At 36.7% G+C, this 72,089-nt stretch overlaps 2 protein-coding genes and 1 long non-coding RNA gene across 3 annotated transcripts in view; 2 read left to right on the forward strand and 1 right to left on the reverse strand.

Moving 5' to 3' along the window:
* LOC121174925 (uncharacterized) overlaps window positions 1-343 on the forward strand; it is a 6,186-nt gene extending 5,843 nt beyond the window's left edge. Inside the window, exons 3-4 of the long non-coding RNA XR_005891650.1 lie at window positions 1-93; window positions 187-343. The exon at window positions 1-93 is cut by the window's left edge and continues 258 nt beyond it. This is a non-coding gene — a long non-coding RNA (uncharacterized lncRNA). The remainder of the gene's footprint in view (window positions 94-186) is intronic.
* Window positions 344-13,409: 13,066 nt separating this feature from the next.
* Window positions 13,410-15,463, reverse strand: LOC100170685 (WRKY transcription factor). Its single transcript, NM_001250742.2, has 3 exons — window positions 14,643-15,463; window positions 14,325-14,453; window positions 13,410-13,959 (listed from the first exon to the last, which is right to left on the reverse strand). Exons 1-3 carry the CDS (start codon window positions 15,356-15,358, stop codon window positions 13,800-13,802), a joined length of 1,005 nt encoding a protein of 334 aa, NP_001237671.1. The 5' UTR covers window positions 15,359-15,463; the 3' UTR covers window positions 13,410-13,799.
* A 10,717-nt stretch (window positions 15,464-26,180) lies between these two features.
* On the forward strand, window positions 26,181-35,442 carry LOC113001666 (uncharacterized; the record flags this gene model as incomplete). The annotated part of the gene is made up of 5 exons (XM_026128564.1): window positions 26,181-26,741; window positions 27,896-29,140; window positions 29,294-29,350; window positions 29,672-30,931; window positions 35,413-35,442. Coding segments are annotated over 5 exons (3,153 nt in total), but the record flags the coding sequence as incomplete, so codon positions are not given.
* Window positions 35,443-72,089: the final 36,647 nt, after the last annotated feature.

A 72,089-nucleotide genomic window follows, 5' to 3' on the forward strand; every position in this document is an offset into this window, starting at 1 on the left:
TTCCCAAGATGGAACTCATTATACCATCAAGTGCCAAATTCTATCACTTCCAACGTGCTTCTCACTCGGCACAAAATTACTTGCAGCAGCCTGGTAAGCAACTTTGCAATTTACTTGCCAGCAATTCTTTATCTTTCAAGTTTTAAATTTCATATATTTCTGACATAATATTATTCTTAATATCAGGACGTTCCAAGCACCATGTATTATTTTCTTAAAGACAAAGGCTGGACTCATTTGAATTTGGAGGACATTGCAGAATGTTGGATTATGTTCAATCACTGAAGAAAGACAGCTAAAATTGGAGCTGGATGAAAATATTTTTGTGAAACCCAGTCCTTCAAAGCTGGCATGGAAATTGTCTTCGAATTCCCTTATTCAACAGTTAACTATGTTTTATTTTGGTCATGTTTATGAATTAATTTCAAAATTATTAGGACTTGGAACATTATTCCTTTTAGTTATGCTTTTGCTACAAACAATTTGTCGAATATTATCCCTTTATTAGTTACCAGTTTCTTATATAATAGTTATTTTACTATGTGATATGAACCTTCGTTGCACAAAGGCTGACTTAGGATCGTCTAGGATTAAACCTTGATGGAAAATGTGGAAATTGATTAAGGAAAGGATGGAAAATAAGGTGGTTAATTTCGTGGGTCTTGATAAGGTGGTTCTTGGCATAAAATGGAATAATGAGATGAGAAAACGTAGGTTAAGTGGTGGCTGGACATAAATATAGAAATGACAATAACTCAAGCTACAGGGCTCCAAATCAGGTGATTCCAAAACAAGGTGAAAGGTCTCGTCTTGAAATTCAATTTAGGCTCAAGAATCACTTAATTTGAGTGCGTAAAACGGGAGTTAGGGCCACAAGATAATTCTGGGCAGAAGTGGATTTTCTGGAATTGTGGTTTGAAAGAACAAGGTTGAAGATGAAAGGAAGGAAAGAATCACTCTTTCCGGCGAGGGCAACACACAAAGGTTGTGAAACTCCTTTGATACAACCAGGGTGTTCTTGAATCACTCAATAATTTAGGAGAATCACTCTCACTAAGATAAAAGAGATAAACTCTAATTTTCTGAATAAAACTCAACTTGTGTTTATTGATAAAATGGTTTAGTTTATATAAAAGCTTTACATCAGATTTTAGTAATGACCCACTAACCTAGGATTAAAATAACTTAATGCCATTAACCTAGGGAATTAAAAGAACTTAATGGCTGAGTGTAACTGAAATTGTGGCAACCAAAAGTCACCCCCAACAGCCAACAAGTCAGCCACCATTTGGTCTCCCAAAAGGTTGATGCCTAGGTTGCCAATTGGGCCCTTATTACAACTTGAACTAAACCTAACTAAAGCCCTTTTAGTTGATTAACCCAAAACATATTTTTGGTCAGCCAACTTTACAAGGATTGGGCCATTATTTAGACAAACTAAACACTTTAAAATTGAGACAAAGTGGGGCCATTTAGTCCTCCTCCATTTGGGCCATGATACAACTCACAACCTTGGACTTTTCTCCTTGAAACTTGGGCTTGTATTCAAATTAGTATGGACAGCACTTGTTGAAGAGCTTCCTTGGCTTTCCTTGCTCTAGCCCTTGTCATAGGTCCTTCAAGTGGATCCTTGCCCTTGCTCTTGGTCATGTCCTCATCATTCTCTCCCTCTTGAGAAGGATTTGTCCTCAAATCGGATTCTCCATCTGCATCAAAAAGAGATAAGTCAGAGACATTGAAGGTGGAACTAACATTATACTCACCGGGCAGGTCAACTTTGTAAGCATTGTCATTGATTCTTTCAAGCACTTGAAATGGTCCATCTCCCCTTGTTTGAAGCTTTGATTTCCTTTGTTCCGGAAACCTTTCTTTTCTCATGTGCACCCAAACCCAATCTCCGGGTTCGAAGACAACCTTCTGTCTCCCTTTGTTGGCTTGTTTAGCATAGCTTTTATTTTTCCTCTCAATTTGATCTTTGACTCTCTCATGAAGCTTCTTCACATAGTCTGCCTTTGCTTGACCTTTTTATGCTTAAAAACAGAAACATTAGGCATAGGCAAAAGATCAAGAGGAGTTAGTGGGTTAAAACCATAAACAGGAGAACAATTAGTGGTGCTATGAACAGCTCTATTGTAAGCAAATTCAACATGGGGTAAATAAGCTTCCCAAGTTTTTAAGTTCTTCCTCAAAACTGTCCTAAGCAAAGTTCCCAAAGTCCTATTAGCAACTTTTGTTTGCCCATCGGTTTGTGGGTGACAAGTGGTTGAAAATAACAATTTACTGCCCAACTTGCTCCACAAAGTCCTCCAAAAATGGCTTAGGAACTTAGAGTCCCTATCACTAACAATGCTCCTTGGCAAACCATGGAGTCTCACAATCTCCTTGAAAAACAAATCAGCCACATGGGAAGCATCATCAACTTTTTTACATGGAATAAAATGAGTCATTTTAGAAAACCTATCAACAACCACAAAAATGGAATCTCTACCATTGCTTGTTTTTGGCAGCCACAAAACAAAATCCATGGATAAATCAATCCAAGGATACTCCGAAATTGGCAATGGAGTATACAATCCATGAGGCTTTACTTAGACTTTGCCTTTTTACATACAATGCAATGTTGACAAAATTTTTGCACATCCTTTTTCATATGAGGCCAATAAAAATGTTCTTGTAATGTTTCTAGAGTCTTTTGGACCCCAAAATGCCCCATTAAACCTCCTTCATGTGCTTCACAAACAAGCAAATTTCTAGTAGAACATTTAGGCACACACAATTTGTTTTCTTTGAAAAGAAAGCCTTCATGTCTAAAGAAACCATTTTCTGAAAAATTTTCACAATTTTTAAAAATTTCTCCAAAAGTTTCATCATTTTCATACATGCTTTTCAAACATTCAAGACCAATCAATTTTGTTTCAAGCATAGAAAGTAATGCATGACGCTGAGAAAGAGCATCGGCTACAATATTACCTTTTCCCTTTTTATGTTTGATAACATAAGGGAATTGCTCTAGAAATTCCACCCACTTTGCATGCCTTTTGTTAAGCTTGCCTTGCCCCTTGATATATTTGAGGGACTCATGGTCACTATGAATGACAAATTCCTTGGGATAAAGGTAGTGTTGCCATGTTTTCAAAGCCCGCACTAAGGCATACAACTCTTTATCATAAGTTGAATAGTTAAGGGTAGGATCACTTAACTTTTCACTAAAATAAGCAATTGGATGGCCTTCATGCATCAACACAGCCCTAATCCCAACATTTGAAGCATCACACTCAATTTCAAAAGATTTTTTAAAGTTTGGCAATGCAAGTATGGGGGCATTAGTTAGCTTTTGCTTATGAACATTGAAAGCTTCTTCTTGTTTCTCTCCCCATTTGAAACTGTAGAAGCAAAGCTTCATGGTGAATCAAAGGTGATTCAAAGGTGTTTTGATGATAACAATGATGATAACAAAAGATGATGACAAAGGTGATGACAAAAAGCTCAAAGATCAATCAAAGAAAAACTCAAGTGAATCAAGAACAATTCAAGAGTTCAAGATAAGAATCAAGAAGAATTCAAGACTCAAGAAGAAAGTTTAGAGTCAAGAATCAAGATCAAGGTTCAAGATCTCAAGAATCAAGATCAAGATTCAAGACTCAAGATTCAAGAATCAAGAGAAGGCTTAATCAAGATAAGTATGAAAAGTTTTTCTCAAAAATTGAGTAGCACATGATTTTTCTCAAAACATGTTCACCAAAGAGTTTTTACTCTCTGGTAATCGATTACCAGATTGTTGTAATCGATTACCAGTAGCAAAATATTTTTGAAAAAGTTTTCAAATTGAATTTACAACGTTCCAACTAATTTCAAAAAGCTGTAGTCGATTACAATGTTTTGTTAATCGATTACCAGTGCCTTTGAACGTTGAAATTCAAATTCAAATGTGAAGAGTTACATCCTTTCACATAAAAGCTTTGTGTAATCGATTACACCGATTTGGTAATCGATTACCAGTGATTGTTTCTGAATAAATCATAAGATGTAACTCTTCAAAAAGGTTTTGACTTTTTCAAATTGGTTTTAAGTTTTTCTAAAAGTTATAACTCTTCTAAATGGTCTTCTTGACCAGACATGAAGAGTCTATAAAAGCAAGGCTTTGTTTTGCATTTTCATTAATTTATTCTATCAATCAATCTTTTCCAATTCATTCTTTACACAAGCAAGTTTTCCACATTGATTTCTGAGTCTCTTTGAACTTCTTCTTCTTCTTCCTTTTTCCAAACGCTTTCCAAAGTTTTTTGGTTTTTCTAAAACTTGAAAACTTGTGTTATTCATCTTTTTCATTCTCTTCTCCCTTTGCCAAAAAGAATTCGCCAAGGACTAACCGCCTGAATTCTTTTTGTGTCTCTCTTCTCCCTTTTCCAAAAGAACAAAGGACTAACCGCCTGAATTCTTTTGTGTCTCCCTTCTCCCTTGTCAAAGAATTCAAAACGACACAGTCTGAGAATTCTTTTGATTCTTCCCTTTCCCTTTTACAAAAGTGTTCAAAGGACTAACCATCTGAGAATTCTTTTGTATCCCCATTCACAAAGTATCAAAGGTTTAACAACCTGAGATCTTTGTCTTAACACATTGGAGGGTACATCCTTTGTGGTACAAGTAGAGGGTACATCTACTTGGGTTTGACTAAGAACATGAGAGGGTACATCTCTTGTGGATCAGTTCTAGTGGAGGATACATCCACTAGGTTCAAAGAGAACAAGGGAGGGTACATCCCTTGTGGATCTTTGCTTGTAAAAGGATTTTTACAAGGTTGAAAGAAATCTCAAGGACCGCAGGTCGCTTGGGGACTGGATGTAGGCATGGGTTGTTGCCGAACCAGTATAAAAACTCTTGTGTGTTTGTCTCTTTCTTCCCTACTCTTTTACTTTCCGCTGTGCATTTTAATTTCTGCTTTTACTTTTGATTAAGTTTCTCTTCTACTCCTTATTCTCTTAACAACATAAGTAAAAGCCTTAGAAGAGTAAATTTTTAATTAGTAAAGGTTTAGGAATAATTAATTCAACCCCCCCTTCTTAATTATTCTGAGGCCACTCGATCCAATAGAAACCAACATTTTTCTTGAGCACTTCATTGAGAGGTGCTACCAATGTGCTAAAATCCTTCACAAATCGTCTACAAAAACCTGCTAAGCCATGAAAACTCCTCACCTCAGTCATGGACTTAGGTGTAGGCCATTCTTGAATAGCCCTAACCTTCTCCTCATCAACTTGCACTCCTTTTGAACTCACAACAAAACCAAGAAACACAACATGGTTAGTACAAAAGATGCATTTTTCATGATTGGCATACAATTGTTCTTCTCTAAGCACAGTCAAGACAGATTTTAAATGATCAATATGCAAATCAAGTGAAGTGCTATAGATAAGAATATCATCAAAGTACACCACAACGAACTTTCCTATGAACTCTCTCAAGATATGGTTCATTAATCTCATGAAAGTTCTAGGAGCGTTAGTTAGGCCAAAAGGCATAACCAACCATTCATACAAACCATATTTTGTTTTAAAAGCAGTTTTCCATTCATCCCCTTCTCTAATCCTAATTTGATTGTATCCACTTTTTAAATTGATTTTAGAGAAGTAACATGCACCATACAATTCATCAAGCAAATCATCAAGCCTAGGTATAGGATGCCTATATTTAATGGTGATGTTATTAAGGGCTCTACAATCAGAACACATGCGCCATGTCCCATCCTTTTTAGGGACCAAAATCACTGGGACAGCATAAGGACTCATACTATTTCTTACCCAACCTTTGCTAATGAGTTCATCCACTTGTCTTTGAATCTCTTTGGTTTCTTGTGGATTACTTCTATAGGCTGGCCTATTGGGCAAAGAAGCTCCCGGAATGAGATCAATTTGATGCTCAAATTCCCCTCAAAGGTGGTAGTCCACTTGGCACATTTGATGGAAACATGTCTTGAAAATCCGGCAAAAGAGTTTTAACACTAGAAGACACTTCAAAATCATCAAAAGTCTTAGTGTCAAAATCTGATTTTTGCAAAACAAGATATATAGTGACTGTTTAGCACGAAACAACCTCTTGACCTCACTTTTTGTGGCTAAATAGCTCTCCCTCACTTCAAGTGTTTCACTCTTCTTTTGTTCACTCTTTTTCCTCTCAAGTGTTTCCCTCTTTTTCTCACTCTCAAGTGTTTTGCTCACTTTTTCTTTTTCTCTTTTCTCTTGAAGAATTTTTCTCTTATTTTCTTTTGATCCTCACACACTTCTTGTGGACTCAATGGCTTGAGCACAATCTTTTTGTCTTGGTGCATGAAAGAGATCTTGTTGGTGTAACTGTCATGATTGGCTCTTTTATCAAATTGCCATGGTCTCCCCAAAAGTAAGTGACTGGCCTCCATAGGAACAACATCACAAAGTACCTTATCATTGTATTTCCCAACGTCCACTTCAACTTGCTGCCTCACTTGCACCTCCCCATCCTTACTAAGCCATTGAAGTTTGTATGGCCTAGGATGTGGTTTAGTAGCTAAATTTAGCTTTGACACTAATCTAGCACTAGCCACATTGGTGCAACTACCTCCATCAATGATCACCATGCACACCTTGCCATTGATTAAACATCTAGTGTGAAAGATGTTTTCTCTTTGGCTCTCCTCCTCATGCTTCAATTGACCACCAAGTAACCGCCTAATCATCAACAAATCTCCCTCCAGAGTCTCCTCTTCCTCTACGTACTCACTCTCCTCTTCCTCTTCAACATCGGATTCACTTATATATTCTCCATCTCTAAGAACCATGGACCTTTTTTAGGGAACTCATAAGCATAGTGTCCTAGGCCTTGGCACTTGAAACACTTCACATCTCTACTCCTTTTAGAGGGTTCCTCTTGGGACTTTGAGCGAGTTTTTGATGGGATAGGTGTGGAACTACTAGAAGTAGCAGCCCCATCTTTCTTACCTTTGTCTTTCCAACTAGAAGAACCAAAGTTGGTAAAACTCCTCTTAGCCACTCCTTTCCTTTTTAATTGTTGCTCTACTTGGATTGCTTTGTGAAGCAAATCATCCATTTCAACAAACTCCTGCAGCTCAACAATATCACGGATATCATTAGTCAAACCATTAAGAAATCGAGCCATAGTTACCTCCTCATCTTCTTCAATCTTTGCTTGAATCATGAGCACATCCATTTCCTTGAAATACTCCTCAACCCCCTTGTTGCCTTGGGTTAGTTTTTGGATCTTGAATTTCAAGTCCCTTGAGTAACTAGCCGGCACATACCACTTCCTCATGATCTTTTCATCTCCGTCCATGTATCAACCATTGGCTCTTCATTTATTGCTCTCTCCTTTTGTAGCTTGTTCCACCACACAAGAGCATAGTCGGAAAACTCCGTGGCGGCAAGCTTCACCTTTTGGTCCTCCTCATAGTTGTTGCATGAGAAAACATGCTCTATTTTCATCTCCCACTCCAAGTAGGCCTCCAGATCATTCTTTCCTTTAAAGGGAGGAATGTTGAGTTTAATACCATCAATTCGGTTTTGTCTAGGAACACCCTCATTCCCTCTTCTCCTCCTTTCTTCTTCATTATGATCTTTATTCTCCATTTGATCCAACCTCTCATGGAGCGCATCATCTCGTTGTTTCATTAACCTCTCCAAATGTTGCATCAAAGCTTGCATTTGGAATTGTGAAAGCCTCACTCCATCATTAGGATTAGTACCTGACATCTCAAACAAACAAATCAAACGTAACAAGATAATTATAGTTGTTGTTTGAATATCTCACCCACTCAAGTGTATCACACAATTATGGCTTTTCTCTAATGAAACACTCTTGCCTTTTACCACTCTAATTCCCCTTGAGTTCGTAGGCAATTCAAGAGATTATGGCCACAACAAAGAACAATTCACCAATATGTGTAAAGGTAAGGCTAGAGAGACAAGGAAAAGGTTAACCAAGAAAAAGGCTAACAATGTTTTTAGGCACAAATGAAGGAAATAAAATTCAGAATTTAGGAATTCAAGTAACAATCCTTCATGCAACCAATATATTACCTTAAAGAGATTTTTTTTAAAGTTCTTCAAGCATGAACCATTCAGCCTAATTTTTTTTTCTTAATTTTGCTTATACGAAATTCTGCTTTTTTTTTTAACAAAGAGATCAAAAGGCTTAATTTTGCAATGGTTCAGCCTAAAAAAAATATGAATAAGAAGGTAATATAAATGGCAAAGAGAATAAAGAAGGATGTTACCCAATATTTCCAGCAAAGGAAGTGTTGATCCTAGAACCGGAGCTCTGATTACCAAATGATATGAACCTTCATTGCACAAAGGCTGACTTAGGATCGTCTAGGATTAAACCTTGATGGAAAATGCGGAAATTGATTAAGGAAAGGATGGAAAATAAGGTGGTTAATTTCGTGGGTCTTAATAAGGTGGTTCTTGGCATAAAATGGAATAATGAGATGAGAAAACGTAGGTTAAGTGGTGGCTGGACAGAAATATAGAAATGACAATAACTCAAGCTACAGGACTCCAAATCAGGTGATTCCAAAACAAGGTGAAAGGTCTCGTCTTGAAATTCAATTTAGGCTCAAGAATCACTTAATTTGAGTGCGTAAAACGGGAGTTAGGGCCACAAGATAATTCTGGGCAGAAGTGAATTTTCTGGAATTGTGGTTTGAAAGAACAAGGTTGAAGATGAAAGGAAGGAAAGAATCACTCTTTCCGGCGAGGGCAACACACAAAGGTTGTGAAAGTCCTTTGATACAGCCAGGGTGTTCTTGAATCACTCAAGAATTTAGGAGAATCACTCTCACTAAGATAAAAGAGATAAACTCTAATTTTCTGAATAAAACTCAACTTGTGTTTATTGATAAAATGGTTTAGTTTATATAAAAGCTTTACATCAAATTTTAGTAATGACCCACTAACCTAGGATTAAAATAACTTAATGCCATTAACCTAGGGAATTAAAAGAACTTAATGGCTGAGTGTAACTGAAATTGTGGCAACCAAAAGTCACCCCCAACAGCCAACAAGTCAGCCACCATTTGGTCTCCCAAAAGGCTGATGCCTAGGTTGCCAATTGGGCCCTTATTACAACTTGAACTAAACCTAACTAAAGCCCTTTTAGTTGATTAACCCAAAACATAATTTTGGTCAGCCAACTTTACAAGGATTGGGCCATTATTTAGACAAACTAAACACTCTAAAATTGAGATAAAGTGGTGTCATTTAGTCCTCCTCCATTTGGGTCATGATACAACTCACAACCTTGAAACTTGGGCTTGCATTCAAATATTATGGACAACACTTGTTGAAGAGCTTCATTAGCTTTCCTTGCTCTAGCCCTTGTCATAGGTCCTCCAGGTCCTTCAAGTGGATCTTTGCCCTTGCTCTTGGTCATGTCCTCATCACTATGTTTTGATCATAATTTTTTTGCAATATTGAAGTAACATTGTGCGACAAACTAAATTAATTTGGCCATGTTTATGAATTAAATTATTTTCAATTAATCACTAAATTAATTTTTAAGCAATCTAATGTTAGTTTTAGTAATTTTTAAAAGTTTATATATTATCATTTTTTTACCAATCTAATTACTAAATACATTTGTTTATACCACTATTAAATAATATCACCAAATCAATATTTCTAAAATTGCTAAAACTATTACAAAAAAATTTGCACTACAAAACAAATTAATATATAATTCATATAATTTTATTTACAGTTAAAAAAATTAGAAACCTACGGATTGTTGATCCGTATGAACCATACGGATCATCAATGTGTATGAACATACGGATCATCAATCCGTATGGTCATACGAATTGACAATCCGTATGGTCATACGAATTGACAATCCGTATGGTCATCTGGATTGGTGATCCACATGAACATACAGATCAATAATCTATATGTTCATACAGATTGTTGATTCGTATGTTCATACGGATTTCAGGTGTACCTCTTCTTCTTCTTCATCGTATACTCCTAACGAAGCACGTGCGTCACCAGAGACCAAATACTCTTCGAAAACAACCCTAACAAAAGCAACCTCAACTATTGGAGTGAGATTTCACGGAAAAAAAAAGCGCTGAAGAAATGAAAAATTAGTTATACTATTTATAACCAAAAATATCCATAAAAGTATTTTGGACATTTTAGAAAGCTGGGTACAACAGCTGCCATCCCATAATTGGATAAAGTCCTAAGCCAACTACCAAACCCAATTTTGGTGCCTACGTACAACTTTCTTAAATTATAATTAACTTGCACTTCCTACCCCACCACTGTCTTAACAACTTAATTACATTTTTTAAAAGGTACAAAAACTGTTTTATAAGGATCTTTAGTCACATGACTCAAATGCATATTTTTAGTCTTGCTCATTATTTAAAAGTTGGAAGCGAAAAATAAGAGTCACCCATATATGTTTAAATTACTATACATCACCTTATGTCCTTATGAACTGTTGAAGGCTGACCACTAGTTACGAATGTCTCATAAGTCACATAAACAATAAAATGTCGGTTGAAAGCTCAACCCTTTGGTGATTGAAGATTGTTCTTATTATATTAAACTATAAACACGCTTTCAAAAGAGGTAAACAACCGTAATAGACAAAAACTACTTAAGAAATATAGTCTTACGTAATGGATATTAATTAGCGGATGCCCTTTGTTTTCTCATTTTAATAATTAATACCATTGAATCTCTGTTATTATCGGTTTGGCTCTCAAGACACATAAGCATGAGGCCGAAGGTTAGTTGAAACATTGACGATAGAAATAGTTGAAACAATTTTATATTCTTATTCTTAACCAAAATATAGAAATATTTAATGAACTGTTCTTTTAAATAATTCAAAGTATAAATAATTGAACTAAAATTATAGTTTACAATCAATCAGCCAAAAATTTTACGACTATGGAGGACTAGTTATTGAATTGATGAAAATAGTGATTCACAATCTATTAGTTCCATGGTAGATGATTCATGGTTGAATCGGTAATAATTAAATATAATTTTTATGTTATATAATATATTTAGTAATAAGTTCATATAAATGAGCAATTTTAGGTGTAATTCAAACTTAAAATAAAAGTTCATATCACACAGTATCTTACAACATAAAAAAAAAACAATCATAATAAATATTTAAAGAATAGTAATTAATGTGATATCATATATGAACCTTTATTTATTTTAAAAATATTCTAAAATTATTTTTTTAACATTTAATGAAAACAAAAAATTAACTTTTTTCCAAAATAAATAAATAAATAAACTGGTTCAAAATGACTTTTTATTTTTAACACCAGATTTTTGTCCCATTTTGGGCCAACTGTAAATCAGTTTTATTGGTTCTTACCTGATTTTTTACTCTCCCTATTTCCTAAGGATGTGCTTGAAATTTCGGTAGGAGGATTCTACAACTACGTTTAAAAGTAAAATGAGTTTGAAATTACGATTGCTTATCTCTCAAAAATATGTTTGAGAATAAATTTTTATTTTCAATTTATCTCCCTTCTCAAAACTCATTATCTAAATAATACTCTCCTTGTTCATAAATTTTTACTATATCACAACAATTGTTTGATAGATTATTTATTGCCTAAATAACTTATTTCGTCTTTTATTTCCTTTTTTTGTTTAGTTTAGTTTTTTTTGTTTTTTTAAAAAAGTTTATTTGATTTTTTTTAAGTTGACTCTTCAATCTATTTAAGGATGACGTCATTAGTCATTTAAAAAGGAATTTTTTTGTCAATTTTCTTCACTTTATTTTTAACAAAAAGGGTTCATCCTTAAATGATTAAAGATGTCATTCTTAAATGGATTAAAAGACTAAACTGAATAAAAAGAATAAGATAAATGACCAAAATAATTTTTTAAAAGAAAAAGAATTAAATTAAACCAAAAAAAAGATTAAAGATAAATAAGTCATTTGATCATTATTTATTCATTAACATAATCACATGAAATGATTTTTTTTATAAGAATCCAAGACAGATTTTATAACTCATTTTATTCAATCAACCAATTGAACTAAATCACTTAAAAATATATACAATCATGTATGAAATTAAAAGATTTAAATATATTTTTAATTTTTGTAATCTAGCTTCTTTTTTTTTTAGTTTTTATCCTTGTAATTTTTTATTTTATTTTTAGTGTTTACAAACTCTATGTTTGATTTATTTTTCGTTTTTATAGCGCTGGCTTTTTTTATCATTTAAAGTATTATTTAAAATATTTTAAAAACCAAAAAAAAAATAAACATAATTTGTAAGGGTTAAAAAAATCTTAAAGAATCAAAAGTAAAAAAAAATTGTTAAATTACAAAAATTAAAAATGTATTTAAATTAAAATTAAACAATTAAAGAGTTGACAGGGTTGATACGACTTAGAGCTTTACGCGCCGTTTGCTACCTTTTCTTTCCGTGGAAGTAACGTGTCTTACCTGTCTTATGTAACTAGCTACAAGACCCGTAAACGTCGAATTCATTCGGCTACTAAATGTAGTTATAATAAAATTAGTTATAATACGTATTCATACTGAATGTAAGATTTTGTCAAAAAGAATATATTATGTGTGAGCAAAAACTTTTAGTTAGATTTGGATCCTACAATACAGAACTTAATTAGCAAATGTCACGAATTGCATTGCGAGAAGCAACGGGAAGAAAAACAAGACAGAAGATTGGTAGTATTTTATGTGCATGATTGAGGAGCCACATGTGTGTGTGTGTGAATAATGAAATCGATAATGATGATGAATGAGCCAAGGGGGGACCCTATCCGCGCAACAAAGTTGACGTTAAGGCAAAGGCAAAGTTTGCAAAAGAACAAATTTGCTCTAACAAGGTAGGACCCTTTCTCAGAGCTAGAACTTATCAATTCCACACCCACCCATTTTGACTTTGCCATCGGTTTTCCCACAAGAGCCATTCTAGACCATCCAAAAAAAACCCAATTCCCAACCTACCCTTTTTCCTAGAAGCCAAAGTGTCCAACAAATTTTTTGCATTAAAAACTCCCTCACCCTTTTCCTCTTTCTAACACATCACCCACCTTCATTCATTCATTCATTTGATTCACTCATTTAGCCGTCCCAACTAGCAACTCCCAACCTCTCTCTCTCTCTCTCTCTCTCTCTCTCTTAGTCAACCGTTTTATACACGACATGTCCGTCCTCTTCTGTCCAATTCTTTGACTAGGTCCCTTTCATTGCTTTTTTCTCCACTTTACTCTTTAAGAAAATTCAAAGAAAATCCCGTTGAGCTTTGAAAGTTGAAACCCATCCCCATAACAAAGTTGAGAAATGACGAGTATCCAAGATAAGCACCAAAAATAAAGTAAACCACATTGAGGAAAGCAAAAAAGAACAATAAAAACCAAAACCCACTTGCTTTTTTTTTTTTTAATTCCGAGATTCAAATCCGTTACCAAATCAACCACCACCCTTGACAATTTTTTTTCTAATGATGCAACGGATTCACAATGTTTCATTCAGCCTTGAAGAGAACGAGAAATAGGAAATAAAAGATTTAAAAAAAGAAGAAAAAGAATCCAATATTGTACAGGGAAAGGGAACAGCACCCACTAATAATATCTTTCAAGATTAATGCCCCTGACTGACTAGAGTAAAGTTGCAATTCAATTCAACACGCCATAATTGCTCCCGTTGAAAACTTGTAACGTTGATTAATAATGGTTTGCGTTTCTTCTACTACTTAATTAAAACCTTGTCACGGAAAAAAGATGATTTGGTTACGACTTTCAAGACGATTCTAGAATGAGATTAGTAGCATCAGCAGCAGAGAGAGTGTGATTGTGCTCTCCCTCGTAGGTTACCACCAGCATAGCTGGATCATCCAAAGCTCGTTCCACATGTTTTCGCGCTGGACACCCTCTCACACTACTGCACTTGTAGTAACCCCTGCAATTATCATTCCCAAAGCAAAAAAAACAATTAACACCCATGAATGACCTCTCCTCAGATTCAATAGGTACTCAAAAACAGCATAAAAGGAAACCAAATAAATTGGGTCCACTTTAAATTTTGAAATTGAATAGTCAACTATCAAGTTCATGTTAGCACCTAGCTAGCACATACTATACACATATTATAACCCCGTCAAGAAGTTTTGAATTATTGGACAATATCTTAGTCTTCAATTCTCACGGATCAAAACAAGCACATACTATATCCATTATTTACCAATAGTCCAATCCAACACAAAACAATCTTTGGAGGAAAAAAAATAACTAAAATTTAAATTAGTTATGATACAAATGATGTACCTTGGATGAGGTGATCCTTTAATTGGTTTCTGTCCATACTTTCTCCAAGAATAATCATCTGGTGGAATATCAGCCATCTTCAAGCTTATAGCCGGTACCCTCACTACCCTCTTCAACCTCATTTTCCTACTGTATCACGCGAAAAAAAAAACCCAAATTCATGAGAACAAAATTGCTAAAATAAATTACCTTTGTTTAAAAAAAGAACATGTTACAAGCAAAATTAAAATTAATTACATGTAATCTTTAGCAATTCGACATTTAAATTTTGTTGACTCTAAATTTAGTTATGGAAAAAAAAAAACGAAATTGAGATACCTCTTTTTGGAACAATGACAGCGGCTGGAGGAGCTACCGCATTTTCCAGAGCCTAAATTCTCAGAGCTGCACTTTCTCTTGAAAGAGGAAGTCGAAAGCGGAGGCTTCCCCGCGGACGACACGTGCGAGAGGCTCGTGATCTGAAAGGGCGTCGTCGTCGCCGCCGCCGCGGGCGGCGACGAGGAAGGTTGTTTGTTGTCGGCGGCGCCGTCGCCGGTGAGGGAGGAGATGAAGGAGGTAGCGGCGGAGGGGTATGAGAAATGAATGGTTTTAGAAGAGGAGGAATCGTTAAGGTTCCTTTCAGTTTTGGGAATTTGGTGAAGGGAGGGTGGTGGGATCTGGTGCAGCGGCGTAGCGTGGAACACGGGTGGTTCGGAGGGAGGTTGAGTGTGTTGGTTTTGGTTGGGGAGAGGGGCGCGTCGGAACCTGGCGTGGCCGGTACGGGTTCGGCCGAGGAGGGATATGACCTTCTTGAACTTGGAGACTGCCACGTCAGCGACGACCTTGCAGTCCATGGCGATGGCGATTTCATTAGAGCTATTGTTGTTGATTTGATGGCGGGTTTGGGTTTGGGTTTGCGAGAGGAGTCTGATGAGCTTCTCGATGCTCTCTAAGCCGGAAGCAGCTTCTTGGACGGCATTTTCCTCGGCTTTGGTTGTGAAACTATTGATGTTGTCGTTTCGGCTGCAACCCGTCGTCATGAGGTCCACGGCCATAGTTGGAGCAATTACACCATGGGAGGAAGAGAAGGAGAAAATGGAAGGGTGTAAGAGAGAAAGAGAGAGAGAGAGGAGAATTAAACAAAGAAAGAAGGTGTTGACAAAAGAAAGAATAGGGAGGAGCTATTAGCTAGTAGCTATATGGCTTGGTCAAAATGGTGCTATAGGATTCGGCTGCTTTGGTCCACTAGGTGACTGGACTGTCACGCTACCCTGTTTCCGTCAAATGTGAATAAGATCTAACAGGGTATTATGGTTACTCACTCTTATCATACGGAAAATACGCGTTTTTGTATTATTTCTGTCAACAAATTTTATTCAGGATTTTTTTTTATCACCCAGGACTCAAGGTTAGTTGTTAGTGTTTGTTAATTAAAAAATAAATAAAACTCATGATTTTTCCTTTCTTCTTCTTTTGATCCTTAAATTCTGAAAAAAAATAAACACATTTTTCAAAAGCTTTATAATTTTTTTCTCAAAAACTTGAGTTTTTTTTATACATTTAAACTTAAAATTCTATTTATGAAATTTGATTTGAGTGTAATTCTGATCAATTTAATGTTGATATATATATATAATTACATGTATATTTTACATAAAATAATTTTATTTAAGATATTAATGTAATAACTTATAAGTGATAAATTTTTCTCTGAGTATAAAGAATTATAAATAAAAGTTGAAAGGTGTTGTTGATTCATATGTTTTAAATTAAAAAAAAAAGTCTAAGACAGTTAGTTAACTAAAATGTGAGTTAATATAATTTTTTTATATATCTTCGATTCATACAGATAAAAATAAATATTATGCTATAAAAATAAAATTCACATGTTTTAGTACTTAAATTAAAACTATTATGCAATACAAATAAATATAACTAGTGTTTTAAAGTATAAAAATATTTAATATTTATCTTACAAAATAAATAAAGAGAAGAATTTGATCTTTATATATTGTTATTGTTAAAAAAAATTACATGGTTAATTAATAAAAATAATGATAAATATTATTTTCAAAATAATAATTATTAAAGTTGATAAATTCATCGTTAGTTTTATATAATAAGTTGTGATTGTTATATAAATATTTCATACTTTTATTATATACACTATTTATTCATAGAAAAATGTTATTATAGATATATAGATTATTTCATAAAAAATTTAAATATAATTTTAAAATAATTATTATAAAATTTAATGCATTTATTATATAATTGTGTAATTGTATAGGGAAAAAAAATTAGTATCACCAAAATAAATTAGTATTCAAAAGTTTATCGAGCAAGAATATGCTTGGTAAAATTATCTTATAAGCTAGCAAAAAATTTATAAGTTAAAAAGCTAAAAGTTAGTAGAAAACTTATAAACTAGTTGATTTAATTGAAAGTATTTAGTAAAACAAGTTAATAAGTTAATTAATAAATGTTAAATGACATAAAACTACATATATGTATTTTTAATAATTTATTATCTTAAAAACTAGGATAATAATTTTTAAAATTTTGTATTATAAAAAATGGTAAAATTTAATTTTTATTTTTTTATGGAAAAGTGAAATTAAATTTATAAGAGTTATATTGTTTGAAATTTTTTTTAACATTTAAATCTTTTATTAATAAATTAATTTAAAATACAAAAGTGTTTTTTCTTTATAATTTTTGTTAAATATTCATTTTTTTTTATTTATACAAAAAGAACTTGGATGTGTACCTCCCTTACTTGCATGACTTCAAACATTATACAAATCATATCTTCTAACTATGATTGATTGATTAGTAAAATTTAATATCTTTTCGTTAGAGTTTGATTGCTATACAGTGAAGTATGCGTAATTTTCAATTTTTTTAATTAACTTTGGTAACCAAATATTTTAATTATAAACCAAAATAAACAATGCAATCATTCATTAAAATAAATATTTTTATATCAAACTAACTAATAAAAAAAAGTAGAAATTCAAGTTGCAAAATAATAATAAAAAATAAATATGTCATCTAGTGTTTAATTTCTATAAGAGGGTTTTAAATTAAATAAAATGATAAAATAAAATTTTTAATAAAATAATAAAAATAAAATTAGTAACTTATATGCTAGTTTATTTTTTATAAGTTATTTAAAGTATTTTATTAAAAATAACGTTATGTAACAAATAAATTTATTTTAATAAAAGAAACTTATAAATCAGTGAAAATATCTTATAACTTTAAGATTTAAAAAATACTTATAAATTAGTACTCCTATTACTAGTAATAAATTTCTTATATTAATAAACTATACGAGCATAATAAATATTGGGTAGACCAATATAAAAGTTATTTATTACTGTGTTGAAAGTTGATTCTAGTTAATACAGTACTATTTTTAATTTTGTTATGTGTGAATTAAGTTATTGGAGGACGTTGCCTTTTCTGTGTGGTGGGGACCACGGGGTTATAATTGATGCGAGGTGATAGTAGTATAATTGTTTGTAGGAGTAGGCGTGTGGTGAATGACGGTATTTGCATTTGCTCAAGTTGACTTGGATTGACACCATACGGATGAGGACGGAGGGAGAGAGAGTTGTTTTTGACATTAGTTCTCTCCTTTGTTACTAGGAGCCGCAAATTGAATTATCAAGAAAATTGTTTATTTTAACTATTTTAATTTTATTAAGATTTAAATACTCATTTAGTTTTTATAACTTTTAATTTTTTTTTAGTTTCTATGGTTAATAAGTGAATTTTTTTAGTTCTTGAAATTTAAATTTTAATTCTTAAGGGATTCTTATTGTTAAAATTCTTTAACTAACCAAATTAAAAAAAATTAACGGGAGATACCTTTTAAGAATTAAAATATAAACTTTAAGAACTAAGAAATTTACTTATTAACTAAAAAAACTAAAAGAGATAAGTTTTGAAAATTATAAAAACTAAATGGGTAATTAAATCGTTTTGTTAATTTATTATGAGAGTTAACATAAAATCTGGATGTCCCCTTGAACAACAAGATTATCTTATTTTCTAACTAAACTCACACCAACCATGTGTTTGGATGGGGGATTTAAAAATTTTTAGAAAATTTAAATACACAACATTTTGATTGTCTTGATTTAAATTCCTTTCATTTTGTAAATATTTTGTTTGGATAAGGCAATTTAAATTCTTATATTTTAATTTCCTTGTTTGGATAAAGTAATTTAATTTCAATAAAATTCAAATTTTCATTTTTAAATATGTATTTAAAAATTAAACTTTCAATATTGAATGACTTACCAGTTCCCGTTCCTCAACTTCCTCGAGGTATTCGTCGATTGTAACAGCCGATTCAACTTCATCGTCAAACGTGTTGTCCATTTCTACAAGCAAACTTCGACTTCTAATTTAGGAGTCTCACAATCTGTTTCTAAAATATAACGCAGAGACGGAAATTAATAAATAAAAAAATAAAGAAAACAAAATCATAAGCATGTGGTTAGGCTACATGTTCCTTTCGCGAAAACCTAGCATTGAACCCTAGGAATAAGAAACCCTAGATTCCATGAAAAAAAAGCTAAATTGAGAACGAAGGGAGGGGGGGGGGGATAAAGAGCGGAATAACCACTGTTTCACCAAGTTTTGTGAGTGAAACACGCTAGCGAAGTGAATGCTGGAATTGCTCGATCAAGTTGCTTTGAGAGAGTGGAACTTTGAGTATGTAGTAGAGCAAAGTGAGAGGGAGAGAGAGAGCTGGTGGTGTGCTGAGAAGGAGAGAGAGAGCGCGCGCTTCATACGAAGGAATTTTAATTCCTTTTCTTTTGGTGAGAATTTAAAATTCTGTGATTTTAGTAGATTAAAATGCTTTATAAAAATGATATCATTTTAATTACTTTTAAAATATCCTATTCAAACAGGTTACATTATAGGAAAACATTTTAATATCCTTGTTAAAATACTTTGTCTTCTTTAATTTCCCCATCCAAACAAATAGTAAGAGTTTTGGATGGAGGAAAGGAAAACCCTACATTTAGCTAATAAGACATGGAAAACATTTTGGTATTTTTTGAGGTTGTCATATTATCTTTTATCATTTTACAATTTGTTTCAAAAACAACATCATGGAGGTTGAGATGCCAAATCCACACGAGAACTTGCTAGAGCGTGAAAGCTTATGCTTCATGCGATTGAGGTGATCTTGGGTAGTGTTCAGTCATGGCTTTGATGAAAGTCCCATTGTCATTGCACAAGAACATACTTAAACCAAACATGTTTTGATCCTTGAAAATAGTCACGTCCAAGTTGAATTTGATGAGACCTACTGAAGGTGGGGACCATGTCTAATGGGAAGAGGAAGGTTGAGGCTGGAGCAAAGATGTTGTTACTTGCTCGGGCAAAAAGCCAATATGAGTAAGATTGAAATGCCAAGGAGACAACTGTAGCACCCTGATATATATATTATATATTATTAGTAATTATGTTTGATGTTTGATTATTTGTTGCGTTATTTTCATCCGTAATTATTTTTAAGGAAGTTAATTTAGTTAATAGAGGGGAGTGGATAGATAAGGATCTAACTTCTCAAAGAAGCCTCTTGAGAAAGCTTCTCAAAGAAGCCACGAGGAAGCTTATGGAGGAAGCCTCTTAATGAAGCTTCTAGAGAAAGCTACATGAAGCTACCTCGGTAAAAATGCTGCCCAGCCTTCGTTAACCGTTGGATCTCCTAGAAATTTGGTCTGCAATTTCAAAAGACAATTATCCATGACCTGACCGTTGGGATCTTTGAGAAGATGTCTGGAATGTGCTAGAAGCCTCTTAATGAAGCTTTTGGACGAAGCCTCTTAATGAAGCTTCTAGAGAAAACTACATGAAGCTGCCTCGGTAAAAACGCTGCCCAGCCTTCGTTAACCGTTGGATCTTCTCGAAATTTGGTTTGCAACTTCACAAGACACTTGTCCATGATCTGACCGTTGGGATCTTTAGAATATGTCTGGAGTGTGCTAGAAGCTTCCGTTCCCGAGAGCATCTCTTATTTAAGCATTTCAGCCTTTGCTTTCGTGTAGCTTAGGAAAAACGTCATTTCTTCTTTTTCTTTCTTCCAAAGACATTTCTAAAGTCCCAAGAACTTTCTCCATCACCCATAGCCACCATTAGCCACCACAAACCATCGTTGTTCTCCATTGAAACCCCACATCGAGAGGAACTCTTCAACCGAAGCGGAATCTTCCAACTTGGCTTGCGGTTCCGGTAGAGAACGAAAACCCTAATCTGACCTTTCGTTTTCTTTCGAGGTAACCATGGTTCTACGCTTGTTTCTTGTTAGTTTCATCTTGTCTTTGCATCTTTTCTGACTTTGGAACCGCCATTGCATGTCTTATGCTTCCTTTGAAAAACCTTAGAGAAAGAGACTTTGTAAACGTTATCCTTTCATGAAATCATGTTATTTTCGTAACCTACACTGAACCCCGGTCACATTGGCGTGGTCGGAATTTCCAAATGACGTTCCTTTGTAAAACCCGAAATGCTCTCAGCTCTTTCATATAGTGATGTGGGTGTTTGACCCAGAGCACTGTTACTAGCTTTGTTTTCTGAAATCCATACTAAGTCTCCTTCGTTTTGGCATGGTAGAGGCTTGTGTGGAATCGACGAGCAAGGACAAAAAGGAATCTTCAAGTGACGCGACGAGGAATCCGCGGGTAGCTCACAATAGGTAAGGGGAGTTTATTATAAAATTTACCGTTTTAACACCATAGTTAGGGTCAGGGAACCTAGCTATGAGGATATCTGCCTGTCCCTGTTGCATGCTGATTTTTCTTCAAAGAAAATTACGTTTTAACTAATGGGATGCGATATATATATGTATTGTGATGAATGATATTGTTTTAGTTGTTTGAAATGTGTGTTTGAAGACCGTGCGTGTGGAAATGATATTGTTGTGTTTGTTTGAATTGTTGTTGATGTTGCTATTGAGGATTTTAATTGATATGTGATGATAATGATAATTATGATGATATTGATTTGAGATGACGTTGTTAATAAAGACCATGTCAACATGAATTGTTATTATTGATGAATATGTGAATATGAAATGAGGTTGTTGTTGTTGTTGATAACGTCATTGAGATGAGATGATATTTATGTTGTGAATGACATGGAAATAGATTTGTTGATTGATGTTGGAAATGCATTGGCATGTGCATGTTGTGTATGTTCGTGGGGGCACTGTGCACTGACCTTTCAGGGTCTTTGGCACTAGCTTTTGGCCACGTTCATACGTTGGATGTTGTGTATGATCGTGGGGGCACTGTGCACTGACCTTCCAGGGTCTTTGGCACTAGCTTTTGGCCACGATCATACGTCGTATGAAGTGTATGTCATGGGGGGTAGAGTGCACTGACCTTGTCGGATGCCCAAACGTGGGTAACTAGCGTGGTTAGAGAATCTAAGCATTCCTGAGGGGATGCTTAGGCGCTTTAATTGGTCCATGGTCTTTGGCACTTACTTTTGGCCGTGATCATTGTAACGACCCGCCTCGTCGCTACGGTATCCACACTCTAATATTAGATAATTTTAATTTTTATAAAAAGAACTCCTTTAATTTTTGCTTATGAAAATAGAAGTGATTTTGTCACAACATAAATTCATCCAACAACATGGCCATTACTTAAGTGAATATGCATAATTACATAGAAACAATAATTGGGTACATGTCATACACATAACGAAAATTAAATATGTTCATATATATAATTAAAATTCAAGGTTTACATCCTTAACTCAACAAAATAAAACTTAAAAACCAACTACGGGGGAGTTGATTACAAAACACAACTCTCTCCAAAAATAACGCCAACGTCATTACGTCGGCTCGGCGGCTCCTCACCAGAATCTTACTCCCTACACCCTGCCACTGTCATTCTGCTCTCACGAACAAGGTTCGTGATCATCACAGGTATCAACCACACGATACAAAATTGCAAGGGTGAGTTTATTATAAAAGAACCAATACCAATTCCAAATAACCACGATTAGCAAGGAACATATGCAAACATGATAAGCATACACAACAATCATTATTCAACACTCATATCCAACAAATATTCATCATTCACATCCAACATTTACTCATCATCCATCCATGGACCCAATCAAGACTGCACAAAATGATGCATGCACCTGACTCAACACTCAGATGCAATGTGGTACGTACCAACAACAACCAAATCTCAAGAAATAGCCTAAGCGTGTCCACACGACACTCTCACTTAGGGAATTGTGCTGAGTTTGTCGAGACCACCCGGTTGTGCACGTAACAGCCCCCCTCCCATAGGTGATCAGCCTGGGAGCCCAAAGGTGTTCCCTACCAGGTGACAGCCCCCTAGTACAAAGTACACTTGGCCACAGTTACTCTATTTCCTGTGTCGTATGAGCTATGATCACGGCCAAAAGTAAGTGCCAAAGACCATGGACCAATTAAAGCGCCTAAGCATCCCCTCAGGAATGTTTAGATTCTCTAACCACGCTAGTTACCCACGTCTGGGCCATCCGACAAGGTCAATGCACTCTACCCCCTATGACATACACTTCATACGACGTATGATCGTGGCCAAAAGCTAGTGCCAAAGACCCTGGAAGGTCAGTGCACAGTGCCCCCCACGATCATACACAACATCCAACGTATGAACGTGGCCAAAAGCTAGTACCAAAGACCCTGAAAGGTCAGTGCACAGTGCCCCCCACGAACATACACAACATGCACATGCCAATGCATTTCCAACATCAATCAACAAATCATATTTCCATGTCATTCACAACATAAATATCATCTCATCTCAATGACGTTATCAATAACAACAACAACCTCATTTCATATTCACATATTCATCAATAATAACAATTCATGTTACATGGTCTTTACTAACAACATCATCTCAAATCAATATCATCATAATTATCATTATCATCACATATCAATTAAAATCCTCAATAGCAACATCAACAACAATTCAAACAAACACAACAATATCATTTCCACACGCACGGTCTTCAAACAACCAAAACAATATCATTCATCACAATACATATATATATCGCATCCCATTAGTTAAAACGTAATTTTCTTTGAACAAAAATCAGCATGCAACAGGGACAGGCAGATATCCTCATAGCTAGGTTCCCTGACCCTAACTATGGTGTTAAAATAGTAAATTTTATAATAAACTCCCCTTACCTATCGTGTGCTACCCCGCGGATTCCTCGTCGCGTCACTTGAAGATTCCTTTTTGTCCTTGCTCGTCGATTCCACACAAGCCTCTACCATGCCAAAACGAAGGAGACTTAGTATGGATTTCAGAAAACAAAGCTAGTAACAATGCTTTGGGTCAAACACCCACATCACTACATGAAAGAGCTGAGAGCATTTCAGGTTTTACAAAGGAACGTCATTTGGAAATTCCGACCACGCCAATGTGACCGGGGTTCAGTGTAGGTTACGAAAATAACATGCATTTCATGAAAGGATAACGTTTACAAAGTCTCTTTCTCTAAGGTTTTTCAAAGGAAGCATAAGACATGCAATGGCGGTTCCAAAGTCAGAAAAGATGCAAAGACAATATGAAAATAACAAGAAACAAGCATAGAACCATCGTTACCTCGAAAGAAAACGAAAGGTCAGATTAGGGTTTTCGTTCTCTACCGGAACCGCAAGCCAAGTTGGAAGATTCCGCTTCGGTTAAAGGGTTCCTCTCGGTGTGGGTTTTCAATGGAGAAAAATGATGGTTTGTGGTGGCTAATGGTGGCTGTGGGTGATGGGGAAAGTTCTTGTAACTTTAGAAATGACTTTGGAAGAAAGAAAGAAGAAGAAATGACGTTTTTCCTAAGCTACACGAAAGCAAAGGCTGAAATGCTTAAATAAGAGATGCTCTCGGGAAGGGAAGCTTCTAGCACACTCCAGACATCTTCTCAAAGATCCCAACGGTCAGATCATGGAAAATTGTCTTGTGAAGTTGCAAACCAAATTTCGAGAAGATCCAACGGTTAACGAAGGCTGGGCATCGTTTTTACCGAGGCAGCTTCATGTAGTTTTCTCTAGAAGCTTCATTAAGAGGCTTCTAGCACACTCCATATATCTTCTCAAAGATCCCAACGGTCAGATCATGGACAAGTGTCTTGTAAAGTTGCAAACCCAATTTCGAGAAGATCCAACGGTTAACGAAGGCTGGACAGCGTTTTTACCAAGGCAGCTTCATGTAGTTTTCTCTAGAAGCTTCATTAAGAGGCTTCCTCCAGAAGCTTCCTCGTGGCTTCTTTGCGAAGCTTTCTCAAGTGGATTCTTTGAGAAGTTAGATCCTTATCTATCCACACCCTTCTATTAACTAAATTAACTTCCTTAAAAATAATTACGGATGAAAATAACGCAACAAATAATCAAACATCAAACATAATTACGAATAATATATATATATATATATATATATATATATATATATATATATATATATATATATATATATCAGGGTGTTACAATCATAGCTCATACGACACAGGAAATAGAGTAACTGTGGCCAAGTGTACTTTGTACTAGGGGGCTGTCACCTGGTAGGGAACACCTTTGGGCTCCCAGGCTGATCACCTATGGGAGGGGGGCTGTTACGTGCACAACTGGGTGGTCTCTGTAGATGCAATTGGCTTTGATGTTTTGATGATGATCATGATGATGTGTTGCAATTGATGCAAATGGGCTTTTCAAGATTAAAATTCAAGACAATACTTCAAGATTACAAGGCACAACATCAAGATGATCACTAGAATATTAGGAAGGGAATTCCTAATTGAATTAGCAAAGGTTTGGCCAAGTGATTTAAAATAAAAAGTGTTTTTCAAAGGTTTTACTCTCTGGTAATCGATTACCAGAGGATGTAATCGATTACCAGTGGCCAAATACGTTTTATAACAGCTATAAAAATTTGAATTCGAAATTTTAGACTGTGTAATCGATTACACAATTTTGGTAATCGATTACCAGCAGTTAGTAAACGTTTTAATTCAAATTTTAAAAGCTGTAATCGATTACACAATTACTGTAATCGATTACCAGACAGGAATTTCAGAAAAATAATTTCAAGAGTCACAACTTTTCAAAGGCTTTACTCATGACCACCAATGGTCTATATATATGTGACTTAAACACGAAATTGCTCAGAGATTTTCAGTACAACAAAGTGTTTATCCTCTCAAAGAGCAAATTCATTTTATCCTCTTAAGAATTCCTTGGCCAATTCAATTGCAATTCATTAAGGAATTAATTGAGTGCTCAATCTGTAAAATCCATCTCTTTCTAGAGAGATTTGTTTCTCTTCTTCTTCTCATTCTCTAAGGGATTAAGAGACTGTGAGTCTCTTGTTGTAAAGGATCTCTAAACACAAAGGAAGGATTGTCCTTGTGTGTTTAGATCTTGTAAAAGGAATTTACAAGATAGTGGAACTCTCAAGCGGGTTGCTTGGGGACTGGACGTAGGCACAAGGGTGTGGCCGAACCAGTATAAAACTGAGTTTGCATTTTCTCTTCCCTTAATCTCCTTTATTTATTATTGCTTTATATTCATATTCAAGTTGCTTCGTTTGAATTAATATTTAAGAAGATTGTCATTAAGGGAATTCATAACTTGAGTAAAAAGTGAAATAGATTTTTAATTAGGGGAAACAGTTTGGAATATCTTAATTCAACCCCCCCTTCTTAAGATATCTGAGGCCACTTGTCTAACAAGTGGTATCAGAGCTTCATTCTTGTACAAAGTTTAGAAGCTTCAAGAAAAAGATGGCCTCAACAAATTCCTTATTTCCAGAAGGGAATTCTATCAATAGACCTCCAATCTTTAATGGAGAGGGTTACCACTACTGGAAAACCCGAATGCAAATTTTTATCGAGGCAATAGATCTAAATATCTGGGAAGCCATTGAAATAGGGCCTTATATACCCACCACAGTAGAAAGAGTTTCAATAGATGGTAGTTCATCAAGTGAAAGCATAACCATAGAAAAACCTAGAGATAGATGGTCTGAAGAGGATAGAAAACGAGTACAATACAACCTAAAAGCCAAAAACATAATAACATCTGCCCTAGGAATGGATGAATATTTCAGAGTTTCAAATTGCAAGAGTGCTAAGGAAATGTGGGACACTCTTCGATTAACACATGAAGGAACTACAGATGTTAAAAGATCTAGGATAAATGCACTAACTCATGAGTATGAATTATTTAGAATGAATACAAATGAAAATATTCAGAGTATGCAAAAGAGATTTACACATATAGTAAATCATCTAGCAGCCTTAGGCAAAGAATTTCAAAATGAAGATCTTATAAACAAGGTGCTAAGATGTTTAAGTAGAGAATGGCAACCCAAAGTAACGGCTATTTCTGAATCAAGAGATTTGTCTAACATGTCTCTTGCCACTTTATTTGGTAAGTTGCAGGAACACGAGATGGAACTATTGAGATTGCACCAAAATGAAGAAAATGACAAGAAAAAGAAAGGAATTGCTCTTAAAGCATCATCCTCAATTCAAGAAGAAAGTGATCAGGATAATGATGCAGATGATGATGATGATCTAAGTTTCTTTGTAAAAAGGTTCAACAAATTTCTTAAAGTAAGAGGAAATCAGAGGCGACCAAATTTTAAATAAAAAAGAAGGACAGAAAATTCATCCTCTACTCTAAAATGCTTTGAATGCAATCAACCTGGACATCTGAGGGTTGATTGTCCCATCTTCAAGAAAAAGATGGAAAAATCTGAAAAGAAAAATCATAGTGAGAAGAAACTAAAGAAAGCATACATCACATGGGATGAAAATGATTTGGAATCCTCTGATGATTCTGAAAATGAAGAGATAAATCTTTGCCTTATGGCAAAAAGTTATGAAAGTGATGAAGAGGTAACATCTTCAAACAACTTATCTATTTCTTTTGATGAATTGCAGGATGCATTTGCTGATTTGCATAAAGAATCAATTAAACTTGCAAAATTAGTTTCATCATCAAAGAAAACAATTTCAAATTTAGAAAATGAAATTTCAAAATTAAACAAAGAATTAGATCTTCTTAGAAATGAGGTTTCAATCTCTAAAACAAATGAAAAAGTTAATATCTCCACTATTAATGACAAGAAAATAACAGATTCTTGTAGCTGTTGTGATAAATATGTAAAAGAAATTAAAGAGTTAAAAAATTCACTTGCAAAATTTTCATATAGTAGAAATAATTTAGATGTTATATTAAGTAAACAAAGATATGTGTCAAATAAAAATGGACTAGGGTATAAATCTGAAAAACTACAAAAGGTTCATAAAAACTTTTCCACTTCCACACAAAAATGCAATTCTAATTCTATCACTTGTTTTTACTGTGGAAGAAGAGGACATGGCATATCAACTTGCTACTTCAAGAAAAATTACAGTAATATTAAAATGATATGGGTCCCAAAAGGATCCTCAGTTTATACTAACATGCAAGGACCCAATAAAATTTGGGTACCTAAGTCAAAAACTTGATTATGCAGGTATCTTTGAGAAAGAAGTGGTACATAGATAGCGGATGTTCAAAACATATGACTGGAGATGCATCAAATTTTACACACATATCTCCAAAGAAAAGCGGGCATGTAACATATGGTGACAACAACAAAGGTAGAATTCTTGGAGTGGGTAAAATAGGTACAAATTCTTCAAACTCCATTGAAAATGTTCTACTTGTTGAAGGCCTTAAGCATAGCCTGCTTAGCGTTAGTCAACTATGTGACAAAGGCTATCTAGTATCATTTGATTCTCAGAAATGTCTTATAGAACATAAGCATGACATTAATATAAAGCATGTAGGACATAGAGTCAATAATGTTTACATGATAGACTTAAGCATAAAACAAGAAAACAATCATTGCTTTCTTAGTAAAGATGATGATCCATGGTTATGGCATAAAAGAATTGCTCACATAAACATGGATCACTTAAATAAATTAATTTCAAAAGATTTAGTAGTTGGTTTGCCTAAATTGAAATTTGAAAAAGATAAATTATGCGATGCATGTCAAAAGGGCAAACAAACAAGAGTCTCATTCAAATCTAAAAATGTTGTTTCAACCACTCAACCATTACAGTTATTGCATATGGATCTATTTGGTCCATCTAGAACCATGAGTTTTGGAGGAAATTACTATGCTTTAGTTATAGTTGATGATTTCTCTAGATATACTTGGACATTATTTATTACACATAAAAGTGATTCATTCCATGCATTTAGGAAACTTGCTAAAGTCATACAAAACAAGAAAAATCTCAAGATTGCATCCATTAGAAGTGATCATGGGGGTGAATTTGAAAATAAAGATTTTGAATTATTTTGTGATGAACATGGTATTGAACATAATTTTTCTGCACCAAGAACTCCTCAACAAAATGGAGTTGTTGAGAGGAAAAATAGGTCATTGGAAGAAATTGCAAGAACTTTATTAAATGATACTTCTCTTCCAAAGTATTTTTGGGCTGAAGCTGTCAATACTGCATGTTACATCATGAATAGAGCCTTGATAAGACCTATTTTAAAGAAAACCCCATATGAGTTATTTAACGGTAGAAAACCTAATATTTCTCATCTACATGTTTTTGGGTGCAAGTGCTTTGTACTTAATAATGGTAAAGATAATCTAGGAAAATTCGATGCAAAATCTGATGAAGGCATTTTTCTTGGATATTCTTTACAAAGCAAAGCATATAGAATATATAATAAGAGAACTATGAATATAGAGGAATCCATTCATGTTACCTTTGATGAATCTAATGCTATATTGTCAACAAAGAATATGCTAGATGACATTGCAGATTCTTTAGAACATATGAACATTCATGAACAAGATTCCAAAGGAAATGACAAAGGAAACAATGAAGATCCTCCAGAAGAAGGCAAATCCAATGATGTACTCCCAAGAGAATGGAAAACTTCAAGAGATCATCCCCTCGATAACATTATTGGTGATATCTCAAAAGGGGTAACAACTAGACATTCTCTTAAAGATTTATGCAATAATATGGCTTTTGTATCTATGATTGAACCTAAAAATATAAAAGAAGCCATAGTAGATGATAATTGGATCATTGCCATGCAAGAAGAACTAAACCAATTTGAAAGAAACAATGTATGGAAATTAGTAGAAAAACCTGAAAATTATCCTGTCATTGGAACAAAATGGGTTTTTAGAAATAAATTAGATGAACATGGTATAATTATTAGAAATAAAGCCAGGTTAGTAGCAAAAGGGTATAATCAAGAAGAGGGGATAGACTATGAAGAAACATATGCTCCTGTTGCAAGATTAGAAGCCATTAGAATGCTTTTGGCATATGCATCCATAATGAACTTTAAACTTTATCAAATGGATGTTAAGAGTGCCTTTCTAAATGGCTTAATTCAAGAAGAGGTATATGTTGAACAACCCCCTGGTTTTGAAATTTCTGATAAACCAAACCATGTTTATAAATTACAAAAGGCTCTTTATGGTTTGAAACAAGCCCCTAGGGCATGGTATGAACGATTAAGTAATTTTCTTCTTGAAAAAGAATTCTCCAGAGGTAAAGTGGATACCACATTATTCATAAAGAGAAGGCATAATGATATTTTGTTGGTTCAAATATATGTTGATGATATAATTTTTGGATCCACTAATGATTCATTGTGCAAGGAGTTTTCCCTTGATATGCAAAGTGAATTTGAAATGTCAATGATGGGAGAACTAAAGTACTTTCTGGGATTACAAATCAAGCAAACTCAAGAAGGTATATTCATCAATCAATCCAAATACTGCAAGGAATTGATCAAAAGATTTGGGATGGATAGTGCAAAACACATGTCTACACCGATGAGCACTAATTGTTACTTAGATAAAGATGAATCTGGTCAGTCTATAGACATAAAACAATATCGAGGTATGATCGGATCTCTTCTTTATTTATCTGCTAGTAGACCTGATATTATGTTTAGTGTATGCATGTGTGCTAGGTTTCAATCCAACCCCAAACAATCACATCTAAGTGCAGTAAAGAGAATCATGAGATATCTATTAGGAACAATCAATTTAGGATTATGGTATCCTAAGAATTCAACATGTAACTTAATAGGATATTCTGATTCTGATTTTGCCGGATCTAAAACTGATAGAAAAAGTACAAGTGGAACTTGTCAATTTATTGGATCGGCTCTTGTCTCATGGCATAGTAAGAAACAAAACAGTGTTGCTTTATCTACTGCTGAAGCGGAGTATATCTCTGCCGGTAGTTGTTGTGCACAAATTTTATGGATGAAGCAACAATTATCTGACTATGGCATCATTCTTGATCGCGTACCTATTAAGTGTGATAATACTAGTGCCATAAATCTATCCAAAAACCCAGTTCAACATTCAAGAACTAAACATATAGAGATTAGACACCACTTTCTTAGAGATCATGTCTTAAAGGGAGATTGTGTTTTAGAATTTGTTGATACTAAGAATCAACTTGCTGATATTTTCACTAAACCTCTCCCCAAGGAAGTGTTTTTCTCTATTAGAAGAGAATTAGGTCTCTTAGATGTAAGAGATTTAGAAAAATAGGAATTGATTGGTTGATTGATTGGTTGATTGATTGATTGATTTACTTTTTACCTTTTGATTGTAGATTATTTTGTTTGATCTTGTTTGAATTCTTGTTTTTTTTATGATAGAATTTATGATTTCTTGTGTATATAGTAATTGAATGATTGAATTTAGTGTATTAGTAGTGAAAATTAGTCATATAGGATGTATTTGAGCCTAAATATAGATATTCTCTTAGAAACTAGCCTAGGATAGGCTCTGGTAATCGATTACCATCCAGTGTAATCGATTACACATGAACAGGCAGCCTGTAATCGATTACAACATCCTGTAATCGATTACCAGAAGGCTTATTGAGCCTGTAATCGATTACCAATACCTGTAATCGATTACAATGCGTCATCTTCTATAAATACTCACGAAATCAGAGCTGATGCGCAGCCAAAGCTTCCTCCACGCTTTCCTCCATACCTAGAACTTCAAACCTTCGATTCTCACTCGATTCTTCACCAAATCACGTCCCGTAAAGCCCAATCTTCCTCTTTTTCACTCCTCTTTCACTTCCACCGATCAAAATCCAGAAAAACTTCATCAAATGGCAGAGCCATCAAAGAAGAGAAAGGGATCATCCTCCACCGCTACCGCTGCTGCCCATCGCCGTCACGGCCCATCCAGAGCACCCACAGCACCTATTCCTCCTTCTTTGTCATCTCCAAGATCATCAACATTGTTTTCATCCGATGATCAACGTCTACGGTACCTTTCTCAGTTTTCTTCTAGAATAATCTTAGACCCTAAGTACCTAGACGTAGAGTTCTTTAATGATGAAACGTTTGATTGCTATCAAGTGTTTCAAAATTCTGGTCTTGTTGATTTCATGTCATTTAAATTGCCATATTATCCTGAACTTGTAAAAGTCTTCTACTGCAATTTAAAAATTCAGGATGGTATTATTATGTCTGAGGTGCATGGTACTTCTATGGTCATTGATCAGTCACTTTTCTTTTCTTTGACTCATTTACCCAGTCAAGGTGCACCTTTTGAGGGCACCATTGTTGATGACTGGAAATTCGATTATTCGAGTCATGATGCTTGTCGCATGGTCTGCAATGATCAAGCTGACATAACCGGTAGATTGTTGGCCGGGTCATTAACTTTTGATAATCGCATCATGCATTATATCATTGTTAGAATTTTGCTTCCTCGGTCTTCAAATTTAGCACAAGCCTCTGAGGAGGATTTGATTCTTATGTGGGCTTTTCTAACCGGTCGTCAGATCGACTGGGCCCATTTGGTTCGGTACCGAATGCATAAGGCATTACGGGCCAATGCACCTCTTCCTTATCCACATTTGATTACTCTGTTTTTGCGTCATTTTCAAATTCCGCTTGATGATGAACCCTTTGTTCAAGTCAAGCGTTCCTTTGCAATTGGTGCTGGAGCAGTGACCTCCTTTGGGTATCGTAAAGATCGGAATGGACAATGGCTGAAGAAGGATGCACTCCCTCCTCAAGATGAACGTACTCCTTCACCGCCTCCTCAACGTGAAGATTCCGCACTCATGAATGAAGTCCTCTCCGAATTACGGGGTCTTCGTTCGTATGTTGGTGACCGCTTTGACTCGTTAGATTCACGCTTTGCCGGTATGGACATTCGTCTTACACAGCTTGAAGAGGATGTCGGATACATTCGTCAGAGTTTCGATCTTCCACCACCTCCTCCGTCTTCTTAGCTTTTAGATTCTGATTATTTATCTTTTATAAGCCGTGTATTTTGGCTTTTAGTTTCTTAGAATTTACATTATTATGCTAAGTACTTTGCTTATTTATCTTGTGTTTTTAAAATTTCAGTCTTGGATATTTTGTGGTTGTTGACATTTTATGTTATTTGAATTCTGGTTTGATTATTTCTTGATTATGAGTTTGACTTATTGTATTTAATACTCTGATACTTATATCTTGCTACTCCATTGTTATAACTATGTTGATTTCCGAGTTCTTTGGCTTTTTGATGTTGCCAAAGGGGGAGAAAAAGGTTGTAGCAAAAGCTTAAGAAAAAGCTTAACAAACTTAGAAATCAAGTGATCATGTATTCCGAAATATAGGGGGAGAAAACGAATGCACATTTTATCTATATACAATTGTTTGTTGCTTGCTTGAATCTTGATTTCAGGTATTGTATTGTCATCATAAAAAAGGGGGAGATTGTAGATGCAATTGGCTTTGATGTTTTGATGATGATCATGATGATGTGTTGCAATTGATGCAAATGGGCTTTTCAAGATTAAAATTCAAGACAATACTTCAAGATTACAAGGCACAACATCAAGATGATCACTAGAATATTAGGAAGGGAATTCCTAATTGAATTAGCAAAGGTTTGGCCAAGTGATTTAAAATAAAAAGTGTTTTTCAAAGGTTTTACTCTCTGGTAATCGATTACCAGAGGATGTAATCGATTACCAGTGGCCAAATACGTTTTATAACAGCTATAAAAATTTGAATTCGAAATTTTAGACTGTGTAATCGATTACACAATTTTGGTAATCGATTACCAGCAGTTAGTAAACGTTTTAATTCAAATTTTAAAAGCTGTAATCGATTACACAATTACTGTAATCGATTACCAGACAGGAATTTCAGAAAAATAATTTCAAGAGTCACAACTTTTCAAAGGCTTTACTCATGACCACCAATGGTCTATATATATGTGACTTAAACACGAAATTGCTCAGAGATTTTCAGTACAACAAAGTGTTTATCCTCTCAAAGAGCAAATTCATTTTATCCTCTTAAGAATTCCTTGGCCAATTCAATTGCAATTCATTAAGGAATTAATTGAGTGCTCAATCTGTAAAATCCATCTCTTTCTAGAGAGATTTGTTTCTCTTCTTCTTCTCATTCTCTAAGGGATTAAGAGACTGTGAGTCTCTTGTTGTAAAGGATCTCTAAACACAAAGGAAGGATTGTCCTTGTGTGTTTAGATCTTGTAAAAGGAATTTACAAGTTAGTGGAACTCTCAAGCGGGTTGCTTGGGGACTGGACGTAGGCACAAGGGTGTGGCCGAACCAGTATAAAACTGAGTTTGCATTTTCTCTTCCCTTAATCTCCTTTATTTATTATTGCTTTATATTCATATTCAAGTTGCTTCGTTTGAATTAATATTTAAGAAGATTGTCATTAAGGGAATTCATAACTTGAGTAAAAAGTGAAATAGATTTTTAATTAGGGGAAACAGTTTGGAATATCTTAATTCAACCCCCCCTTCTTAAGATATCTGAGGCCACTTGTCTAACAGTCTCGACAAACTCAGCACAGTTCCCTAAGTGAGAGTGTCGTGTGGACACGCTTTGGCTATTTCTTGAGATTTGGTTGTTGTTGGTACGTACCACATTGCATCTGAGTCTTGAGTCAGGTGCATGCATCATTCTGTGCAGTCTTGATTGGGTCCATGGATGGATGATGAATATTTGTTGGATATGAGTGTTGAATAATGATTGTTGTGTATGCTCATCATGTTTGCCTATGTTCTTTGCTAATTGTGGTTATTTGGAATTGGTATTGGTTCTTTTATAATAAACTCACCCTTGCAATTTTGTATCGTGTGGTTGATACCTGTGATGATCACGAACCTTGTTCGTGGGAGCAGAATGACAGTGGCAGGATGTAGGGAGTAAGATTCTGGTGAGGAGCCGCCGAGCCGACGTGATGACGTTGGCGTTATTTTGGGAGAGAGTTGTGTTTTGTAATCAACTCCTCCGTAGTTGGTTTTTAAGTTTTATTTTGTTGAGTTAAAGATGTAAAATTGGAATTTTAATTATATATATGAACATATTTAATTTTCGTTATGTGTATGACATGTACCGAATTATTGTTTATATGTAATTATGCATATTCACTTAAGTAATGGTGTGTTGTTGGATGAATTTATGTTGTGACAAAATCACTTCTATTTTCATAATAAAAAATTAAGGGAGTTCTTTTTATAAAAATTGAAATTATCGAATATTAGAGTGTGGATACCGTAGCGACGAGGCGGGTCGTTACATTTAGTGGTATCAGAGCAGGTCGAACCTTTCGGCCAGTGAGTTGTGAGTCTGCTATGTTTTTCTGTGCATTCTCTGGTTGTTTTGTTGAATGCTTGGTGTTGGTTGTTTGCTGATGTTTGATGTTCGTTGTTTGCTATTAGCACTTACTCACTAGTTATGTTTTAATGAGCTATAGTGATTTGATTTTTGTAGTCATATTGAATTTGTCTTTTTGATGTCTGCTATACCATGAATTTCAATGCCGGGTCATGGATTATCAGACTGGCCACCTGTATAATTTATGAAGGGCAATGGAATGATATGGCAAGCGATCAGAAAATGAAAATGATGGAAAGTGGGTGTTAATGTCTTGAGTCATCATCTCTCAAGAGTAACTGAGTAGGAATTTTTGATGGTTGTGATTGTTGTGTGGTTCTTTGTTTCTGTGTAGGAAAACTTATGCTTTCTGTGCTTTCTTTAAATAAAGATCTAGTGGTTCTATGTTAACTTCTTATGTGTGTTTTAATTGTTCTGTGGAAATTTCTGGTAGAACATTCTTAATTGATTTAATTTGTTTGTCTTTGAGTCAGATTGATGTTATTCTTGGTATGGACTGGTTATCTTCCAACCATGTCTTGTTGAACTGTTTTGATAAAAGTGTGGTGTTTGATGATTCTGGAGTGAGTAAGGATATGATGTTTATCTCTGCCAACCAAGTTGTGACATCTTTAAAGGAAGATGCTCAAGTATACATGATCTTGTCTAGCCTAGAAGTAGAGACAAAGGTTTCTATGTGTGACCTCCCTATTGTTAGAGAGTTTCCTAAAGTGTTTTCTGAGGATATATCCAGTCTGCCACCTGAGAGAGAGATAGAGTTTTCCATAGACTTAGTGCCTGGTACTGGACCCATATCCATAGCTCCTTATAGGACGTCTCCTATAGAGTTAGCTGAGCTTAAGAAACAGTTAGAGGAGTTGTTGGATAAGCAGTTTGTTAGGCCTAGTGTATCTCTGTGGGGAGCCCTAGTGTTGCTAGTGAAGAAGAAAGATGGAACCATGAGGTTGTGTGTGGATTACCGCCAGTTGAATAAGGTAACAATTAAGAATAAGTACCCTTTGCCTAGAATAGATGACCTTATGGACCAACTGGTAGGAGCTTGTGTGTTTAGTAAGATAGACCTTAGGTCAGGTTATCATCAGATCCGAGTGAAGTCTGAGGATATACCAAAGACTGCTTTTAGGACCCGTTACGGTCACTATGAGTATCTAGTCATGCCCTTTGGTGTGAATAATGCTCCATGAGTGTTTATGGACTACATGAATAAAGTTTTTCACCCTTACCTTGATAGTTTTGTGGTAGTATTTATAGATGATATTTTGGTATACTCCAAGACTAGAGAGGAACATGAAGAACATTTGAGGATTGTGTTGCATACCCTTAAGGACCAACAACTCTATGCTAAGTTGTCCAAGTGTGAGTTCTGGTTAGAGAAAGTTACTTTCCTAGGGCATGTGATATCTCAAGGGGGTATAGCTGTGGATCCCTCTAAGATAGAAGTTGTTCTTAAGTGGGAAAGTCCTAAGTCTATTTTTGAGATTAAGAGTTTTCTAGGCTTAGCAGGATACTACCGGAGATTCATAGAAGGTTTTTCCCAAGTTGGCTCTACCTTTAACTAAACGGACTCGTAAAGGTCAAGCTTTTGTGTGGGATACCCAATGTGAGCATAGTTTCCATACCCTTAAGGAAAGATTGACGACCGCTCCAGTGCTAGTTTTGCCTAACCTGGGGGAACCCTTTGAGGTGTATTGTGATGCATCAAAGATGGGTTTAGGCGGAGTGTTGATGAAAAATGGCCAAGTGGTGGCCTATGCTTCTAGACAACTTAAGACTCATGAGAGGAATTATCCCACCCATGATCTAGAGTTGGCTGCTGTAGTTTTTGCCTTTAAGATTTGGAGACATTATCTGTTTGGCTCTAAGTTCGAGGTGTTTAGTGATCATAAGAGCCTTAAATACTTGTTTAGTCAGAAGGAGCTGAACATGAGAGAAAGGAGATGGTTAGAGTTTCTTAAGGATTATGATTTTGAGCTTAGTTACCATCCCGGTAAAGCCAATGTAGTGGCTGATGCCTTGAGTAGGAAATCTCTACATATGTCTTCCTTGATGGTTAGAGAGATGGATCTCCTGGAACAATTTAGAGATCTTAGTTTTGCATATGAGGTTACTCCTAATAGTGTAAGATTAGGAACTTTGAGGATCACTAGTGAGTTACTAGGTGATATCAGGGAAGGTCAGAAGATCGACCCTTTTCTAAGGACTCAGTTAGAGGCTATAGAGTCAGGAAGTGACAGTAGTTTCAATGTTGGATCAGATGGAGTTTTGAGACTCCAATATAGGATTTGGTTCCCAATGTGCCTGAACTTAGGAAGATGATCTTAGAGGAAGGACATAGGAGTAATTTGAGCATCCATCCTGGTGCTACCAAGATGTATCATGATTTAAAGACGATGTTTTGGTGGCCCAACATGAAGAGAGAGGTTAGTGAGTTTGTGTATGCATGCCTAGTCTGTCAGAAGGCTAAGATAGAACATCAGAGACCTTCAGGGAAGTTACAACCCTTAGAGATACCCCAGTGGAAGTGGGACAGTATTTCCATGGATTTTGTGGTAGGATTACCTAGAACCCCTAGAGGTTTAGTTTCTATATGGGTTATTGTTGACAGATTGACTAAGTCTGCTCACTTCATTCCCATTAATATAAGATTTTCCTTGGAAAAGTTGACTACCTTGTATATAAGTGAGGTTGTCAGGTTACATGGTGTGCCATCTAGCATAGTATTTGATAGAGATCCTAGATTTACCTCTAGGTTTTGGGAGAGCTTGAACAGAGCGTTGGGAACCAAGCTTAGACTGAGTTCATCCTACCATCCTCAGACTGATGGCCAAACTGAACAGACCATTCAGTCGTTGGAGGACCTTTTAAGAGCATGTGTCTTAGAGCAGAAGGGAAGCTGGGAGAGTTTTCTTCCATTGATAGAGTTCACTTATAACAACAGTTTTCATTCTACCATTGGCATGGCTCCCTATGAAGCTTTGTATGGTAGAAGGTGTAGAACATCCCTATGTTGGTTAGAGCCCGGAGAAGGCCTCACCTTAGGACCAGAAGTGGTACAACAAACCACTGAGAAAATTAAGTTAATTCAGGAAAGGATGAGAACTGCTCAGAGTAGGCAGAAAAGTTATCATGATAAGAGGAGGAAAGATCTGGAATTCGAGGTTGGTGATCATGTATTCTTGAGAGTCACTCCATGGATTGGGGTTGGTCGAGCATTGAAATCCTGAAAACTCACACCTCGCTTTATTGGTCCTTTCCAAATTCTTAAGAAAGTTGGCCCTGTGGCATACCAAATTGCACTACCCCCATCTCTTTCTAATATTCACAATGTCTTTCATGTGTCTCAACTCCGTAAGTATATCCGTGATCCATCCCATGTGATTGAATTGGATGATGTACAAGCCAAGGAGAATTTGACATATGAAACATTGCCTTTGAGGATCGAGGATAGGTGAACAAAACACCTAAGAGGGAAAGAGATTCCGTTGGTCAAGGTGATCTGGGGAGGTGCATCAGGAGAAGATGCCACGTGGGAATTAGAAAGTCAGATGCGAGAAGCTCACCCATACTTGTTTGAGTAAGGTAAATTTCGAGGACGAAATTTCTAAAAGGGTGGGAGAGTTGTAACACCCTGATATATATATATATATATATATATATATATATATATATATATATATATATATATATCTATATATTATTAGTAATTATGTTTGATGTTTGATTATTTGTTGCGTTATTTTCATCCGTAATTATTTTTAAGGAAGTTAATTTAGTTAATAGAGGGGCATGGATAGATAAGGATCTAACTTCTCAAAGAAGCCTCTTGAGAAAGCTTCTCAAAGAAGCCACGAGGAAGCTTATGGAGGAAGCCTCTTAATGAAGCTTCTAGAGAAAGCTACATGAAGCTACCTCGGTAAAAACGCTTCCCAGCCGTTAACCTTGGATCTTCTCGAAATTTGGTCTGCAACTTTAAAAGACACTTATCCATGATCTGACCGTTGGGATCTTGGAGAAGATGTCTAGAGTGTGCTAGAAGCCTCTTAATGAAGCTTTTGGAGGAAGCCTCTTAATGAATCTTCTAGAGAAAACTACATGAAGCTGCCTCGGTAAAAACGCTGCCCAGCCTTCGTTAACCGTTGGATCTTCTCGAACTTTGGTTTGAAACTTCACAAGACAATTTTCCATGATCTGACCGTTGGGATCTTTGAGAATATGTCTGGAGTGTGCTAAAAGCTTCCGTTCCCGAGAGCATCTCTTATTTAAGCATTTCAGCCTTTGCTTTCGTGTAGCTTAGGAAAAACGTCATTTCTTCTTTTTTCTTTCTTCCAAAGACATTTCTAAAGTCCCAAGCACTTTCTCCATCACCCATAGGCACCATTAGCCACCACAAACCATCGTTGTTCTCCATTGAAACCCCACATCGAGAGGAACTCTTCAACCGAAGCGGAATCTTCCAACTTGGCTTGCGGTTCCGGTAGAGAACGAAAACCCTAATCTGACCTTTCGTTTTCTTTCGAGGTAACCATGGTTCTACGCTTGTTTCTTGTTAGTTTCATCTTATCTTTGCATCTTTTCTGACTTTGGAACCGCCATTGCATGTCTTATGCTTCCTTTGAAAAACCTTAGAGAAAGAGACTTTGTAAACGTTATCCTTTCATGAAATCATGTTATTTTCGTAACCTACACTGAACCCCGGTCACATTGGCGTGGTCGGAATTTCCAAATGACGTTCCTTTGTAAAACCCGAAATGCTCTCAGCTCTTTCATATAGTGATGTGGGTGTTTGACCCAGAGCACTGTTACTAGCTTTGTTTTCTGAAATCCATACTAAGTCTCCTTCGTTTTGGCATGGTAGAGGCTTGTGTGGAATCGACGAGCAAGGACAAAAAGGAATCTTCAAGTGACGCGACGAGGAATCCGCGGGGTAGCTCACAATAGGTAAGGGGAGTTTATTATAAAATTTACCGTTTTAACACCATAGTTAGGGTCAGGGAACCTAGCTATGAGGATATCTGCCTGTCCCTGTTGCATGCTGATTTTTCTTCAAAGAAAATTACGTTTTAACTAATGGGATGCGATATATATATGTATTGTGATGAATGATATTGTTTTAGTTGTTTGAAATGTGTTGTTTGAAGACCGTGCGTGTGGAAATGATATTGTTGTGTTTGTTTGAATTGTTGTTGATGTTGCTATTGAGGATTTTAATTGATATGTGATGATAATGATAATTATGATGATATTGATTTGAGATGACGTTGTTAATAAAGACCATGCCAACATGAATTGTTATTATTGATGAATATGTGAATATGAAATGAGGTTGTTGTTGTTGTTGATAACGTCATTGAGATGAGATGATATTTATGTTGTGAATGACATGGAAATATGATTTGTTGATTGATGTTGGAAATGCATTGTGTTAGTGCTTAGCTTTACTGAGTTTTAAAAGATTGGCTAAAATTTTGTTAAAACATAAGCACTTAGACAATGAAGGAAAGCTGGAGTTGCTGCACATGATGTCTAACATTATGTCAAGAAATCAGATCGGGCTGCACAATGCACAAGGCAAGATAAAATGTCAAATGAAGAATTGAAGCTGCAGGATCCACGATGTCGGATACAATGTCCAGGACATCCTGCCCGAAAATACTGGACACATAAATCTGTTATACCTTTAACAGATTAATGTGCAGTCAGCAACAGATTAGGCGATCTATCTTTAGGAACGAATTAAAAGATAATTAAAGTTCGAATTACAAACTTGAATAGTTCGTTCAGGGATTAAAGATTAAAGATAAAAACTAAAAGATCAAACTTTATCTTTTAGATCTTTAAGTGCAGATTTTTCAGGAGAATGATAGATCTTATCCAGCGCAAGTTGTTGCAGCCCAGATACGTACACTGCTATATAAACATGAAGGCTGCACGGGTTTTGCACCAAGTCCGAGATTGAAGAGTTATTTTGTGAGTTTTGGGACTTGAGTGTTTTGTGAGCCACCTTGATGTTACCCTAACATCAAGTGTTGGACCTGAGTGTGTAGAGTTGATCTCTATTGTTCAGAGAGCAATCTCTGGTGTGTCTTTGATTTGTTTGTAAACACGGGTGAGTGATTGAGAGGGAGTGAGAGGGGTTCTCATATCTAAGAGTGGCTCTTAGGTAGAAGTTGCATGGGTAGTGATTAGGTGAGAAGGTTGTATACAGTGGCTGTTAGATCTTCGAACTAATACTATTCTAGTGGATTTCCTCCCTGGCTTGGTAGCCCCCAGATGTAGGTGACATTGCACCGAACTGGGTTAACAATTCTCTTGTGTTATTTACTTGTTTAATCTGTTCATACTGTCATATATAATCTGCATGTTCTGAAGCGGGATGTCGTGACATCCTGTACGACATCTGTCCTCAGTATCAGAATTTCACATTGGCATGTGCATGTTGTGTATGTTCGTGGGGGGCACTGTGCACTGACCTTTCAGGGTCTTTGGCACTAGCTTTTGGCCACGTTCATACGTTGGATGTTGTGTATGATCATGGGGGGCACTGTGCACTGACCTTCCAGGGTCTTTGGCACTAGCTTTTGGCCACGATCATACGTCGTATGAAGTGTATGTCATAGGGGGTAGAGTGCATTGACCTTGTCGGATGGCCCAGACGTGGGTAACTAGCGTGGTTAGAGAATCTAAGCATTCCTGAGGGGATGCTTAGGCGCTTTAATTGGTCCATGGTCTTTGGCACTTACTTTTGGCCGTGATCATAGCTCATACGACACAGGAAATAGAGTAACTGTGGCCAAGTGTACTTTGTACTAGGGGGCTGTCACCTGGTAGGGAACACCTTTGGGCTCCCAGGCTGATCTCCTATGAGAGGGGGGCTATTACGTGTACAACTGGGTGGTCTCGACAAACTCAGCACAGTTCCCTAAGTAAGAGTGTCGTGTGGACACGCTTAGGCTATTTCCTGAGATTTGGTTGTTGTTGGTACGTACCACATTGCATCTGAGTGTTGAGTCAGGTGCATGCATTATTCTGTGCAGTCTTGATTGGGTCCATGGATGGATGATGAATATTTGTTGGATATAAGTGTTGAATAATGATTTTTGTGTATGCTCATCATGTTTTCCTATTTTCTTTGCTAATTGTGGTTATTTGGAATTGGTATTGGTTCTTTTATAATAAACTCACCCTTGCAATTTTGTATCGTGTGGTTGATACTTGTGATGATCACGAACCTTGTTTGTGGGAGCAGAATGACAGTGGCAGGGTGTAGGGAGTAAGATTCTGGTGAGGAGCCGCCGAGCCGACGTGATGACGTTGGCGTTATTTTGGGAGAGAGTTGTGTTTTGTAATCAACTCCTCCGTAGTTGGTTTTTAAATTTTATTTTGTTGAGTTAAAGATGTAAAATTGGAATTTTAATTATATATATGATCATATTTAATTTTCGTTATGTGTATGACATGTACCAAATTATTGTTTCTATGTAATTATGCATATTCACTTAAGTAATGGCGTGTTGTTGGATGAATTTATGTTGTGACAAAATCACTTCTATTTTCATAATAAAAAATTAAGGGAGTTCTTTTTATAAAAATTGAAATTATCGAATATTAGAGTGTGGATACCGTAGCGACGAGGCGGATCGTTAGAACAACAATGGAGGGAGACGGGTCAACGTTTTCCCAAATCTTTTGATTACGAATCTTCCAAATGCACCAAAGGATAGCCAATTGATTAGTCTCATGAGGCTGGAGTTGTTCAAGAAGGTTGAAGATGAGATCATTGAAGCTTTCGGTAGTTTCAAATCTATCTTGGATGACATCCCAAAGCTTTGCTAGTATCCATATTTGTTTGGCTTTCTCACATGTGCTAAAAGAGGCCATTCATTTTCATAAATGTATAAACAAAAAAAAACATTGAGGGTTACAATTTACTCTTTTTGAAAGGAGTCTTTTTCTAGTTGGCGGGCAACCTCTTAGGGATTTCCACATGAAATGTTTTAGTTTGTGAGGAATGTTCAAATTCCAAATTGAAGAGCAGTTCCCATTTGCTTTCAAATGCTCTGTGTCCAACATGGCTTCTATGATGTAGTGGTAAGCGACTTTGACGGTATATGAACCATTTTGAGAAAATTTCCAGATCAACCTATCATCAGAGGGATAATGAAAGGGATAGAACTAATAGCATGAATATCAGAAGGATTGAAAGTTGTTTCAATAAAGTCAGCTCGCCACTCATGATTTTGGTGATCAATGAAATCCCCAACAGTTAGAGACCCAAAGTCGTGGGGAGTAGGAGTTGTAATAGGAATTTTGTGATGATGAGTTTAACCAAGGTTGAGACCAAAGATTGATAGAAAAATCCATTACCAATACTCTATTTCATACCTTCCTTTACTATTACCCGTGAAGTGTAGATATTACACTGAACATAACTTGGATTGTGGTCTAAGTTGACCTCTGAAAATTCCCTTAGGAAAATATTTAGCTTTGAGCACATATGAAACCATAGTATCTTTGTTGGTCATTAATATCCATCCTTACTTCTCTAGCATAGCAAGATTTAAAGCATGAAGGTTTCTAAAACCCATACCTCCAAATTCCTTTTTCATTGTAAGTTTGTACCAATGAAGCCAATTGATACCCTTCCCAGGTTGAGTACCCGATCCCCATAAAAAAGAAATCATCATTTTTTGAAGCTTATCTTTAAGAGTGGATATGAGAAGAAAAACACTCATGTAGTAGAAGGGAATAGATTGAGCAACATATTTTTTTATCAAGAGTTGTTTACTAGCTTTTGAGAAGTTCTAGGAAGTCCAATGGTTCCAAAGTTTTTCCTCAATGTAGCCAAAGGCCTCCTTTTTCCTTCTACTAATGGTCTCATATACTCCCAATATAGATGAAATGAAGTGTCTAGAGCTGCAGTGAGCATTGGGGGCTGCAAAATACCCTTGACTTCCAAATCATTCAAAATCTAGATGGGGAGGGGGAAGGGGGGAGGGGGTTGAATAGATTCTTTTAAAATATTTACTAAATCATTCTTAACACTGATTAATAACACCCCTTTAAATCAATCAAAGTTTCTTCAAAAGATCTTTAGAAAAAAAACTTTTATGATGACCCTTTGAAATTAATTCCAATACCAAGATGATTACAAAACTCATAGTTATAGAAAATAAGAGAATCACACAAGAATTTATACTAGTTCAATCCAATCCAAACCTACATCCAATTTTGTTTTAAGTCATCTTTGAACATCCACTATATAGAGAACTCTAGTACAAATACTATGCACACATAATAGAAAAAAATCTTTCTCTTGAACCCTACAAGAAAAGATCCAAAATTGAAACCCTATCAATTCTCCAACATCCCTGGTAACTTTAACCAAGAACAATACTTTAAATGATTAAAAGATAAGGATCAAATACACCTGAAATGTGTAAATCTTTAATCTTCAATATTTCTTCACAAGTTGATTAATTCATGATTGCAAAATGAGTAACTCTTTGATCAACTTCAATCTTCATATTTTTTGCAGTGCTATTCTTTTTGAAGACTTTCTTGAAATGTTTTTCTCTAAAGCTGAACAAATCAAGAGTCTGTTAAAAAGAAAACACATAGGGGTATTTATAAGTTTTGACAATTAAAACATATCTAATCAATTATAAAATGAGTAATCAATTAATTCATCAAAATCCCCTTTGTTTTGCAATTTCAGAAACTGGTTAATCGATTATCAGAAAGGGTAATCGATTAATTCGTTTCAATCTGAGAATTTCAGTTTCTTCTGTGCCGACTAGATAATCAGTTATCATGTGTTGTAATCGATTATAGATTCACACAGAGAGCTTATCTTTGTTTCTAGGAGCTGGATAGTTGATAAGCGCCAAATTTAAGTTATTTTTGGGATTAAATTGTTAGCACTTATCTTTTGATTGTAATAGTTTTCTTATAAACTATCCTTAAATCTAGTTGTTATATATATATATATATATATATATATATATATATATATATATATATATATTGTACATTTACTAATTTTTTTGTTTAAATATGAAAGATTAATCCATGATTTTGAAAGGTTTTGAGGGTTGTTTGTTAAATCCAAAAACAAAGCCAAAAGGAAGAGCAAAATGACATTTTCACAAAGATTTATGACCCTAAATTCACCCAAGCTAGCAACCAGCTCGTCTGGGCTAAAGATCTTACTTTAGCCCTAAGCAAGCAACTCACTTGGGCGAGCTACAACTAGCCTAGGCGAGTGGATGCCTTCAAGAGTAAGCAACAAATTTTCCTGGGTGAGCTACAGCTCGCTTGGACGAATTTGTCTGCTCTCCTAGGCTGTTTTCTATAAATAGTCATGTATTGTTGAAAGTAGAAGAGATCTAGCAGCATTCAGTAGAGAGAAAAATGCAGAGAGAGAGGAAGAAGAAGGAGAAAAGGAAAAGTGGAGTCGAGGCTCTACAGAGTTGTGGCCGTGAATCATATCCTTCATCATTTCTCTTGTTAGTCTTATGCTCTGCGCAACGATCAGTTAGTTTTTCTTAAGGATTGGATGTAATCTTTGTATCCTTATGTATCCCTTTTGATATTATATATGTATGAGTCTTTTCTACTCATTATTGGTGATTTCATTTTACTCGTAATGCTTGATTCTATTTGATCACTAGTGTCATGAAATTGGATTTTAAGTGAGACTGAAAAGTAATCTTAGAATTTGAATTGAATGATTTTACTCTTTACGTTACATTGTTAGGAATAGAGCATAACATTTTGATTGCAAAAAACACGAGAATATAATTGTAATGTTGGGGTATTTACTTAATATGGGGGGGATCGATATTTGGTAAATATTCTTAGACCTCGAGTGCGAGGGATCGACTTGGGGTAACTTAATGTGTGCATCAGTAATCTTAGAAAATAATTCATATGTGTTAATCTTATTAGGATACAAAAGGTATGAACAATGAAATCCAATCCTATGTTTTCTTGAATTAATTAAATTCGTTATTATTGTTTTCATAAATTTTTTATATTTTCAACGCACTAAATTTTGTTATTTTTGTTATTCCCATAATTCCGTTATTTTCATAAATCTGTTATTTTCACTATTCTTTCATTTTAAGTTATCTTTAGTTAGTTGAACCAAAACCAATGACATTTGACTAAATTTGTACATAACTATTGAACTGATAACCTTTATCCAAATGAATTAAGTAACTCTTTTATAAATGTGTAACCAACAATGACAATTGGTACGCTTGCCAAAAGTCCAACATTAATCAATTATCATATGGGGTAATCTATTACCTAAGTTGTAGAACCTTCCTTCTTCTAAAACTGGTTTGGGCATTCGATTACCAAATGAGACAATCGATTAATTCGATGCTGCTAGCCAAATTTCAAGTAGAAGTGAGTTCTTAAGAAACTTAGAGAAAAAGAAATCTTCATCTACTTCATAATTGATCAAACATTAAGCATGAAAAATGATTAAAACTATATCACAAACATGCCTAGTCTAAAACATTCAATACAAATGCCTCATCTATTAAAATATGTTAGGCATTGCAAGATTATCAAACCAAAACTAAACTAAGTGCTTCAAGCTTTGTTCTAACAAGATTTGTTGAATTAATCAAGTACAACCTTTTTGGTAATCAATTACATTGCTTCTCATATTAGAAAGAGTCTCTTAAACTCTTTGTAACCAATTAAGAGATGTTGGTAATCAATTACAAGATTTTGGTAATATGTTACAATACTTCTAACTTTCTTAGATGGCTTTGTAAGATCAAATTAATCGATTACCAGGTATTGGTAATCGATTATATTGATCTTAGATGAAACCCAAGTATGTTTTTAGTGGTTTAACAAATTACAAAATGGTCGTAATCGATTATATCCATTGTATAATAAATTCTTTATAAATAGCTCTCTTGTCAATGAGTCTCTAAGCTTCCAAAATGTTTTCAAATTTCGTGACTCATTAAGAGGAAGCTATCATGAGGGTTTTCCAAGAGTGATGGTGATGGTCAACATAGCAAGAATTAATTGCAGATAGAAGCAATGAACACATAAAAAAAACTTTAAAATAGATAATGAAGAGTTTTACATCAAAGCTCAGCAGAAATCCCCAACAAGAGACTTAACCTTCCATTGCAAGTTATCACCTTTAAACAACAAAATGAGGTTTTTGAAGTAAAATTAAGATTACACAGTGGTGTGGATGTCTCCTCCACCTCTAGAAACCTAAAAATCACTCCTAAACCTAGAATCCTCTTGAAAGCTGAGATTTTTGGTTCTCATTTGCTCTATTTTCTCTTCTGATATGTCTCTCACTGCTGCTTACTCTCTGCCCTTCCTATTTTTCGCTAACTTTAGTCTTTTAAGGGCTTTTTGATCTTGAAGGCTCGCTTAGGGCCATTTTCCCGCTAAGCGCGAGTTAGTGAATTTTCGCTTAGCGAGCTGGGAGCGTTGAGCCCGAAAAGAGACAAATGACTTGTTGAGTGAGCTGGGCGCGTGCATGAATGGCAAATTCTCTTCCAGATTCCTCCAACTCGCTAAGTGAGCTGAGTGCCTCACTTAGTAGATGTTACTCGCTAAACACATATGCCTCACTTAGCAAGACACTAGCTGCTTCAACCTTCTTCTTCTTCTTCATCCCTTAGCCTAAAACTAAAGTTGAACCACATTAATTCACAATATTGGGAATATCTACTGAGTAAAATTAAACTAAACATAAGAAATATGTACAATCCTACAAAAAGAACCATAAATTGGGGAAAAGACATAAATATTATAAAACTTTTCAATACAAAAGTTAGTCGTAAATGATGACTAACACATGCCATGGCTCAAAAAATTCGGAGAGCGGGATATTACTGGCTCACTATGGAGAGCGATTGTTGCATCCATGTGAGAAAATGCCATAAGTGCCAGGCCTTCGCTGATAATGTCAATGCCCTTCCCATACCTTTGAACGTCTTGGCAACACCTTGGCCATTCTCTATGTAGGGCATAGGCGTGATTGGGGCCATTGAGCCTAAAGCTTCAAACGGACATCACTTCATCTTAGTTGCCATTGACTACTTCACCAAATGGGTTGAAGTAGCTTCATATGCTAATGCGACTAGGAGTGTCGTGATTAGTTTCATCAAAAGGGAGATAATTTGCCGATATGGGTTGCTAAGGAAAATTATCACCTTCAATGCCACCAATCTGAACAACAAGATGATGAAGGAGATGTGTGAGGATTTCAAAATCTAACACCATAATTCCATGCCTTACTGGCCTAAGATGAATGAGGCAGTTGAGGCCGCTAATAAAAATATCAAGAAGATATAGTTCAGAAGATGACCGTGTCATACAAGGATTGGCACGAGATGCTTCCCTTTGCGCTGCATGGTGTTAGTCGGTGAACACGACTAACTTTTGTGTATAAAACTTGTGTAAATTGTATCAAACTCTTCCAATTTATGGTTATTTTGTTGTGTTATAAGTATTTTCTGTTAAGTATAGGTAATAAATACTTAGTACTTCCATTTTGTGTGTTTAATAATCATTTTCTCTCAATTTCAGGTTAATTAGGCAAGCTTTGAAAAGTGTTTTTTTTGCACCTTCTCGCTAAGCCAATCTGCTGGCTTAGTGAGCGTCCGCTAAGCGCAACACTCATGGGCTAAGCGCGAGGAAGATTCTGGAAGAAGATGAGCTGTACAGATTTGCTAAGCGCATCGCTTCAATCCATCCGCTAAGCGAGAAAGGCACGCGCTAAGCCAAAATTCACTAATGTGCGCTAAGCGGTCCATAATGGTGCTAAGAGGTCCATAATTGCGCTAAGCGCATGAGCACGAACAAGGCCACCTATTTAAGCCAGAAATCAGATTTTGTGAAGAGAGTTTGGGCTGGGATTCAGAGCTTTGCATGTCTAGAGATTCTAGAGAGAGAAAGGTCAAAGTTCTAGAGAGTTTTGAGAGATTTTGTTGTATGAAGATCTGTAGAGACTAGAGCTTGAAGCAGGAGCCAGTTTGAGAGCTTGAGATGAATTTGTGAGTGATTGTGAGATCCTAGAGGTGAAGGAGACATCCTCACCACTTGTATTTTTGCAATCTTTCATCTTGTTCTTCTCTTTGTTGTAAAGAAGGCTTCCTGGTTATGGAAAGCTAAATCCTCTGTTGGATCTTACCTGTAGGTACCTGATGTAAATATATTTCTATCTATTTAATGATGTTTTGTGTTCTCTCTGTGCTATCTGCTTTTCACTCTAGTATGCTTTTACCTTGATCACGTTGATGCATGCTTTGTTAGGGTCATTCAACAGTGGAAATTGGTCTGATTCTAAAGTCCTTGATAGTACAGGGCTAAGTTGTCGTACTATCACGAGGAATCAGGGTGCGATAATTTAGTTGTGTATGTGTGTCTTAATGCGGTCCTGGTTGAGTTTAGTCCAACAAGAGGAATTTGCGGATGATGCTTGATCAGGATTAGGCTAAACTATCATGAGGAATCGAGGATTAGTATCTCAGGAGACACCATAGGAACACATGAGCATTATTAGATAGAGAATATCTTTTTAGCATCAGGCACCTATTAAGAAGGCCAATGCGTTTTTTACTTGTTTTTACACATCATTTCTCTTGCGTGATTTTCCTTTTTGCACAGATAGTTTACACACCTGTTCATATTCACACTTATCTTTACACACCAGACACCTATTTGCTGAAATAGCTTACCAAAAAACACAAGTTCCCCGAGAGTTCGATACTCGGTTCTTACCATTTTATACTACTTGTGTAATCTAGTGCACTTGCCGGAAGGAGAGCATCACCAATAATGAGTATTCTGCATGTATAGACTATCCTACAGGTGATCTAGTTATTCCTAAATAAGGCAACTCTTTCACTGCTATATCATGAAGATTATTATCTCAATTCCATTAATGAATTGTGATTTAGCCGAAGGAAAACATCACAAGGGTAGTTGTTATTTTTATTCTATAAATAACTTTGACCGGAAACAGGAATTGGTCATGTACGATTACCATGAGAAAGATAGAGCCCCTGATCTTGAAAGTAATTTGGTAGACTTCATGACATACCAAGCTAGCTCTAAAGGTTACTGTTATTCTGTGCAACAGCAGGGAACTCAATTTGAAAGGAACCAGTCTTCTGTAGGTTATCAATGGGAGTCATACCAACAATCTGATTATCACAATGAAGCAGAAAGAGGATCCAATCTGGATAAATTGTTGATGCAATTCAAGGAAACAACTAAATCAACTCAACAAGCACTCCAAAGTGTAGAAATCCAGGTTGGTGTGCTGGCAGAAGAAGTAACTCAATTTATGACCAGACGAGAAAAATACTTTGTAAAGGTTGAAGCTCAAGAGGAAAACCCTGTAAAAGAGCATGAGTCAAGAGAAAAAGATGAGGAACAAGCACAACAACAATGGGAGAAGTACTCAATAGTAGAAAACAATCAAGAAAGTATTCTCCAAATCAATAACCTTCCTCATCAACGGATTGACAAGAAAAGAAGGCAAGGAGAGCATGAGGAAACCTTAAGTGCCATTCTTTCTTTAATCACTACCACCTTTCTTGAAATAATTTGGATTGTACTTCCATTCTACATGAAGTTCATGGAATTTCTAGCTAAAAGGAGAAACTGCAAGAAAAATGTGTTCTATGTCATGTAGATGCCACCTTGAAGGTATTAAGCTATGCGTCAAGCTAATGACATTAAAGAAGTGCTTCCTGGGAGGCAACCCAGTTTTAATTTCTGTTATCTCTGTTTTTCATGCAATATATCATGTGGAACTTGCTTTATAATTTATGCATTGGAGTATATCAGCTTATCCTTGAATGTTAAACATAAGGGTTTCAATTTCTTGGAAAAAGGACTGAAAAATAACTTAGAAAATATTTTTTGAAAAACAGTCCTTTCGCTAATCGCGTATTTGTTCATGCGCTAAGCCACGAGTCTCAAGCGCTTAGCGCCCAACCCTTGCATCTGAGGCTGATTTGGTCCACTAAGCTGGCCAAGGTTGAGCTATGCCAACTTTAATTCGATCTGAATTCGGCTAAGCTGCAGCCTGATTGCTAAGCCCATCATACACTTTGGCTAAGCTCGAGTCGTTGCCGCCAAGCTGAATTCCCTGCGGCAATGTGAGCGCTAAGCGAGTCCTTATCAGCTAAGCGCATGCTTCTCTGTACTTAAGATGCATCATTTTAGCTAAGCTGGCCAGAGCCTGGCTTAGCGAGAGTTGCAACTTTTCGGATCTGCAAACCTCGCTAAGTGGTCTTATCCTTGCGCTAAGCCAAGCTTGTGTGCAAAAAAAAACTTATTTTGAATTTGAAATGTCGGCTAAGCGCGCGGGCCTGCTAAGTGAGCCTCGTTGAGAAACCAAACGTCTCACTGGCTCGCTTAGCGCAGCGGTCCTCTAAGCGAAAGTATCAAAAAACTGCTTAAGTGAGTGTAACAACAGTTACACTCACACTTGCCAGATTTCGGAAACTTCGTCTTTGCATTCTCTCTCTCCAAAAATTTGCACATTTTGCATCTGTGCTTTCTTTTTGCATTATCAACTTCGAAGCAAAAACCATACACCATCCAAGTAAGTTCCTTGATTCCTTTTCTCTGTTTTCTTGTCCAAACTTCAAGATAGAAGACTTCACTTGTAGTTTTAGATTTTTAGGGTTTTAATGTTTTGTTAGAATTAGTTTAAGATTAGGACTATGTACGCTTGTATACTATATTGAGTATGATGCACACATTTCATGTCTGATATGCCTTTTAGAGGCTTGAAAAGTGCAAGAAAACGAACTATGTTTTCTAGAAAATGCGATGAACTCGCTAAGCCAGCATGCTGTGCTAAGCAAGTTCATCAGTACTTATTGTATAGAGGCATTCTCTGAAGAACTAGCTAAGCGCGCTTACTGCGCTAAGCGAGTTCATCCTTTGAGGATGAATACTCATCCTTTTGCTGAACTACCTGTGGCTAAGCGAGGTTGAATCGCTAAGCCCAGGTAACTTAGACAATTTTTTGTTGATAGCCGCGCGCTAAGCCGAGCTTTTCTGGGCCAAGCGCGATTTGTTGCGGAATCCGCTGAGCTAAGCGAGCTTCGCTCGCTAAGATCCCAATACTTAGTGAAATTTTTGAAGAGTTGGTGCCGCTAAGTGCAACCTTTAATGAGCTTAGTGCATATCCTTGCAGCAGATGTTCAGCTTAGCAGGCACTATCCAGCTAAGCCAATTCTGCAGAAGCTGAATTTCTGCAACTTCCGCTAAGTGGCTCAACATGTCGCTAAGTGGTAGTGTTTTTTTTTGCAAAGGCCAACTAAGCGGGCCATGACTCGCTAAGCGGCCAATGTCTTTTTTAGTTTCATTTTTCAGTTTTGATTTTTAATAAATTGAGTCCTGATCAACTGTTTGATTCCTTTGTCTGCAGATGGCTTCCAGAAAGAGAAAAAGTATTGGTACAAGGCCCACAACTCAATATGATACAAGGAGATTCCACTCCTTTGAGGCCTGGACCCGATACACAGATAATGTTCTAGGAAGACATATACTGCCTGAGAGGAAGGTAGAAATATACCATATTGAGTTGGACGAGTTTAAGGCTGAATTAGAGAGGCATAACTTCCATAAACGCCTCAGCAATTTAGTTGATAGCAGCATAGATCTAGCTTTGGTGAAGGAGTTTTATGCCAACCTTTATAGCTCTGAAGGGCCTTCACCAAAGCAAGTTAGGGTCAGAGGCCACTTGGTGAATATTGATGCAAACAGCCTCAACACCTTTCTGGAGACACCCATGGTACTAGCTGAGGGTGAAACCTTACCCGCATATTCCAGATACTGCAGGTTGCCCACTGATATTAGAGAAATTGAGGCTGCCTTATGTATCCCAGGTCGGAGGTTTGTTTTGAATGCTGAAGGCCACCCTGGGAAGATTCTCAGGAAAGATTTAACAACTCTTGCTTAGGTGTGGAGTGTTCTCTCATGCTCCAACCTGGCTTCTACTTCCCGCACCTTGGACCTGACAGTAGATCGAGCTAGGCTGATCTTTGGCCTAGTCTCTCAAATGGACATGAATGTGGGAGCTCTCATCTCTGGTCAGATTACATCTATGGCCCAGTCTAACTCTTCTTGACTTGGGTTCCCTGCTCTTATCACCGCTTTATGTAAGTCCAAAGGGGTTGCTTCTGACAGCTTGGTCTTCAAACACCTGAGCCCAGTCATTAACTTGGCCTATATCAGGAAAAACTGTTGGAACCCTGATGATTTGACAGTTACTATCAGAGAGGCCAGGAGAGTGAGGACAAGGCTAGTTGAGGCCCCTTCCACATCTACAGCTCCTCCTCCAGCATGTACCCTAGCAGCTCCTTCTGCCCCAGCTTATGCAGATTTTCAGCGTCTTGAAGCCGTGCTTCAAAACATCCATCAGGGGCAGATTATCTTATTACAAAGTTTACAGATGGTGGCACCTCCAAACTCTATTCCTTCAGTAGAGCAGTTTAATGAGTGGGTAGCCTGGCCCGGAACTCAGTCTTCTCTTCACAGGGAAGGTGAAGGTCCCCAACCCAGGTACCACAACAGATGGAGGATGAGTCATCCGAGACTACCACTCCAGAGCCCTTGGTCAAAAGGAAGAAGGCAGATCAAACACAAGAAGCTGCAACCACTTCTGAGAAATCTCTTGAGGCCACTTTCGAGCCTTCAGAACCAGTGACAAATATAGCTTCACTTCAGCAGGCAGCAGACCCTTCCACTCCTGAGGATCAGACTACACCTGTCTTGTCTCCGAAAACCTCTCCTACAACTACCGTTGTGCTTCACTTAACAGATGAGGAGGATGTTCAGACACAGGATACTCAGGACCGATCACAGGATTTTTGAATTCCTGATGATATTTTTTGTGCCTTTTAGATTATTATTATGATGGTCATGGTTTTAGTACATTAATTCCTTTTTGTTAGTTTTATTTATGGATAGTTGGTTTGCTTATTCTGAAGCATTTTGAACAGTTTGACTTGATTTTGATGATATGGCAATGAAGCACTTTTGTCTTTGATGTGCCATCATTTTCTTCTATTTTCTAAACCCTTTTTGCACCATTTTAATTACTGATTGGTCTTAATTGTCAATTAATTAGGCAGTTTTATTATATGGGCTCATTTAGCTAATTTGATGTTTTTAATCTAATTTCAGGAATTAATAAAACATTGGGCTTAATCCGGATTTTGGATGTGGATTTGAAGAGGGCAATTAAAGCAGCGCTTACCTTAGTTAATTTCTAATTAGGAAATTTCGCAATTTTATTTTATGTGGTTCAGTGTTTATTTCGTTTTGGGCCAGAGTATTGTAATATGGCCCAATGACTTTGAGTGACTCTTTTTAAATAGCAGCCTTGGGATTCGTGCAAGGCCATTTTGTTATGCCATTCATTATTCAGAGCTTTGTTTATGGTTTTACGTTTTTCTGCTTGGATGCTACTGTTCACGTAATTCAATTTTCCGTTTCCTGCTTCCAATTACAATTTCGTTCTTGTTTCTTCTTCTACTTTCATTTACGTTTCTGTTTTCATTTTCATTTCTGTCTCATTTACGTTTCTGTTTATTTACATTTCTGCTTCATGTTTCATTTACGTTTTCTGTTTGAATCTATGGAAGGCTAAATATTCTGGTGTTGTTTCCTTCTGAGGATGAAGCCCAAATCTCTTTGATGTTTCGTTTATAATGTGGTTCCCTGGCAGTTTTCCCATCACCAGTTAACCCAAATTCGTGAACATTAATCAGTGCACTCTTCGTGTTCGATTAATTGCCTATGAGCCTAACTTGCGTTCATGCTTAATGGACGAAGGGCTAACTGGTGTATGTGGTGCCTAATCACGTATTGACAACCCTAAGTTGATTTTCGCTTAGTAAATTGAAATAGGGTTGGATTAAGTGGTTAACTGTTAGGGACGAATTCTCCATAACCCAGGATAAGAGAATGGCTTCTTAATCAAAGGAAACAACCCATTTTTAATATTATTAGTTTCGTATTCCAGTTTACTTGTTCTGCTCCTTAAATCACAAAACAAACGACCCCCCCAATCGTTACTGTTACTGCAAGTATATTATGAACATTTGGTTTATCATTGCTCGTTGGGAAACGACCTAGGATCACTTCCTAGTTACTGCAGTTTCATGTTTATTTGATTCGGGTACGGCCTCGATCAGTCTTTTTGTAAAAAATGGGTGTATGCTTTTATTTTAGATTGAATGCATGATTAGGATGAAATTTGTGTTTCTTTTCATGAGTTTGAGCAAGTGTGTATGTTAGACAAAGAAAGAACAAGAATGTGAACTTGCATTTAGAATTGTTAGTCAGTAGACAAATTGATTGTGAAAGAAAAGCTTGAACCAAAACCGGTGAGAGTGTGACCTTACTCCGTGAGTGAACGACTAGCTATGAGTAATAATCTTTGCATGAATCTCTGAATTTTAGAATGATATGTGTAAAATGAGAACATGATGAAGGCCATAATTTATGTATACACAAACCTTTTGACCAAACAACTTACCTTGCAAGATAACTGTATCCTTTGCTCCTTTTATAAGCTGAATGATTTTGTCATAAATTGAACCCTGAAATTAAATGATTATCTCTTGATACCTTGCTTAGATTCTAGGAGAGCATATGGTTCAAGGAAAAATTTACCTCAAATTTAGGGGAGTAAAGTCAGTTAGAATGCAAAGAAAAAGATAAAGCATCGGCACACACAACAAATAAGTTGTATCTTAAAAAAACAAGAAGAGAAAAGAATAGAAAAAAAATTGTGCTGTTACAATAAGGTCAAACGAAATTAAGAGGAAAAGATAGTGAGAAAGCTACTTGTATGACACAAGATCATTTGGATAAGTCTAGGATTTATGCTCTCTTAGAATCTAAACCTTTGAATTCGAGAAAAACCAATGAATTTTTGTGGCCAAGCCTCACTACAAGCCTGAGAAAGTCCTTCTGGTTCTATTTATACATTTCTGACTTTATGGCATGAGATGTAATTCAAAGATTGAACCTCTTGCTAGTTGTTATTAATGAATAGCTTAAACACTTGTGCTTGAGTGAAACAGTAGCCTTGAGACTTTGGCTTAAGCTACTTTCCTTAATATCTGTCTTATGATTAACTTGATCTAATAGTACAACTTACATTTTATTCTTCTCTTTTAATAGCTGCATATTTTGTGAAAGACAAGTGATGGGTACATAATGCTTCATTCTCTTATCATGCAATCAGTAACTTCTGTTACATACACCTTTGTACATAGTCACTGCATGTTATTGTCACTTGAGGACAAGTGAGCTGTTTTTGCCGGAAGCAAACACATGGTTATTGAACTTCGGTGTGCACGTTTACTAGGGAAACCCCATTCTATTTGGTGTATGAAATGGAAGCTGTACTTTCATTTGAGGTTCCTTCTTTGAGAATCCTAGCTGAGTAGGGGTGGGAAGAATTGGAATGGGCCCAAGCTCGCTTTGATAAGTTGAATCTTATCAAGGGTAAGAGATTGGCCGCCATGAGTCATGGGCGACTGTGTCAAAGTAGAGTGTAGAATGCTTTTGATAAGATGGTGCGCCCACACAAGTTTAGCAAGGGAGATCTTGTCCTAAAGAAAGTATCGCAGGCTCAAATGGACCACAGGGGGAAATGGGCCCCAAACTATGAAGGACCTTTTGTTGTGAAGTAGGCCTTTTCAGGAGGAGCATTGTTGCTTTCAAACATGGATGACAAAGAACTACCTTCGCCTGTGAACTCTGATATTGTCAAGTGGTATTACGCATAACACCTAAGGCAGCTAGAAGGCTCAACATCTGACTATTCCTCAAGGACTCATTGGAATCTCCAAGTCTTGAAATTTTTGTAAACCATAAAATCGCAACATTAATAAATGTGGGTTAATGATTTGCGTCTCAACCTCCTGTGTTGTGTCTTTTACTTTTTATTGTCCTTAAGAACATACACTCTCGACCTGGCTCACAAAATCTGGAGCCATTTGGCTTAATCAACGGGGTGTCGTAAGCGTTTAAATAAAATTGAACATGATAACACCTGTTTAATTATCACATTCAACATCCGATCATAATCATGCAGGCATTTGCATCTTGTTATCCAGGATCCTAGAAATCGGAAGATGGATGAAGAGTTGAGTGATGGTCAACACCACACCAATTTGAGATAAGCACTAGGGGCAGGCGAAGGGTAATGCAAACATCTTGTAATATTCTTTCACACTTGTTGCATGATACCATTTTCTTTGTCCAAGCTTAGGGGCTGGTACGAATAGGTGCTAGGCCCATGATCGATTGATCATCACCCCGTGTTAGTCGCTTTATACGACTAACTTTTGTATAGAAATCATTTTCCAAAGCTTGTATAGTTTCCCAATCTATGGTTATTTTGTAGTGATTTTTGTAAATAAATCTTGTTTTATGGTTAACGATGTCTCTAGAACATTTCCATTGAATTTAATGATGAAATCTATGCATTTTCAGGTGAAAAAGAGGCTAAGTTTTGAATTGCAAAAATTAGTAGTTTGGCTAAGCTCAGCAGTTGGGCTAAGCACATATCCATCGCTAAGCGCAGCTTCAGCGCACTTAGCACAAATGAGAATTTAGCATAGCATCAGCATCAAAGCCACGCGCTAAGTGCAAAATCAGTGCACTAAGCGCAGTAGGTGCCTTCAGCCAAGCTAAGCTCGAGAATGGTGCTAAGCCCAATTTCACTTACTTGTGCTTAGCGCAAGGGTGGCGCTAAGCGTAGCGTCGCGATTTCAGAGCCTATTTAAAGCTTGTTTTGTGCAGAATTAGGGTACACAATGCCCAGGGCACAAATTCTATAGCAAAGAGGAACAACTTGTGCATTGAAGCCTAGGTTTTGTCATTTGAGAGAGATTATTGAGTAAAGAGTGAGTGTGAGATGCTGAAAAGATGAGTTGGAATCCCCCTTCTTGTGTAAGAAACTATCATTCTCTTCTTTTAATCTCATTTATTGTTAGGGTTTCTTTGTAACGGCTGGCTAAACACCCTAGTTGGGGATTTCTAATGAACAACTGATGTAAATACCTAATATCTAATTGATTATGTTTTCTGTGTTCAATGCTTCATTCAATGCTTGATGTTTGTATGCTTTTGGTCTGATCACCCACTTGTGTGCATAGTTAGGTGACTTTAGCATTGGGAAATGTACTGTTGCCTTAGAACTTGATTGAAGCAGGATCAAAACTTAATCTTACATGAGGGATCCGCGGGTTAAGTTTTGGTTGTAATTATGTTGTTACAATAATGCTATTTAGTTTAGGCCTAGTCTTACATGAGGGATTTGCGGACGAAGCTTAGGCTAAATTAGGCTAAACTTTTGTATGCTACTTGAGTTGAGTCTAGTCTTACATGAGAGATCTACGGACGAAACTCAGTTTAAGTTAGTCTAAACCTAAGAGGGTTGTCTAAATTGGGCCTAGTCTTACATGAGTGATCTGCGGACGAAGCTTGGATATTCAACCTGATGAGGGATCGAGGGTTTAGTAATTTGGGCTACAACATAGAACACAGGAGCATGATTGATTAGAGAAACATATTTCTATGCATCAGCTTGTTTGTTAGAAAGACCCAACATATCTACCTACTGCTGTCATTTTATTTACCTTGCATTTTATAGTTTTTATCAAACAAGTTTAGTTTAAATTATTTTTGAAATTATCACTTATACATGTTCTCTAAAAAATGCTTCAATTTTGAACTTAATTTAGGCTAACATTAGTTCCCTATGTTTGATACTCGGATTCATCCGTTTTAATTTTAAATACTTGACGATCTAGTGCACTTTCCAGTAAACCCCCATTGAAATTTCCTTGAGACATTAATGCACAAAAGGTAACTGCAATGGGGGGTGAGCAAAGTATTTATGATTTGTTAGTCGCTTTATACGACTAACTTTTGTATAGAAATCATTTTCCAAAGCTTGTATAGTTTCCCAATTTATGGTTATTTTGTAGTGATTTTTGTAAATAAATCTTGTTTTATGGTTAACGCTGTCTCTAGAACATTTCCATTGAATTTAATGATGAAATCTGTGCATTTTTAGGTGAAAAAGAGGCTAAGTTTTGAATTGCAAAAAGTAGTAGTTGGGCTAAGCTCAGCAGTTGGGCTAAGCGCATATCCATCGCTAAGTGCAACTTTAGCATGCTTAGCGCAAAGGAGAATCTGGCAGAGCATCAGCATCAAAGCCGTGCGCTAAGCACGAGATCAGTGTGCTTAGCGCAGCAGGTGCCTTCAGCCAGGGTAAGCTCGAGACTTGCGCTAAGCCCAATTTCACTTACTCGCGCTAAGCGCGAGGGTGGCGCTAAGCACAATGCCACGAATTCAGAGTCTATTTAAAGCATGTTTTGTGCAGAATTAGGGTACACAATGCCCAGGGCACAGAATTCTATAGCAGCCATAGTGCCTATTTTGGGAAAAGAGCCCTGGAAGCAGCAAAGAGGAGCAACTTGTGCATTGAAGCCTAGGTTTTGTCAATAGAGAGAGATTATTGAGTAAAGAGTGAGTGTGAGATGCTGAGAAAAGGAGGAGGAATCCCTCTTCTTGTGTAAGAAACTATCATTCTCTGCCTTTAATCTCATTTAATTTTAGGGTTTCTTTGTAATGGCTGGCTAAACACCCTAGTTGGGGATTTCTAATTAACAGCTAATGTAAATACCTAATATCTAATTGATTATGTTTTCTGTGTTCAATGCTTCATTCAATGCTTGATGTTTGTATGCTTTTGGTCTGATCACCCACTTGTGTGCACAGTTAGGTGACTTTAGCATTGGGAAATGTACTGTTGTCTTAGAACTTGATTGAAGCAGGATCGAAACTTAATCTTACATGAGGGATCTGCGGGTTAAGTTTTGGTTGTAATTATGTTGTTACAATAATGCTGTTTAGTTTAGGCCTAGTCTTACATGAGGGATCTGCAGATGGAGCTTAGGCTAAATTAGGCTAAACTTTTGTATGCTACTTGAGTTGAGTCTAGTCTTACATGAGGGATCTACGGACAAAACTTAGTTTAAGTTAGTCTTAACCTAAGAGGGTTGTCTAAATCGGGCCTAGTCTTACATGAGTGATCTGCGGACGAAGCTTGGATATTCGGCCTGACGAGGGATCAAAGGTTTAGTAATTTAGGCTACAACATACAACACAAGAGCACGGTTGATTAGAGAAATATATTTCTATGCATCAGATTGTTTGTTAGAAAGACCCAACATATCTATCTATCTACTGCTGCCATTTTATTTACCTTGCATTTTATAGTTTTTAGCATAAAAGTTTAGTTTAAATTCTATATGAAATTATCACTTATAGATGTTATCTTAACAATGCTTCAATTTTGAACTTAATTTAGGCTAACATTAGTTCCCTATGTTCGATACTCGAATTCATCCATTTTAATTTTAAATACTTGACAATCCGGTGCACTTTCCGATAAACCCCCATTGAATTTTCCTTGAGACATAAATGCACAAAAAGTAACTGCAATGGGGAGCGATCAAAGTATTTATGGTGTCGTTGCTAGGGAACTAAACTGTTAGTAGAGTTTAATTCAATTTACAGCATTGCTTTAATTTTACTTTTTCAATTTTTTTGATTCTTTTGACTAACATAGTAGTTTAGTACATTCATTGTTCTTTTGAACTGGATAACCACTGTACTGTTCTTGTATGCAAAGAAGATTTTCTGCTGGTGATTTGATTCCCATTGATTTGGAGATTAACGCCACTTGTAGAAGGCGTAATCAAGAGAGAATTAGAAATTTTTTGCAGGACTTAGAGGCAGCAGCAATTCCAGAGGAAGAACCTCAATCTTCTGAGGCATCTTCTAGTTTTCCAATTGCAGAACATTCTCATTTAGATCCTATTGAAGACTACATCATGGCTGAAGAGCCACGAAGAGTTACTCTGGAAGATTATTCAAGTTCTAATGTGCCAGAGTTTTTCACCAGCATTGCACAACCAAAAGTTCAAGCACAAACCATTACTTATCCACCATCATTGATTCAGTCAGTTGATTCAGAATAATTTGTTTCATGGATTACCAAATGAAGACCCATATGCACACTTAGCCACTTACATAGAAATATGCAATACTATTAGGTTGGCTGGAGTGCCTGAAGATGCAATTCGACTGAGCTTGTTTTCATTTTCTTTGTTGGGAGAAGCCAAGAGGTGGCTTCATTCATTCAAAGGTAATAGTCTTAAGACATGGGATGAGGTTGTAGAGAAATTTCTGAAGAAATATTTCCCTGAGTCTAAGACTGTAGAAGGCAAAGCTGCCATCTCTTTTTTTCACCAATTTCCCAATGAATCTTTGAGTGAGGCCTTGGAAAGATTCAGTGGTTTATTGAGAAAGACTACCACTCATGGATTCTCAGAACCGATACAGCTCAATATCTTTATAGATGGGTAAAGACCGTAGTCCAAACAACTTTTAGACGCTTCTGTAGGTGGGAAAATCAAATTGAAGACCCTTGAAGAAGCCACGGATCTCATCGAAAATATGGCTCCAACTGACATTGCTATTTTGAGAGATAGAGCTCACATTCCTACCGAAAAGAGTTTATTGGAGTTAACCTCCCATGATGCATTGTTGGCACAAAACAAATTGCTGTCTAAGCAACTGGAAACCTTGACTGAAACACTAAGTAAGTTGCCAACTCAAATTCATTCTGCACATACTTCACGTGCTTCTGTTTTGCAGGTTACAGGATGTACCATCTGTGGGGGAGCTCATGAATCTGGATGTTGTATTCCTATTGAAGAACACCCCACTCGTGAAGTCAATTACATGGGAAATCAGCCCATAAACAATTTTAATGCAGGAGGATTTTCTGGATTCCAACATGGCCAGCAATATAATCAACAACAGGCACAATGGGGGAACCACCCTGGAAATCAGTTCAACAGAGACCAAGGTGGACCATCCACAAGGCCACAACAACAAGGGCCTAGTCTCTATGATCGCACAACGAAGCTGGAAGAGACTCTAGCTCAGTTTATGCAGGTTTCTATGTCCAATTGGAAGAGCATAGAGTCCACCATAAAGAATCTTGAGGTCCAAGTGGGACAGCTTGCAAAGCAATTGGCGGATAGATCATCAAGCAATTTTACAACTAATACAGAGAAAAATCCCAAGGAGGAATGTAAAGTTGTGATGACTAGAAGTAGAATGGCAATCCAAGGAGATAATGGTGAAGCTGGAAAGAAGATGGAGGAACATAAACAACAGCTGGCACCTAAGCCAGCACTTGAACCTGTTTCTAATTTTGTACAACTTGAAGAGATTAATGAGGAGATGGAAGATGACAAGGAAGAAGAGACACCAATAAAAGAAAAAGAAAAAGAAAGAATAAAAGAAGAAGAAATAGAAAAAGAAAAAAAGTTGAAAAATGAAAAACAAAATGAGAAAGTTGTTGATGATAAGATGAGGAAAGGCAAGAGTGAGGCAAACATTGACAAGAAGAAGGATACTACTCCAAATGAAGGCAAGGAAGTACCTTATCCTTTGGTACCTTCCCAGAAAGAGAAAGAAAGACATTTGGCCACATTTCTTGATATCTTCAAGAAATTGGAAATTACTTTACCCTTTGGAGAAGCACTTCAACAGATGCCACTCTATCCAAATTTTTAAAAGATATGCTGACAAAGAAGAACCGGTACATCCATAGTGACAAAATTGTGGTGGAAGACAATTGTAGTGCTGTGATTCAACGCATTCTTCCACCTAAGCACAAAGATCCTGGAGTTGTCACGATACCGTGTTCCATTGGCGAGGTTGCTGTAGGAAAAGCTCTCATAGACTTGGGAGCTAGTATCAACTTGATGCCTCTCTCCATGTGCCGGCGACTTGGAGAGATAGAGATAATACCTACACGCATGACCCTCCAGTTAGCTGATCACTCCATCGCAAGACCATATGGAGTGATTGAAGATGTTTTGGTGAAGGTGAAACACCTTATATTCCCAGCTGATTTTGTTGTGATAGACATAGAAGAGGATGCTGATATTCCTCTCATTCTTGGTCGCCCATTCATGTCTACTACAAGCTGTGTAGTAGATATGGGGAAGAAGATGTTGCAAATGGGCATAGAAGATCAGAAAATTAGCTTTGATCTATTTCATGAAGATAAAGAGCCACCTGACTGAAATGTCTGTTTTAAAGTTCATGTGATGGAGGAAAGAAGACCTGAGAAGAAGGTCCTTGAAGTGGGAACACTATTGGATCCTAGATAACAGGATGATGTGTGAAGCTAATGATGTTAAAGAAGTGCTTAATGGGAAGCAACCCAACTTTTCTTTCCCTTTTCTATCTTCATTTTTATTTCTTGCATGTAGTTAGGACATCTTGCTTGTGATTGTGATTGATTTTAGCTTGTTTAGTAATGAACAAAAAAGGGTTGTTAAAATTATGTGTGAAGAGATAAGCATAAAATGACTTAGAAAATATTCAGATTGCATATCCGCTAAGCGCCATCTCTTCACTCACTAAGCCGAGCTTGCTTGTGCTAAGTGCAAAGACCCCTGATTGATTTGCTAAATGGTTTAGCTAAGCGCACATCGCTGTGCTAAGCTCAACATCTTCACTGTAAGTTGCACCTTAAGTAGTGGGCTTAGCGTGGATGATGCGCTAAGCGCCATTTCCTCTCTGTGAAAATTTATATTGGATGCACTAAGCGCGCCATCCTGCGCTAAGCCCCAGATTCATTCTGTAAGTTAAGCTTTCAAGCTGGGGTTAGCGGGAAAGGATGCGCTACGCGCCAACATCATTATGCTTTGAAGTCATTGGAAGTGTGCTTAGCGTAGGTAGTGGCGCTAAGCCTAAATCACTCACTGTAAGTTGAAGCATGATGCACACTAAGCCTCGCATCTTAGGCTAAGTGCATGTTGCAGAAAGATTTTTGGTGTTGTAGAAAGTGCTAAGCGTTGCTGCTGCGTGAAGCCCCAAATGCTTAATGGAGGTTACAACTTCAAGTTGGGCTTAGCGTGAGGCTAGGCTAAGCGCTAGTGTTTTAAACTCAAACGTCACGTTGGCATGCTATGCGTGCCATACGAATTTCGATTTTTAAAAAGTAGAGGTAGAGGCACTTGGGTTGCTACCTTGGCACCCAAACCTCTGCACTCTCTCATTCCTGAGCATTCTCTTATTTCTGTTGTGTGCTTACTGCTCCTCTACATCCTTCTTGCTTCCTTGCATAGACAATCCAAGTAAGTTAGCATTTCTACTTTTACTTTCATGTTTCACACATTAGGATAGAGGATTTATGTTTTCTTAGTTAGTATTGTTGTTAGGTTAAGTTACTTAGTTTTAGGGTTAGGTATTTTAGGACCTTAAGTAGTTTAGAAGCCCATTAGGGGCAATGTGGTTAAAAAGGGGTGAAAACCCCTGTATATCTTTCTGGGATTCACGACGAATGCGCTAAGCGCAGCTGCTGTGCTTAGCCTGTTCATCGCAAATGTTAAATTTTTCAGATTTCTAATGATCGAGCTAAGTGGACCATGTCGCGCTAAGCATGTTCATCTTGGCTATTGAACCAAAATGATGTAGACGCTAAGCATGTCTGTGCGCTAAGCGCCAATGGTATACGGAGATACCCAGTGTAGTTCAGGTGCTAAGCCCAGCTTGCTGAGCTAAGCGCCACTTAGGTTCTGTTTCTTTAACCTTTGTAATAAGGCTAAGCGCGCCTGTGCGCTAAGCCTCAGTGTCTGATTGGACCACCCATATCATTCAGGCACCTGATTGGATAGCCCCATTTGAGCTAATGTGCGATGCATCCAATTACACATTAGGGGCTGTCCTTGCTCAAAAGATTGATAAGCTGCCTCGGGTGATCTACTACGCTTCCAGAACTTTGGATGCTGCTCAAGCAAATTACACTACCAGAGAGAAGGAACTATTAGCGATAGTTTTTGCTCTTGAGAAATTTCGTTCATATTTACTTGGTACTCGTGTTATTGTTTATATTGACCATGCAGCTCTGAAGTACCTATTGAAGAAGGCTGAATCAAAGCCTAGATTGATCAGGTAGATGCTTTGGCTCCAAAAGTTTGATTTGGAGATCTGTGATCGGAGCGGTGCACAGAACCTCATGACTGAGCATCTGAGTAGGATTAAGCGTGTGTCTGAGGACTCACCCATTCAGGATGATTTTCTGGATGACCATTTGTACATTCTGTATAGTATTTCTGATTCCTTCCCCACTCCCTGGTTTGCTAAATTGTGAATTATTTGGTTGCTTATGTTTTTCCTCCCTTAGCATCTAAAGCTCAAAATGATAAAATTAAGAGCGATGCTAAGCATTATATTTGGGATGACCCCTATTTGTGGAAGTTGTGCAGTAACCAGGTTATTAGGAGATGCATTCTAGACCATGAGATTGACTCAGTCCTACAATTCTATCATTCTTCCGCACCAGGTGGCCATCTTGGCATATAGAGGATAGCTTGCAAGGTGCTTGACTGCGGTTTCTATTGGCCCACCATCTTCAAGGATGTGTGGAGAATTTGTAGCACTTGTGAGCCTTATCAGAGAGCAGGCGACTCACTTTCATGGAGACAGCAAATGCCTCAACAACCCATGCTATTCTGTGAGGTGTTTGATGTCTGGGGTATAGATTTTATGGGGCCTTTCCTTGTCTCTTTTGGTTTTGTTTATATTCTCCTTGCTATTGATTATGTTTCAAAATAGGTGGAAGCCAAACCCACCAGAACTAACGATGCTAAGGTTGTTGTGGATTTTGTTAGATCTAATATGTTTTGCAGGTTTGGAGTCTCTAGAGCCATCGTTAGTGATCAAGGCACCCATTTTTCTAACAGATCCATGTATGCCTTGCTCCAAAAGTATGGGGTCATGCACATAATTTCCACACCTTATCACCCCCAAACTAATGGGCAGGCTGAGATTTCAAACAGGGAGATAAAAAGGATCTTAGAGAAGATTGTGCAGCTGAACATAAAAGATTGGAGCACCAGGCTGGATGATGCTCTTTGGGCGCATAGGACTGCCTACAAAGAACCCATAGGAATGTCTCCTTATCGGGTTGTCTTTGGCAAGGCATGCCATCTTCCTGTAGAGATAGAGCACAAAGTTTACTGGGCTGTAAAGACCTGCAACTTCTCTATTGATCAGGCTGGAGAGGAAAGGAAGTTGCAACTAAATGAGCTAGATGAGATCCGTTTAGAAGCCTATGAGAATTCCAAATTCTATAAGTAAAAGACCAAGAAGTTCCATGACAGCTTGATAGCTAAGAAGGACTTCGTGGTTGGACAAAAAGTTTTATTGTATAACTTTAGGCTCGGACTCATGAGTGGTAAGTTGAGGTCAAAGTGGATTGGTCCTTTTGTGGTGACTAATGTTTTTCTTTATGGTACAGTTGATATCAAAAGTGAATCCACAGATAAGAGCTTCAAGGTCAACGGACACCGGCTGAAACCATTCCTCATAAATCCCTCCTTAGTGGATGTAGTGCTGAAACCATTCCTCATAAATCCCTCCTTAGTGGATGTAGTGGTGGAGGAGACCTCCTTACTTCACCCTACTTCTCTTCCGCCATGACTTAGGGAGTTTTTTTTTTCTGTCTCCTTCTTTACTTTTATTACACTTGTCCAATTTTATTGATTGCTCTTGATCTTGTGATTGTGCTACATTGAGGACAATGTGTTGTTTAAGTGTTGGGGGGGGGGGGGGAGATTGTTCTTTAATTTTGTTGATTTTGTTGGGTATTCTAGATTAATTTTTTTAGGTTTTCAAGTTTAATTTTTCTAGTTTTGAAAGTTCGAGTTGAAGGTGATAGATTTATCCTTGGTGAGAATTTGAGCCATCATCATCTATTTTATTCAGTGTGTTTTGCCCCACTGATTGCTTGCACAATAGCCTTGGCTTGACTCTTGTTGATACTTCTTGCTTCACATGCATGTTGGGAGATGATTTAGGCATTTTGTTCTTATAAGCCTCTAGCCAAATGAGCCTACCTTGAATTAATTCCTTTGATAGCCCCTTTGAGCCTATGCCCCCCTTTCTTTGTTTTGAAGCTCATTACAAGCCTTAAGTGAAAAACCATGATCTCACCCTACCCTTAAGGAATTTTGGAGCTTTGGAATTGTTTTGGGAATGAGTGGGGGGGGGGGGGTATGTTTCATTGGATGATATGTTTTTGTTAGCCATGCTTGATGATGTATTTTGGCCATGCTTGATGACGTATTTTGGCCATGCTTGATGTATATACATATATTGCCTAATTGTTGCTTTATTTTCAAATGCTTTCAATTGCTACTGTTCACATTCAAAAAAAAAAAACAAAAAAAATAAATAGAAAAAGAATGAAGTTGAATACATGAGGTCTTGGTTTGAAGACTTGGATTGGTTTAAGGACTTGGTTGACTTTGTTTTGGGTTTACTTTTTATGCTTAATTTTTAATTTTGGTTTTGGGGTTTACTACTTTTTCTTAGTTCTCACTTATTCCCCATTGTTCCTCTATTCCTTTGGGTTTTAGTTACTTATCCCATACTTTCCTCTACCTTGTCCTTGGCCCCATTACAACCTTAAAAGACCTTTTGATCCTCATATGCATGTGTTTGTGGTGTGGTTGTCAATTTTATAGTCTTGCCAAGTCTATGTGGTGTTTGTTTTCATGGGTGCTCTGAGAGTAAACAATAGCCTAGACACTTGAGAGATAGAGTGCATATCTTATGAGGCTTTATCACTTTTCATTCTTGAGCTGATTGACTATCTTGCCATGTTTGAGATGCTTGGATGATTTTCATGACTGTCTTGATTCTTTAACTCTCTACGTGTTGGATGGTCCCCATTCCTTTCATTCCTTGAGATTCATTGAGAAATATATAATTGTTTTTGTGTTTGTTTGTTTCTCTTTAATGTCTCTGGATTTGTTCCTTGCTTTGCTTTTTGATTTTGCCTAGGAGTGCAAAAGGCTAAGTGTGGGGGGGAATTTGATGTGTTATTATTTTCTCCTATTTCTTAACCCTTTTTGTCACCATTTTAATTACTCATCAGCCTTAATTGTCAAATTAATTATGCAGTTTTATCATTTGGGCCTACTTGACTAATTTTGTGTTTTTAATTTAATTTCAGGAGAATTATAAGCAATTGGGCTTGAATCCGGAATTGGGCTTGGACTTGAAGAGAGCATACAATTTTATTTTATCAAATCTTATCTTATCCAGATTTTATTTCATCTAGATTTTATTTCATCCAATCTAATCTTATCTTATCAAGATTTTATTTCATCTAGATTTTATTTCATCCAATCTTATCTTATCTTGTCTAGATTTTATTTTATTTATGGGCTTGGACTTAAAACAGATTTGTAAGCTTTGGGGCTGAGGACCTATATAACAACACCAGGGTTTTAGTTTAGAGAGTTTTTGGAGAGGAGAATAATTCTAGGGTTTTAGAATTCCAGTTTTTACTGTTCATGTGCACTATTCACATAGAATAAAATTCGTTTTCTGCAATTTCGTTTCTGTTTCAATCTACAATTTCGTTTTCTGCTGATTAATGGAAGGCTAAGTCTCCAGCGTTGTTTTCTCTTGAGGATCAAGCACAACTCTCTTTGAGGTTTTGTTATTACTATTGAATTCTGATCAGTTTTTTCTTTTCACCAATTACTCTGTATTTGTTGCTATTAATCCATGCATGCTTAGTGCTTGATTAATTGTCTCTGCGCTTAATTTATGTTCATGCTTAATGATCAGTTTCGTTCATGATTAATTGGTGTATATGTTGCTTAATCACATAATGATAGCCTTATGTTAATTTTCACTTAGTAATTTAATTTAGGGTTGGATTAAGTGGTTGAACTGATTAAGGATAAATTCTCGTAACCTAGGATACGAGACTTGCTTGTGAATCAAGAGGGAACAACATGTTTTAATTTTGTTATTTTCTAATTAAAATTTGCTTGCTGTTTAATTTACAAAAACAAACACCCCCCAATTCATTACTGTTTTATCACTACCTGTTATGAACGTTTGGTTGACCATTGCTTGTTGGGAGACGACCTATGATCACTTCCTAGATACTGCATTTTTAATGTTTATTTGATTCGGGTACGACCTCGATCATCAGGCATGGAGCGTTCTTTCTTTTTCTAACTTGATTCCTACCTCCCATACTTCTGATGTCACTCTTGACAGGGCCAGACTCATCTATGGCATTATTATGAAGATGGATATGAATGTGGGGTACCTCATCTCCCACCAGGTCTCCCTCATTGCTCAACATGACACATCCAGACTTGGATTCCCGGCCTTGATTACAGCTTTATGTAAGGCCAGGGGAGTTCAGTTTGACTCTAGATCCTTAGAGAGCCTGAGTCCTGCCATTAATTTGGCTTACATTAAGAAGAACTGTTGCAATCTCGATGATCCAACAGTAACTTTCAGAGGACCTAGGAAGGGCAGAGGGAAGAGATCTGAGGCCCATTCCACAGTACCATCAGAGGCACCAACACCTTCTTTTACACTTCCTCCCTCTTCATCCACTTAGATTCCAGGGATTCCTCTAGCACCTTCACAGATGCCACTTCCAGCTCTAGTATCTACAGGTCCAGCAAATTTTATTTTCACTCCTTAGATGCTTCTCTCCATGCTCCAGAGCATTCATAGGGGGCAGTCCATCATCATGCAAAGCCTTCAGGGCTTGAGCTTGCCCTCCATTATGAGCATGGAGGAGTTTAATGCACAGGTGGCGTGGCTAGGAGACTAGCCTTCTTCCTCTGGATGGGGTGGGGCCTCTACAGCCCAGGAGCTTGTAACCGAGGAGCCTCCAGCAGCAGCAACAAAGGATGAGGATGAGCTCACTCCTCCTAAGCCTTTTGATTTTGATGTAGGAACACATACGGCTCAGGAGGAGAAGGCTACTCCAGAGCAGATTCTAGAGCCATCTCCATCCCCTGTGCATGCACTTGATGATGCCACACCAGTGGTGGAGCCTGAGCAGACTATTCATGATTCTTTAGCAGCTCCAGCACTGGATCTTAATGAAGACCAGCCACAGGAGGAGCAGGACGTTTAAATTTTTTGCATTATGAACACTTTAGTTTAATTCAGTTATTTTATGATTTATGTCATTTGAATTTCAGCTTTTATGTTTCTGTTCTTTAAATTTCAGTATTTTAATTTCAGTAGCATAGTTGTTTGCCTGCTTGTACAAAAAGCTTGATTGAATAGTGTATGCAGTGGCTTGTTTGGTATGGAATGAGTGTTTGGAAATGATTTGATTGAGCAAATGTATGAATTGAATGGATTGGGATGATTGGATGATTATTTTGATCAAGTTTGCCGTCATTAGAAGAGAATGAGCATATGATTGGAATTATGTCTGAAAATGTTAGTTGGTTGTCAGATTGATTGTGAAGGAATGCATTAACTGTATCCCGTTGAGAGTGTGATCTTTAAAATTTTGAGAGAAATGACTATCATTTAGTGCTGATTTTTGCGTGAATCTCTGAAGTATGGATTGGATGCATGAACTTAAGGATGATGAAGGCCATGTTTGATTATGAATATCTACTTAGCCAAAAAGATAACCTTGTGATTGAATGAATTATCCCTTGCACCCAGTTTGAGTTGAATGGATTGATTGATTGATTGAACCTCGAGCCTATTCAGTTGTATCTTCTGCTACCTTATTTTAGTTGTAGGAGAGCATCATCCACAGGAGATGGTTCAAGGCAAATTTGTACCAAATTTGGGGGAGTTATTATCAAGGTAAATTTGTTCCAAATTTAGGGGAGGCACCGAGTAAGGATTGAAATGGTCAAAGAAAATAGTATATGCACACTATTTTTGTGTTAAAAAAAAACTGTAAGTATAAATAAAGTTAATAAGTGTGTATGCTATAATTTCAGGTATGGAAGCTAAGTTCCTAAGAAAAAAGGGCAAGTATGGGGAAGGTATGAAAAAAAAATGAAGGTTATTCTATGGATGAATGCTCTCCTAGAACCTAAGCTTTTGAATCCTAGAAAAACCATGAATTGTTGGCAGCCTAACCCCATTACAAGCCTAGAAAGTCCTTCATATTCATTTTTGTGTGTTCATTATTGTATGATAGGAGATGAAATGCTAAGGTTGGGACTTGTGTTGGTTTTTTATGATGGAATAAGCCTAAACACTTGAGTTTGAGTGAAACAATGACTATGAGGTTTTGGTTGATGATCCTTCCTTGATTTCTGTCATGCTTACTAGCTTATTTCAGCTATGACTCTAATACTTGTGCTCTTATCTTTGAAAGAACTGCATGCTTGTGAGAAGTAATTGATTTAAGCATTCCATGATATTCAGTTCATATGGTTGATGTCCTTGATGAATCAAACACCATTTTCTTTTGATTAGCCACTGTCTTTGTCACTTGAGGACAAGTGAACTGTTCTTTCTTTGTTTGACGACAAGCAAAACTATAAATTTGGGGGAGTTTGTTAGTCACTTTATACGACTAACTTTTGTATAGAAATCATTTTCCAAAGCTAGTATAGTTCCCCAATTTATGGTTATTTTGTAGTGATTTTTGTAAATAAATCTTGTTTTATGGTTAACGCTGTCTCTAAAACATTTCCATTGAATTTAATGATGAAATCTACGCATTTTCAGGTGAAAAGAGGCTAAGTTTTGAATTGCAAAAAGTAGTAGTTGGGCTAAGCTCAGCAGTTGGGCTAAGCACATATCCATCGCTAAGCGCAACTTCAACGTGCTTAGCGCAAAGGAGAATCTGGTAGAGCATCAGCATCAAAGCCGCATGCTAAGCACGAGATCAGTGTGCTAAGTGCAGTAGGTGCCTTCAGCCAGGCTTAGCTCGAGACTGGCGCTAAGCGCAATGTCGTGATGTCAAAGCCTATTTAAAGCCTGTTTTGTGAAGAATTAGGGTACACAACGCCCATGGCACAAAATTCTACAGCAGCCACAGTGCCTATTTCGGGAAAAGAGCCC

Source organism: Glycine max, chromosome 5 (genome assembly GCF_000004515.6).
Source record: "Glycine max cultivar Williams 82 chromosome 5, Glycine_max_v4.0, whole genome shotgun sequence".
In the NCBI taxonomy this organism is placed as follows: Eukaryota; Viridiplantae; Streptophyta; class Magnoliopsida; order Fabales; family Fabaceae; genus Glycine; species Glycine max.

What these genes read in the sequence shown, in the direction of transcription:
- LOC100170685 (NM_001250742.2), bottom strand. Translation starts at nt 15,358, where the DNA reads ATGGCCGTGGACCTCATGACGACGGGTTGCAGCCGAAACGACAACATC. An exon ending in TGTCATTGTTCCAAAAAGAG is followed by an intron (nt 14,454 to 14,642) that starts GTATCTCAATTT and finishes CGCGTGATACAG; the next exon opens with TAGGAAAATGAGGTTGAAGA. An exon ending in AAAGGATCACCTCATCCAAG is followed by an intron (nt 13,960 to 14,324) that starts GTACATCATTTG and finishes TGATAATTGCAG; the next exon opens with GGGTTACTACAAGTGCAGTA.